Source organism: Notolepis coatsorum, assembly GCF_963971535.1.
Source record: "Notolepis coatsorum genome assembly, chromosome: 4".
Lineage (NCBI taxonomy): Eukaryota > Metazoa > Chordata > Actinopteri > Aulopiformes > Paralepididae > Notolepis > Notolepis coatsorum.
In genome coordinates this window covers 143,917,618-143,989,706 of record NC_140168.1, presented here as the reverse complement: position 1 = coordinate 143,989,706, position 72,089 = coordinate 143,917,618, and positions in this window count along the sequence as shown.

Here is a 72,089-nt window from a genome sequence, read left to right as displayed (position 1 = left end):
ACCGGATTTATATGAATTCGGACCGATGGGCACATGTTTGGGGGGGGGGGGGGGGGTTTCAACACTTACTATCACCTATTTCCTGGCTTTTGGAAAGATGCCTTTCATGCACATAAGGAACTGTTTCACAAGTATGGAAACTGAAATTACATCATGGTTCTCAAAACATGCATGCAGTTTCTTTTCTAACTTTCAAACTATTGGAAGCTGAGATTGGGCTCTTCGGTGTATGAGTCAATGACAGACAGAAACTTTGGGACTTGACCAAGAATCAGCCAAATCGAACATCAACCACGAAGGGAATCGAACCCTCAATCTTCTGATTCAAAGTCAGACGCCTTATCCATTAGGCCACGTGGTCCTGTGAGTAGCAAATGCTGTTTGTTTTTTTGCCAGAGTCTATCCTTTTTCAATATTACCGGATTTATATGAATTCGGACCGATGGGCACATGTTTGGGGGGGGGGGGGGTTCAACACTTACTATCACCTATTTCCTGGCTTTTGGAAAGATGCCTTTCATGCACATAAGGAACTGTTTCACCTGTATGGAAACTGAAATTACATCATGGTTCTCAAAACATGCATGCAGTTTCTTTTCTAACTTTCAAACTATTGGAAGCTGAGATTGGGCTCTTCGGTGTATGAGTCAATGACAGACAGAAACTTTGGGACTTGACCAAGAATCAGCCAAATCTAACATCAACCACGAAGGGACTCGAACCCTCAATCTTCTGATTCGAAGTCAGACCCCTTATCCATTAGGCCACGTGGTCCTGTGAGTAGCAAATGCTGTTTGTTTTTTGCCAGAGTCTATCCTTTTTCAATATTACTGGATTTATATGAATTCAGACCGATGGGCACATGTTTTGGGGCGGGGGGGTGGTTCAACACTTACTATCAACTATTTCCCGACTTTTGGAAAGATGCCTTTCATGCACATTTCTGTGGAAGAGGAACTGTTGCTCCTGTATGGAAACTGAAATTACATCATGGTTCTCAAAACATGAATGCAGTTTCTTTTCTAACTTTCAAACTATTGGAGGCTGAGATTGGGCTCTTTGGTGTATGAGTCAATGACAGACAGAAACTTTGGGACTTGACCAAGAATCAGCCAAATCGAACATCAACCACGAAGGGACTCGAACCCTCAATCTTCTGATTCGAAGTCAGACGCCTTATCCATTAGGCCACGTGGTCCTGTGAGTAGCAAATGCTGTTTGTTTTTTGCCAGAGTCTATCCTTTTTCAATATTACTGGATTTATATGAATTCAGACCGGTGGGCACATGTTTGGGGGGGGGTTCAACACTTACTATCAACTATTACCCCGGCTTTTGGAAAGATGCCTTTCATGCACATTTCTGTGGAAGAGGAACTGTTGCTCCTGTATGGAAACTGAAATTACATCATGGTTCTCAAAACATGCATGCAGTTTCTTTTCTAACTTTCAAACTATTGGAAGCTGAGATTCGGCTCTTCGGTGTATGAGTCAATGACAGACAGAAGCTTTGGGACTTGACCAAGAATCAGCCAAATCGAACATCAACCATGAAGGGACTCGAACCCTCACACTTCTGATTCGTAGTCAGACGCCTTATACATTAGGCCACGTGGTCCTGTGAGTAGCAAATGCTGTTTGTTTTTTGCCAGAGTCTATCCTTTTTCAATATTACTGGATTTATATGAAATCAGACCGGTGGGCACATGTTTTGGGGGGGGGGGGGTTCAAGACTTACTATCAACTATTTCCCGGCTTTTGGAAAGATGCCTTTCATGCACATTTCTGTGGAAGAGGAACTGTTGCTCCTGTATGGAAACTGAAATTACATCATGGTTCTCAAAACATGCATGCAGTTTCTTTTCTAACTTTCAAACTATTGGAAGGTGAGATTCGGCTCTTCGGTGTATGAGTCAATGACAGACAGAAGCTTTGGGACTTGATCAAGAATCAGCTAAATCGAACATCAACCATGAAGGGACTCAAACCCTCAAACTTCTGATTCGTAGTCAGACGCCTTATCCATTAGGCCACGTGGTCCTGTGAGTAGCAAATGCTGTTTGTTTTCTGCCAGAGTCTATCCTTTTTCAATATTACTGGATTTATATGAATTCAGACCGGTGGGCACATGTTTTGGGGGGGGGGGGTTCAACACTTACTATCAACTATTTCCCGGCTTTTGGAAAGATGCCTTTCATGCACATTTCTGTGGAAGAGGAACTGTTGCTCCTGTATGGAAACTGAAATTACATCATGGTTCTCAAAACATGCATGCAGTTTCTTTTCTAACTTTCAAACTATTGGAGGCTGAGATTGGGCTCTTTGGTGTATGAGTCAATGACAGACAGAAACTTTGGGACTTGACCAAGAATCAGCCAAATTGAACATCAACCACAAGGAGACTCAAACCCTCAATCTTCTGATTCAAAGTCAGACGCCTTATACATTAGGCCACGTGGTCCTGTGAGTAGCAAATGCTGTTTGTTTTTTGCCAGAGTCTATCCTTTTTCAATATTACTGGATTTATATGAATTCAGACCGGTGGGCACATGTTTTGGGGGGGGGGGGGGGGGGGGGGGGTTCAACACTTACTATCAACTATTTCCCGGCTTTTGGAAAGATGCCTTTCATGCACATTTCTGTGGAATAGGAACTGTTGCTCCTGTATGGAAACTGAAATTACATCATGGTTCTCAAAACATGCATGCAGTTTCTTTTCTAACTTTCAAACTATTGGAGGCTGAGATTGGGCTCTTTGGTGTATGAGTCAATGACAGACAGAAACTTTGGGACTTGACCAAGAATCAGCCAAATCGAACATCAACCACGAAGGGACTCGAACCCTCAATCTTCTGATTCGAAGTCAGACGCCTTATCCATTAGGCCACGTGGTCCTGTGAGTAGAAAATGCTGTTTGTTTTTTTGCCAGAGTCTATCCTTTTTCAATATTACCGGATTTATATGAATTCGGACCGATGGGCACATGTTTGGGGGGGGGGGGGTTCAACACTTACTATCACCTATTTCCTGGCTTTTGGAAAGATGCCTTTCATGCACATAAGGAACTGTTTCACCTGTATGGAAACTGAAATTACATCATGGTTCTCAAAACATGCATGCAGTTTCTTTTCTAACTTTCAAACTGTTGGAAGCTGAGATTGGGCTCTTCGGTGTATGAGTCAATGACAGACAGAAACTTTGGGGCTTGACCAAGAATCAGCCAAATCGAACATCAACCACGAAGGGACTCGAACCCTCAATCTTCTGATTCGAAGTCAGACGCCATATCCATTAGGCCACGTGGTCCTGTGAGTAGCAAATGCTGTTTGTTTTTTTGCCAGAGTCTATCCTTTTTCAATATTACCGGATTTATATGAATTCGGACCGATGGGCACATGTTTGGGGGGGGGGGGGGGTTCAACACTTACTATCACCTATTTCCTGGCTTTTGGAAAGATGCCTTTCATGCACATAAGGAACTGTTTCACAAGTATGGAAACTGAAATTACATCATGGTTCTCAAAACATGCATGCAGTTTCTTTTCTAACTTTCAAACTATTGGAAGCTGAGATTGGGCTCTTCGGTGTATGAGTCAATGACAGACAGAAACTTTGGGACTTGACCAAGAATCAGCCAAATCGAACATCAACCACTAAGGGACTCGAACCCTCAATCTTCTGATTCAAAGTCAGACGCCTTATCCATTAGGCCACGTGGTCCTGTGAGTAGCAAATGCTGTTTGTTTTTTTGCCAGAGTCTATCCTTTTTCAATATTACCGGATTTATGTGAATTCGGACCGATGGGCACATGTTTGGGGGGGGGGGGGGGGGTTCAACACTTACTATCACCTATTTCCTGGCTTTTGGAAAGATGCCTTTCATGCACATAAGGAACTGTTTCACCTGTATGGAAACTGAAATTACATCATGGTTCTCAAAACATGCATGCAGTTTCTTTTCTAACTTTCAAACTGTTGGAAGCTGAGATTGGGCTCTTCGGTGTATGAGTCAATGACAGACAGAAACTTTGGGGCTTGACCAAGAATCAGCCAAATCGAACATCAACCACGAAGGGACTCGAACCCTCAATCTTCTGATTCGAAGTCAGACGCCTTATCCATTAGGCTACGTGGTCCTGTGAGTAGCAAATGCTGTTTGTTTTTTTGCCAGAGTCTATCCTTTTTCAATATTACCGGATTTATATGAATTCGGACCGATGGGCACATGTTTGGGGGGGGGGGGGGGGGGGGTTCAACACTTACTATCACCTATTTCCTGGCTTTTGGAAAGATGCCTTTCATGCACATAAGGAACTGTTTCACAAGTATGGAAACTGAAATTACATCATGGTTCTCAAAACATGCATGCAGTTTCTTTTCTAACTTTCAAACTATTGGAAGCTGAGATTGGGCTCTTCGGTGTATGAGTCAATGACAGACAGAAACTTTGGGACTTGACCAAGAATCAGCCAAATCGAACATCAACCACGAAGGGACTCGAACCCTCAATCTTCTGATTCAAAGTCAGACGCCTTATCCATTAGGCCACGTGGTCCTGTGAGTAGCAAATGCTGTTTGTTTTTTTGCCAGAGTCTATCCTTTTTCAATATTACCGGATTTATATGAATTCGGACCGATGGGCACATGTTTGGGGGGGGGGGGGGGTTCAACACTTACTATCACCTATTTCCTGGCTTTTGGAAAGATGCCTTTCATGCACATAAGGAACTGTTTCACCTGTATGGAAACTGAAATTACATCATGGTTCTCAAAACATGCATGCAGTTTCTTTTCTAACTTTCAAACTATTGGAAGCTGAGATTGGGCTCTTCGGTGTATGAGTCAATGACAGACAGAAACTTTGGGACTTGACCAAGAATCAGCCAAATCAAACATCAATCACGAAGGGACTCGAACCCTCAATCTTCTGATTCGAAGTTAGACCCCTTATCCATTAGGCCACGTGGTCCTGTGAGTAGCAAATGCTGTTTGTTTTTTGCCAGAGTCTATCCTTTTTCAATATTACTGGATTTATATGAATTCAGACCGATGGGCACATGTTTTGGGGCGGGGGGGTGGTTCAACACTTACTATCAACTATTTCCCGACTTTTGGAAAGATGCCTTTCATGCACATTTCTGTGGAAGAGGAACTGTTGCTCCTGTATGGAAACTGAAATTACATCATGGTTCTCAAAACATGAATGCAGTTTCTTTTCTAACTTTCAAACTATTGGAGGCTGAGATTGGGCTCTTTGGTGTATGAGTCAATGACAGACAGAAACTTTGGGACTTGACCAAGAATCAGCCAAATCGAACATCAACCACGAAGGGACTCGAACCCTCAATCTTCTGATTCGAAGTCAGACGCCTTATCCATTAGGCCACGTGGTCCTGTGAGTAGCAAATGCTGTTTGTTTTTTGCCAGAGTCTATCCTTTTTCAATATTACTGGATTTATATGAATTCAGACCGGTGGGCACATGTTTGGGGGGGGGTTCAACACTTACTATCAACTATTACCCCGGCTTTTGGAAAGATGCCTTTCATGCACATTTCTGTGGAAGAGGAACTGTTGCTCCTGTATGGAAACTGAAATTACATCATGGTTCTCAAAACATGCATGCAGTTTCTTTTCTAACTTTCAAACTATTGGAAGCTGAGATTCGGCTCTTCGGTGTATGAGTCAATGACAGACAGAAGCTTTGGGACTTGACCAAGAATCAGCCAAATCGAACATCAACCATGAAGGGACTCGAACCCTCACACTTCTGATTCGTAGTCAGACGCCTTATACATTAGGCCACATGGTCCTGTGAGTAGCGAATGCTGTTTGTTTTTTGCCAGAGTCTATCCTTTTTCAATATTACTGGATTTATATGAAATCAGACCGGTGGGCACATGTTTTGGGGGGGGGGGGGTTCAACACTTACTATCAACTATTTCCCGGCTTTTGGAAAGATGCCTTTCATGCACATTTCTGTGGAAGAGGAACTGTTGCTCCTGTATGGAAACTGAAATTACATCATGGTTCTCAAAACATGCATGCAGTTTCTTTTCTAACTTTCAAACTATTGGAAGGTGAGATTCGGCTCTTCGGTGTATGAGTCAATGACAGACAGAAGCTTTGGGACTTGACCAAGAATCAGCCAAATCGAACATCAACCATGAAGGGACTCAAACCCTCAAACTTCTGATTCGTAGTCAGACGCCTTATCCATTAGGCCACGTGGTCCTGTGAGTAGCAAATGCTGTTTGTTTTCTGCCAGAGTCTATCCTTTTTCAATATTACTGGATTTATATGAATTCAGACCGGTGGGCACATGTTTTGGGGGGGGGGGGGTTCAACACTTACTATCAACTATTTCCCGGCTTTTGGAAAGATGCCTTTCATGCACATTTCTGTGGAAGAGGAACTGTTGCTCCTGTATGGAAACTGAAATTACATCATGGTTCTCAAAACATGCATGCAGTTTCTTTTCTAACTTTCAAACTATTGGAGGCTGAGATTGGGCTCTTTGGTGTATGAGTCAATGACAGACAGAAACTTTGGGACTTGACCAAGAATCAGCCAAATTGAACATCAACCACAAGGAGACTCAAACCCTCAATCTTCTGATTCAAAGTCAGACGCCTTATACATTAGGCCACGTGGTCCTGTGAGTAGCAAATGCTGTTTGTTTTTTGCCAGAGTCTATCCTTTTTCAATATTACTGGATTTATATGAATTCAGACCGGTGGGCACATGTTTTTGGGGGGGGGGGGTTCAACACTTACTATCAACTATTTCCCGGCTTTTGGAAAGATGCCTTTCATGCACATTTCTGTGGAAGAGGAACTGTTGCTCCTGTATGGAAACTGAAATTACATCATGGTTCTCAAAACATGCATGCAGTTTCTTTTCTAACTTTCAAACTATTGGAGGCTGAGATTGGGCTCTTTGGTGTATAAGTCAATGACAGACAGAAACTTTGGGACTTGACCAAGAATCAGCCAAATCGAACATCAACCACAAAGGGACTCGAACCCTCAATCTTCTGATTCGAAGTCAGACGCCTTATCCATCAGGCCACGTGGTCATGTGAGTAGCAAATGCTGTTTGTTTTTTTGCCAGAGTCTATCCTTTTTCAATATTACCGGATTTATATGAATTCGGACCGATGGGCACATGTTTTGGGGGGGGGGGGGGGTTCAACACTTACTATCACCTATTTCCTGGCTTTTGGAAAGATGCCTTTCATGCACATAAGGAACTGTTTCACCTGTATGGAAACTGAAATTACATCATGGTTCTCAAAACATGCATGCAGTTTCTTTTCTAACTTTCAAACTATTGGAAGCTGAGATTGGGCTCTTCGGTGTATGAGTCAATGACAGACAGAAAATTTGGGACTTGACCAAGAATCAGCCAAATCGAACATCAACCACAAAGGGACTCAAACCCTCAATCTTCTGATTCGAAGTCAGACGCCTTATCCATTAGGCCACGTGGTCCTGTGAGTAGCAAATGCTGTTTGTTTTTTGCCAGAGTCTATCCTTTTTCAATATTACTGGATTTATATGAATTCAGACCGGTGGGCACATGTTTTGGGGGGGGGGGTTCAACACTTACTATCAACTATTTCCCGACTTTTGGAAAGATGCCTTTCATGCACATTTCTGTGGAAGAGGAACTGTTGCTCCTGTATGGAAACTGAAATTACATCATGGTTCTCAAAACATGCATGCAGTTTCTTTTCTAACTTTCAAACTATTGGAGGCTGAGAATGGGCTCTTTGGTGTATGAGTCAATGACAGACAGAAACTTTGGGACTTGACCAAGAATCAGCCAAATTGAACATCAACTACAAGGAGACTCGAACCCTCAATCTTCTGATTCAAAGTCAGACGACTTATCCACTAGGCCACGTGGTCCTGTGAGTAGCAAATGCTGTTTGTTTTTTACCAGAGTCTATCCTTTTTCAATATTACTGGATTTATATGAATTCAGACCGGTGGGCACATGTTTTGGGGGGGGGGTTCAACACTTACTACCAACTATTTCCCGGCTTTTGGAAAGATGCCTTTCATGCACATTTCTGTGGAAGAGGAACTGTTGCTCCTGTATGGAAACTGAAATTACATCATGGTTCTCAAAACATGCATGCAGTTTCTTTTCTAACTTTCAAACTATTGGAGGCTGAGATTGGGCTCTTTGGTGTATGAGTCAATGACAGACAGAAACTTTGGGACTTGACCAAGAATCAGCCAAATCGAACATCAACCACGAAGGGACTCGAACCCTCAATCTTCTGATTCGAAGTCAGACACCTTATCCATTAGGCCACGTTGTCCTGTGAGTAGAAAATTCTGTTTTTTTTTTTGCCAGAGTCTATCCTTTTTCAATATTACCGGATTTATATGAATTCGGACCGATGGGCACATGTTTGGGGGGGGTTCAACACTTACTATCACCTATTTCCTGGCTTTTGGAAAGATGCCTTTCATGCACATAAGGAACTGTTTCACCTGTATGGAAACTAAAATTACATCATGGTTCTCAAAACATGCATGCAGTTTCTTTTCTAACTTTCAAACTGTTGGAAGCTGAGATTGGGCTCTTCGGTGTATGAGTCAATGACAGACAGAAACTTTGGGACTTGACCAAGAATCAGCCAAATCGAACATCAACCACAAAGGGACTCAAACCCTCAATCTTCTGATTCGAAGTCAGATGCCTCATCCATTAGGCCACGTGGTCCTGTGCGTAGCAAAAGTTTTTTTTTTTTGCCAGAGTCTATCCTTTTTCAATATTACCGGATTTATATGAATTCGGACCGATGGGCACATGTTTGGGGGGGGGGGGGGTTCAACACTTACTATCACCTATTTCCTGGCTTTTGGAAAGATGCCTTTCATGCACATAAGGAACTGTTTCACCTGTATGGAAACTGAAATTACATCATGGTTCTCAAAACATGCATGCAGTTTCTTTTCTAACTTTCAAACTGTTGGAAGCTGAGATTGGGCTCTTCGGTGTATGAGTCAATGACAGACAGAAACTTTGGGGCTTGACCAAGAATCAGCCAAATCGAACATCAACCACGAAGGGACTCGAACCCTCAATCTTCTGATTCGAAGTCAGACGCCTTATCCATTAGGCCACATGGTCCTGTGAGTAGCAAATGCTGTTTGTTTTTTTGCCAGAGTCTATCCTTTTTCAATATTACCGGATTTATATGAATTCGGACCGATGGGCACATGTTTTGGGGGGGGGGGGGGGGGGGGTTCAACACTTACTATCACCTATTTCCTGGCTTTTGGAAAGATGCCTTTCATGCACATAAGGAACTGTTTCACCTGTATGGAAACTGAAATTACATCATGGTTCTCAAAACATGCATGCAGTTTCTTTTCTAACTTTCAAACTGTTGGAAGCTGAGATTGGGCTCTTCGGTGTATGAGTCAATGACAGACAGAAACTTTGGGGCTTGACCAAGAATCAGCCAAATCGAACATCAACCACGAAGGGACTCGAACCCTCAATCTTCTGATTCGAAGTCAGACGCCTTATCCATTAGGCCACTTGGTCCTGTGAGTAGCAAATGCTGTTTGTTTTTTTGCCAGAGTCTATCCTTTTTCAATATTACCGGATTTATATGAATTCGGACCGATGGGCACATGTTTGGGGGGGGGGGGGGGGGGGTTCAACACTTACTATCACCTATTTCCTGGCTTTTGGAAAGATGCCTTTCATGCACATAAGGAACTGTTTCACAAGTATGGAAACTGAAATTACATCAAGGTTCTCAAAACATGCATGCAGTTTCTTTTCTAACTTTCAAACTATTGGAAGCTGAGATTGGGCTCTTCGGTGTATGAGTCAATGACAGACAGAAACTTTGGGACTTGACCAAGAATCAGCCAAATCGAACATCAACCACGAAGGGACTCGAACCCTCAATCTTCTGATTCAAAGTCAGACGCCTTATCCATTAGGCCACGTGGTCCTGTGAGTAGCAAATGCTGTTTGTTTTTTTGCCAGAGTCTATCCTTTTTCAATATTACCGGATTTATATGAATTCGGACCGATGGGCACATGTTTGGGGGGGGGGGGGGGTTCAACACTTACTATCACCTATTTCCTGGCTTTTGGAAAGATGCCTTTCATGCACATAAGGAACTGTTTCACCTGTATGGAAACTGAAATTACATCATGGTTCTCAAAACATGCATGCAGTTTCTTTTCTAACTTTCAAACTATTGGAAGCTGAGATTGGGCTCTTCGGTGTATGAGTCAATGACAGACAGAAACTTTGGGACTTGACCAAGAATCAGCCAAATCGAACATCAACCACGAAGGGACTCGAACCCTCAATCTTCTGATTCGAAGTCAGACCCCTTATCCATTAGGCCACGTGGTCCTGTGAGTAGCAAATGCTGTTTGTTTTTTGCCAGAGTATCCTTTTTCAATATTACTGGATTTATATGAATTCAGACCGATAGGCACATGTTTTGGGGGGGGGGGTTCAACACTTACTATCAACTATTTCCCGACTTTTGGAAAGATGCCTTTCATGCACATTTCTGTGGAAGAGGAACTGTTGCTCCTGTATGGAAACTGAAATTACATCATGGTTCTCAAAACATGCATGCAGTTTCTTTTCTAACTTTCAAACTATTGGAGGCTGAGAATGGGCTCTTTGGTGTATGAGTCAATGACAGACAGAAACTTTGGGACTTGACCAAGAATCAGCCAAATTGAACATCAACTACAAGGAGACTCGAACCCTCAATCTTCTGATTCAAAGTCAGACGACTTATCCACTAGGCCACGTGGTCCTGTGAGTAGCAAATGCTGTTTGTTTTTTACCAGAGTCTATCCTTTTTCAATATTACTGGATTTATATGAATTCAGACCGGTGGGCACATGTTTTGGGGGGGGGGGGGGGGGGGGGGTTCAACACTTACTACCAACTATTTCCCGGCTTTTGGAAAGATGCCTTTCATGCACATTTCTGTGGAAGAGGAACTGTTGCTCCTGTATGGAAACTGAAATTACATCATGGTTCTCAAAACATGCATGCAGTTTCTTTTCTAACTTTCAAACTATTGGAGGCTGAGATTGGGCTCTTTGGTGTATGAGTCAATGACAGACAGAAACTTTGGGACTTGACCAAGAATCAGCCAAATCGAACATCAACCACGAAGGGACTCGAACCCTCAATCTTCTGATTCGAAGTCAGACGCCTTATCCATTAGGCCACGTGGTCCTGTGAGTAGAAAATTCTGTTTTTTTTTTTGCCAGAGTCTATCCTTTTTCAATATTACCGGATTTATATGAATTCGGACCGATGGGCACATGTTTGGGGGGGGTTCAACACTTACTATCACCTATTTCCTGGCTTTTGGAAAGATGCCTTTCATGCACATAAGGAACTGTTTCACCTGTATGGAAACTAAAATTACATCATGGTTCTCAAAACATGCATGCAGTTTCTTTTCTAACTTTCAAACTGTTGGAAGCTGAGATTGGGCTCTTCGGTGTATGAGTCAATGACAGACAGAAACTTTGGGACTTGACCAAGAATCAGCCAAATCGAACATCAACCACAAAGGGACTCAAACCCTCAATCTTCTGATTCGAAGTCAGATGCCTCATCCATTAGGCCACGTGGTCCTGTGCGTAGCAAAAGTTTTTTTTTTTTGCCAGAGTCTATCCTTTTTCAATATTACCGGATTTATATGAATTCGGACCGATGGGCACATGTTTGGGGGGGGGGGGGGGTTCAACACTTACTATCACCTATTTCCTGGCTTTTGGAAAGATGCCTTTCATGCACATAAGGAACTGTTTCACCTGTATGGAAACTGAAATTACATCATGGTTCTCAAAACATGCATGCAGTTTCTTTTCTAACTTTCAAACTGTTGGAAGCTGAGATTGGGCTCTTCGGTGTATGAGTCAATGACAGACAGAAACTTTGGGGCTTGACCAAGAATCAGCCAAATCGAACATCAACCACGAAGGGACTCGAACCCTCAATCTTCTGATTCGAAGTCAGACGCCTTATCCATTAGGCCACGTGGTCCTGTGAGTAGCAAATGCTGTTTGTTTTTTTGCCAGAGTCTATCCTTTTTCAATATTACCGGATTTATATGAATTCGGACCGATGGGCACATGTTTTGGGGGGGGGGGGGGGGGGGGTTCAACACTTACTATCACCTATTTCCTGGCTTTTGGAAAGATGCCTTTCATGCACATAAGGAACTGTTTCACCTGTATGGAAACTGAAATTACATCATGGTTCTCAAAACATGCATGCAGTTTCTTTTCTAACTTTCAAACTGTTGGAAGCTGAGATTGGGCTCTTCGGTGTATGAGTCAATGACAGACAGAAACTTTGGGGCTTGACCAAGAATCAGCCAAATCGAACATCAACCACGAAGGGACTCGAACCCTCAATCTTCTGATTCGAAGTCAGACGCCTTATCCATTAGGCCACTTGGTCCTGTGAGTAGCAAATGCTGTTTGTTTTTTTGCCAGAGTCTATCCTTTTTCAATATTACCGGATTTATATGAATTCGGACCGATGGGCACATGTTTGGGGGGGGGGGGGGGGGGGGGTTCAACACTTACTATCACCTATTTCCTGGCTTTTGGAAAGATGCCTTTCATGCACATAAGGAACTGTTTCACAAGTATGGAAACTGAAATTACATCAAGGTTCTCAAAACATGCATGCAGTTTCTTTTCTAACTTTCAAACTATTGGAAGCTGAGATTGGGCTCTTCGGTGTATGAGTCAATGACAGACAGAAACTTTGGGACTTGACCAAGAATCAGCCAAATCGAACATCAACCACGAAGGGACTCGAACCCTCAATCTTCTGATTCAAAGTCAGACGCCTTATCCATTAGGCCACGTGGTCCTGTGAGTAGCAAATGCTGTTTGTTTTTTTGCCAGAGTCTATCCTTTTTCAATATTACCGGATTTATATGAATTCGGACCGATGGGCACATGTTTTGGGGGGGGGGGGGGGGGGTTCAACACTTACTATCACCTATTTCCTGGCTTTTGGAAAGATGCCTTTCATGCACATAAGGAACTGTTTCACCTGTATGGAAACTGAAATTACATCATGGTTCTCAAAACATGCATGCAGTTTCTTTTCTAACTTTCAAACTGTTGGAAGCTGAGATTGGGCTCTTCGGTGTATGAGTCAATGACAGACAGAAACTTTGGGGCTTGACCAAGAATCAGCCAAATCGAACATCAACCACGAAGGGACTCGAACCCTCAATCTTCTGATTCGAAGTCAGACGCCTTATCCATTAGGCCACTTGGTCCTGTGAGTAGCAAATGCTGTTTGTTTTTTTGCCAGAGTCTATCCTTTTTCAATATTACCGGATTTATATGAATTCGGACCGATGGGCACATGTTTGGGGGGGGGGGGGGGGGGGGGGCTTCAACACTTACTATCACCTATTTCCTGGCTTTTGGAAAGATGCCTTTCATGCACATAAGGAACTGTTTCACAAGTATGGAAACTGAAATTACATCAAGGTTCTCAAAACATGCATGCAGTTTCTTTTCTAACTTTCAAACTATTGGAAGCTGAGATTGGGCTCTTCGGTGTATGAGTCAATGACAGACAGAAACTTTGGGACTTGACCAAGAATCAGCCAAATCGAACATCAACCACGAAGGGACTCGAACCCTCAATCTTCTGATTCAAAGTCAGACGCCTTATCCATTAGGCCACGTGGTCCTGTGAGTAGCAAATGCTGTTTGTTTTTTTGCCAGAGTCTATCCTTTTTCAATATTACCGGATTTATATGAATTCGGACCGATGGGCACATGTTTGGGGGGGGGGGGGGTTCAACACTTACTATCACCTATTTCCTGGCTTTTGGAAAGATGCCTTTCATGCACATAAGGAACTGTTTCACCTGTATGGAAACTGAAATTACATCATGGTTCTCAAAACATGCATGCAGTTTCTTTTATAACTTTCAAACTATTGGAAGCTGAGATTGGGCTCTTCGGTGTATGAGTCAATGACAGACAGAAACTTTGGGACTTGACCAAGAATCAGCCAAATCGAACATCAACCACGAAGGGACTCGAACCCTCAATCTTCTGATTCGAAGTCAGACCCCTTATCCATTAGGCCACGTGGTCCTGTGAGTAGCAAATGCTGTTTGTTTTTTGCCAGAGTATCCTTTTTCAATATTACTGGATTTATATGAATTCAGACCGATAGGCACATGTTTTGGGGGGGGGGGTTCAACACTTACTATCAACTATTTCCCGACTTTTGGAAAGATGCCTTTCATGCACATTTCTGTGGAAGAGGAACTGTTGCTCCTGTATGGAAACTGAAATTACATCATGGTTCTCAAAACATGCATGCAGTTTCTTTTCTAACTTTCAAACTATTGGAGGCTGAGAATGGGCTCTTTGGTGTATGAGTCAATGACAGACAGAAACTTTGGGACTTGACCAAGAATCAGCCAAATTGAACATCAACTACAAGGAGACTCGAACCCTCAATCTTCTGATTCAAAGTCAGACGACTTATCCACTAGGCCACGTGGTCCTGTGAGTAGCAAATGCTGTTTGTTTTTTACCAGAGTCTATCCTTTTTCAATATTACTGGATTTATATGAATTCAGACCGGTGGGCACATGTTTTGGGGGGGGGGGGGGGGTTCAACACTTACTACCAACTATTTCCCGGCTTTTGGAAAGATGCCTTTCATGCACATTTCTGTGGAAGAGGAACTGTTGCTCCTGTATGGAAACTGAAATTACATCATGGTTCTCAAAACATGCATGCAGTTTCTTTTCTAACTTTCAAACTATTGGAGGCTGAGATTGGGCTCTTTGGTGTATTAGTCAATGACAGACAGAAACTTTGGGACTTGACCAAGAATCAGCCAAATCGAACATCAACCACGAAGGGACTCGAACCCTCAATCTTCTGATTCGAAGTCAGACGCCTTATCCATTAGGCCACGTGGTCCTGTGAGTAGAAAATTCTGTTTTTTTTTTGCCAGAGTCTATCCTTTTTCAATATTACCGGATTTATATGAATTCGGACCGATGGGCACATGTTTGGGGGGGGTTCAACACTTACTATCACCTATTTCCTGGCTTTTGGAAAGATGCCTTTCATGCACATAAGGAACTGTTTCACCTGTATGGAAACTAAAATTACATCATGGTTCTCAAAACATGCATGCAGTTTCTTTTCTAACTTTCAAACTGTTGGAAGCTGAGATTGGGCTCTTCGGTGTATGAGTCAATGACAGACAGAAACTTTGGGACTTGACCAAGAATCAGCCAAATCGAACATCAACCACAAAGGGACTCAAACCCTCAATCTTCTGATTCGAAGTCAGATGCCTCATCCATTAGGCCACGTGGTCCTGTGCGTAGCAAAAGTTTTTTTTTTTTGCCAGAGTCTATCCTTTTTCAATATTACCGGATTTATATGAATTCGGACCGATGGGCACATGTTTGGGGGGGGGGGGGTTCAACACTTACTATCACCTATTTCCTGGCTTTTGGAAAGATGCCTTTCATGCACATAAGGAACTGTTTCACCTGTATGGAAACTGAAATTACATCATGGTTCTCAAAACATGCATGCAGTTTCTTTTCTAACTTTCAAACTGTTGGAAGCTGAGATTGGGCTCTTCGGTGTATGAGTCAATGACAGACAGAAACTTTGGGGCTTGACCAAGAATCAGCCAAATCGAACATCAACCACGAAGGGACTCGAACCCTCAATCTTCTGATTCGAAGTCAGACGCCTTATCCATTAGGCCACGTGGTCCTGTGAGTAGCAAATGCTGTTTGTTTTTTTGCCAGAGTCTATCCTTTTTCAATATTACCGGATTTATATGAATTCGGACCGATGGGCATATGTTTTGGGGGGGGGGGGGGGGGGTTCAACACTTACTATCACCTATTTCCTGGCTTTTGGAAAGATGCCTTTCATGCACATAAGGAACTGTTTCACCTGTATGGAAACTGAAATTACATCATGGTTCTCAAAACATGCATGCAGTTTATTTTCTAACTTTCAAACTGTTGGAAGCTGAGATTGGGCTCTTCGGTGTATGAGTCAATGACAGACAGGAACTTTGGGGCTTGACCAAGAATCAGCCAAATCGAACATCAACCACGAAGGGACTCGAACCCTCAATCTTCTGATTCGAAGTCAGACGCCTTATCCATTAGGCCACTTGGTCCTGTGAGTAGCAAATGCTGTTTGTTTTTTTGCCAGAGTCTATCCTTTTTCAATATTACCGGATTTATATGAATTCGGACCGATGGGCACATGTTTGGGGGGGGGGGGGGGGGGGGGGGGTTCAACACTTACTATCACCTATTTCCTGGCTTTTGGAAAGATGCCTTTCATGCACATAAGGAACTGTTTCACAAGTATGGAAACTGAAATTACATCAAGGTTCTCAAAACATGCATGCAGTTTCTTTTCTAACTTTCAAACTATTGGAAGCTGAGATTGGGCTCTTCGGTGTATGAGTCAATGACAGACAGAAACTTTGGGACTTGACCAAGAATCAGCCAAATCGAACATCAACCACGAAGGGACTCCAACCCTCAATCTTCTGATTCAAAGTCAGACGCCTTATCCATTAGGCCACGTGGTCCTGTGAGTAGCAAATGCTGTTTGTTTTTTTGCCAGAGTCTATCCTTTTTCAATATTACCGGATTTATATGAATTCGGACCGATGGGCACATGTTTGGGGGGGGGGGGGTTCAACACTTACTATCACCTATTTCCTGGCTTTTGGAAAGATGCCTTTCATGCACATAAGGAACTGTTTCACCTGTATGGAAACTGAAATTACATCATGGTTCTCAAAACATGCATGCAGTTTCTTTTCTAACTTTCAAACTATTGGAAGCTGAGATTGGGCTCTTCGGTGTATGAGTCAATGACAGACAGAAACTTTGGGACTTGACCAAGAATCAGCCAAATCGAACATCAACCACGAAGGGACTCGAACCCTCAATCTTCTGATTCGAAGTCAGACCCCTTATCCATTAGGCCACGTGGTCCTGTGAGTAGCAAATGCTGTTTGTTTTTTGCCAGAGTATCCTTTTTCAATATTACTGGATTTATATGAATTCAGACCGATAGGCACATGTTTTGGGGCGGGGGGGTGGTTCAACACTTACTATCAACTATTTCCCGACTTTTGGAAAGATGCCTTTCATGCACATTTCTGTGGAAGAGGAACTGTTGCTCCTGTATGGAAACTGAAATTACATCATGGTTCTCAAAACATGAATGCAGTTTATTTTCTAACTTTCAAACTATTGGAGGCTGAGATTGGGCTCTTTGGTGTATGAGTCAATGACAGACAGAAACTTTGGGACTTGACCAAGAATCAGCCAAATCGAACATCAACCACGAAGGGACTCGAACCCTCAATCTTCTGATTCGAAGTCAGACGCCTTATCCATTAGGCCACGTGGTCCTGTGAGTAGCAAATGCTGTTTGTTTTTTGCCAGAGTCTATCCTTTTTCAATATTACTGGATTTATATGAATTCAGACCGGTGGGCACATGTTTGGGGGGGGGTTCAACACTTACTATCAACTATTACCCCGGCTTTTGGAAAGATGCCTTTCATGCACATTTCTGTGGAAGAGGAACTGTTGCTCCTGTATGGAAACTGAAATTACATCATGGTTCTCAAAACATGCATGCAGTTTCTTTTCTAACTTTCAAACTATTGGAAGCTGAGATTCGGCTCTTCGGTGTATGAGTCAATGACAGACAGAAGCTTTGGGACTTGACCAAGAATCAGCCAAATCGAACATCAACCATGAAGGGACTCGAACCCTCACACTTCTGATTCGTAGTCAGACGCCTTATACATTAGGCCACGTGGTCCTGTGAGTAGCAAATGCTGTTTGTTTTTTGCCAGAGTCTATCCTTTTTCAATATTACTGGATTTATATGAAATCAGACCGGTGGGCACATGTTTTGGGGGGGGGGGGGTTCAACACTTACTATCAACTATTTCCCGGCTTTTGGAAAGATGCCTTTCATGCACATTTCTGTGGAAGAGGAACTGTTGCTCCTGTATGGAAACTGAAATTACATCATGGTTCTCAAAACATGCATGCAGTTTCTTTTCTAACTTTCAAACTATTGGAAGGTGAGATTCGGCTCTTCGGTGTATGAGTCAATGACAGACAGAAGCTTTGGGACTTGACCAAGAATCAGCCAAATCGAACATCAATCATGAAGGGACTCAAACCCTCAAACTTCTGATTCGTAGTCAGACGCCTTATCCATTAGGCCACGTGGTCCTGTGAGTAGCAAATGCTGTTTGTTTTCTGCCAGAGTCTATCCTTTTTCAATATTACTGGATTTATATGAATTCAGACCGGTGGGCACATGTTTTGGGGGGGGGGGGGGGGGTTCAACATTTACTATCAACTATTTCCCGGCTTTTGGAAAGATGCCTTTCATGCACATTTCTGTGGAAGAGGAACTGTTGCTCCTGTATGGAAACTGAAATTACATCATGGTTCTCAAAACATGCATGCAGTTTCTTTTCTAACTTTCAAACTATTGGAGGCTGAGATTGGGCTCTTTGGTGTATGAGTCAATGACAGACAGAAACTTTCGGACTTGACCAAGAATCAGCCAAATCAAACATCATCCACAAAGGGACTCGAACCCTCAATCTTCTGATTCGAAGTCAGACGCCTTATCCATTAGGCCACGTGGTCCTGTGAGTAGCAAATGCTGTTTGTTTTTTTGCCAGAGTCTATCCTTTTTTATTATTACCGGATTTATATGAATTCGGACCGATGGGCACATGTTTGGGGGGGGGGGGGTTCAACACTTACTATCACCTATTTCCTGGCTTTTGGAAAGATGCCTTTCATGCACATAAGGAACTGTTTCACCTGTATGGAAACTGAAATGACATCATGGTTCTCAAAACATGGATGCAGTTTCTTTTCTAACTTTCAAACTATTGGAAGCTGAGATTGGGCTCTTCGGTGTATGAGTCAATGACAGACAGAAACTTTGGGACTTGACCAAGAATCAGCCAAATTGAACATCAACCACGAAGGGACTCGAACCCTCAATCTTCTGATTCAAAGTCAGACGCCTTATCCATTAGGCCACGTGGTCCTGTGAGTAGCAAATGCTGTTTGTTTTTTGCCAGAGTCTATCCTTTTTCAATATTACTGGATTTATATGAATTCAGACCGGTGGGCACATGTTTTGGGGGGGGGGGGTTCAACACTTACTATCAACTATTTCCCGACTTTTGGAAAGATGCCTTTCATGCACATTTCTGTGGAGGAGGAACTGTTGCTCCTGTATGGAAACTGAAATTACATCATGGTTCTCAAAACATGCATGCAGTTTCTTTTCTAACTTTCAAACTATTGGAGGCTGAGATTGGGCTCTTTGGTGTATGAGTCAATGACAGACAGAAACTTTGGGACTTGACCAAGAATCAGCCAAATTGAACATCAACCACAAGGAGACTCGAACCCTCAATCTTCTGATTCAAAGTTAGACGCCTGATCCATTAGGCCACGTGGTCCTGTGAGTAGCAAATGCTGTTTGTTTTTTGCCAGAGTCTATCCTTTTTCAATATTACTGGATTTATATGAATTCAGACCGATGGGCACATGTTTTGGGGCGGGGGGGTGGTTCAACACTTACTATCAACTATTTCGCGACTTTTGGAAAGATGCCTTTCATGCACATTTCTGTGGAAGAGGAACTGTTGCTCCTGTATGGAAACTGAAATTACATCATGGTTCTCAAAACATGAATGCAGTTTCTTTTCTAACTTTCAAACTATTGGAGGCTGAGATTGGGCTCTTTGGTGTATGAGTCAATGACAGACAGAAACTTTGGGACTTGACCAAGAATCAGCCAAATCGAACATCAACCACGAAAGGACTCGAACCCTCAATCTTCTGATTCGAAGTCAGACGCCTTATCCATTAGGCCACGTGGTCCTGTGAGTAGCAAATGCTGTTTGTTTTTTGCCAGAGTCTATCCTTTTTCAATATTACTGGATTTATATGAATTCAGACCGGTGGGCACATGTTTGGGGGGGGGTTCAACACTTACTATCAACTATTACCCCGGCTTTTGGAAAGATGCCTTTCATGCACATTTCTGTGGAAGAGGAACTGTTGCTCCTGTATGGAAACTGAAATTACATCATGGTTCTCAAAACATGCATGCAGTTTCTTTTCTAACTTTCAAACTATTGGAAGCTGAGATTGGGCTCTTCGGTGTATGAGTCAATGACAGACAGAAACTTTGGGACTTGACCAAGAATCAGCCAAATCGAACATCAACCACGAAGGGACTCGAACCCTCAATCTTCTGATTCAAAGTCAGACGCCTTATCCATTAGGCCACGTGGTCCTGTGAGTAGCAAATGCTGTTTGTTTTTTTGCCAGAGTCTATCCTTTTTCAATATTACCGGATTTATATGAATTCGGACCGATGGGCACATGTTTGGGGGGGGGGGGGTTCAACACTTACTATCACCTATTTCCTGGCTTTTGGAAAGATGCCTTTCATGCACATAAGGAACTGTTTCACCTGTATGGAAACTGAAATTACATCATGGTTCTCAAAACATGCATGCAGTTTCTTTTCTAACTTTCAAACTATTGGAAGCTGAGATTGGGCTCTTCGGTGTATGAGTCAATGACAGACAGAAACTTTGGGACTTGACCAAGAATCAGCCAAATCGAACATCAACCACGAAGGGACTCGAACCCTCAATCTTCTGATTCGAAGTCAGACCCCTTATCCATTAGGCCACGTGGTCCTGTGAGTAGCAAATGCTGTTTGTTTTTTGCCAGAGTATCCTTTTTCAATATTACTGGATTTATATGAATTCAGACCGATAGGCACATGTTTTGGGGCGGGGGGGTGGTTCAACACTTACTATCAACTATTTCCCGACTTTTGGAAAGATGCCTTTCATGCACATTTCTGTGGAAGAGGAACTGTTGCTCCTGTATGGAAACTGAAATTACATCATGGTTCTCAAAACATGAATGCAGTTTATTTTCTAACTTTCAAACTATTGGAGGCTGAGATTGGGCTCTTTGGTGTATGAGTCAATGACAGACAGAAACTTTGGGACTTGACCAAGAATCAGCCAAATCGAACATCAACCACGAAGGGACTCGAACCCTCAATCTTCTGATTCGAAGTCTTATCCATTAGGCCACGTGGTCCTGTGAGTAGCAAATGCTGTTTGTTTTTTGCCAGAGTCTATCCTTTTTCAATATTACTGGATTTATATGAATTCAGACCGGTGGGCACATGTTTGGGGGGGGGTTCAACACTTACTATCAACTATTACCCCGGCTTTTGGAAAGATGCCTTTCATGCACATTTCTGTGGAAGAGGAACTGTTGCTCCTGTATGGAAACTGAAATTACATCATGGTTCTCAAAACATGCATGCAGTTTCTTTTCTAACTTTCAAACTATTGGAAGCTGAGATTCGGCTCTTCGGTGTATGAGTCAATGACAGACAGAAGCTTTGGGACTTGACCAAGAATCAGCCAAATCGAACATCAACCATGAAGGGACTCGAACCCTCACACTTCTGATTCGTAGTCAGACGCCTTATACATTAGGCCACGTGGTCCTGTGAGTAGCAAATGCTGTTTGTTTTTTGCCAGAGTCTATCCTTTTTCAATATTACTGGATTTATATGAAATCAGACCGGTGGGCACATGTTTTGGGGGGGGGGGGGTTCAACACTTACTATCAACTATTTCCCGGCTTTTGGAAAGATGCCTTTCATGCACATTTCTGTGGAAGAGGAACTGTTGCTCCTGTATGGAAACTGAAATTACATCATGGTTCTCAAAACATGCATGCAGTTTCTTTTCTAACTTTCAAACTATTGGAAGGTGAGATTCGGCTCTTCGGTGTATGAGTCAATGACAGACAGAAGCTTTGGGACTTGACCAAGAATCAGCCAAATCGAACATCAATCATGAAGGGACTCAAACCCTCAAACTTCTGATTCGTAGTCAGACGCCTTATCCATTAGGCCACGTGGTCCTGTGAGTAGCAAATGCTGTTTGTTTTCTGCCAGAGTCTATCCGTTTTCAATATTACTGGATTTATATGAATTCAGACCGGTGGGCACATGTTTTGGGGGGGGGGGGGGTTCAACATTTACTATCAACTATTTCCCGGCTTTTGGAAAGATGCCTTTCATGCACATTTCTGTGGAAGAGGAACTGTTGCTCCTGTATGGAAACTGAAATTACATCATGGTTCTCAAAACATGCATGCAGTTTCTTTTCTAACTTTCAAACTATTGGAGGCTGAGATTGGGCTCTTTGGTGTATGAGTCAATGACAGACAGAAACTTTCGGACTTGACCAAGAATCAGCCAAATCAAACATCATCCACAAAGGGACTCGAACCCTCAATCTTCTGATTCGAAGTCAGACGCCTTATCCATTAGGCCACGTGGTCCTGTGAGTAGCAAATGCTGTTTGTTTTTTTGCCAGAGTCTATCCTTTTTTATTATTACCGGATTTATATGAATTCGGACCGATGGGCACATGTTTGGGGGGGGGGGGGGTTCAACACTTACTATCACCTATTTCCTGGCTTTTGGAAAGATGCCTTTCATGCACATAAGGAACTGTTTCACCTGTATGGAAACTGAAATGACATCATGGTTCTCAAAACATGGATGCAGTTTCTTTTCTAACTTTCAAACTATTGGAAGCTGAGATTGGGCTCTTCGGTGTATGAGTCAATGACAGACAGAAACTTTGGGACTTGACCAAGAATCAGCCAAATTGAACATCAACCACGAAGGGACTCGAACCCTCAATCTTCTGATTCAAAGTCAGACGCCTTATCCATTAGGCCACGTGGTCCTGTGAGTAGCAAATGCTGTTTGTTTTTTGCCAGAGTCTATCCTTTTTCAATATTACTGGATTTATATGAATTCAGACCGGTGGGCACATGTTTTGGGGGGGGGGGGTTCAACACTTACTATCAACTATTTCCCGACTTTTGGAAAGATGCCTTTCATGCACATTTCTGTGGAAGAGGAACTGTTGCTCCTGTATGGAAACTGAAATTACATCATGGTTCTCAAAACATGCATGCAGTTTCTTTTCTAACTTTCAAACTATTGGAGGCTGAGATTGGGCTCTTTGGTGTATGAGTCAATGACAGACAGAAACTTTGGGACTTGACCAAGAATCAGCCAAATTGAACATCAACCACAAGGAGACTCGAACCCTCAATCTTCTGATTCAAAGTTAGACGCCTGATCCATTAGGCCACGTGGTCCTGTGAGTAGCAAATGCTGTTTGTTTTTTGCCAGAGTCTATCCTTTTTCAATATTACTGGATTTATATGAATTCAGACCGATGGGCACATGTTTTGGGGCGGGGGGGTGGTTCAACACTTACTATCAACTATTTCGCGACTTTTGGAAAGATGCCTTTCATGCACATTTCTGTGGAAGAGGAACTGTTGCTCCTGTATGGAAACTGAAATTACATCATGGTTCTCAAAACATGAATGCAGTTTCTTTTCTAACTTTCAAACTATTGGAGGCTGAGATTGGGCTCTTTGGTGTATGAGTCAATGACAGACAGAAACTTTGGGACTTGACCAAGAATCAGCCAAATCGAACATCAACCACGAAAGGACTCGAACCCTCAATCTTCTGATTCGAAGTCAGACGCCTTATCCATTAGGCCACGTGGTCCTGTGAGTAGCAAATGCTGTTTGTTTTTTGCCAGAGTCTATCCTTTTTCAATATTACTGGATTTATATGAATTCAGACCGGTGGGCACATGTTTGGGGGGGGGTTCAACACTTACTATCAACTATTACCCCGGCTTTTGGAAAGATGCCTTTCATGCACATTTCTGTGGAAGAGGAACTGTTGCTCCTGTATGGAAACTGAAATTACATCATGGTTCTCAAAACATGCATGCAGTTTCTTTTCTAACTTTCAAACTATTGGAAGCTGAGATTCGGCTCTTCGGTGTATGAGTCAATGACAGACAGAAGCTTTGGGACTTGACCAAGAATCAGCCAAATCGAACATCAACCATGAAGGGACTCGAACCCTCACACTTCTGATTCGTAGTCAGACGCCTTATACATTAGGCCACGTGGTCCTGTGAGTAGCAAATGCTGTTTGTTTTTTGCCAGAGTCTATCCTTTTTCAATATTACTGGATTTATATGAAATCAGACCGGTGGGCACATGTTTTGGGGGGGGGGGGGGTTCAACACTTACTATCAACTATTTCCCGGCTTTTGGAAAGATGCCTTTCATGCACATTTCTGTGGAAGAGGAACTGTTGCTCCTGTATGGAAACTGAAATTACATCATGGTTCTCAAAACATGCATGCAGTTTCTTTTCTAACTTTCAAACTATTGGAAGGTGAGATTCGGCTCTTCGGTGTATGAGTCAATGACAGACAGAAGCTTTGGGACTTGACCAAGAATCAGCCAAATCGAACATCAACCATGAAGGGACTCAAACCCTCAAACTTCTGATTCGTAGTCAGACGCCTTATCCATTAGGCCACGGGGTCCTGTGAGTAGCAAATGCTGTTTGTTTTCTGCCAGAGTCTATCCTTTTTCAATATTACTGGATTTATATGAATTGAGACCGGTGGGCACATGTTTTGGGGGGGGGGGGTTCAACATTTACTATCAACTATTTCCCGGCTTTTGGAAAGATGCCTTTCATGCACATTTCTGTGGAAGAGGAACTGTTGCTCCTGTATGGAAACTGAAATTACATCATGGTTCTCAAAACATGCATGCAGTTTCTTTTCTAACTTTCAAACTATTGGAGGCTGAGATTGGGCTCTTTGGTGTATGAGTCAATGACAGACAGAAACTTTCGGACTTGACCAAGAATCAGCCAAATCAAACATCAACCACAAAGGGACTTAAAACCCTCAATCTTCTGATTCGAAGTCAGACCCCTTATCCATTAGGCCACGTGGTCCTGTGAGTAGCAAATGCTGTTTGTTTTTTTGCCAGAGTCTATCCTTTTTCATTATTACCGGATTTATATGAATTCGGACCGATGGGCACATGTTTGGGGGGGGGGGGGGGGTTCAACACTTACTATCACCTATTTCCTGGCTTTTGGAAAGATGCCTTTCATGCACATAAGGAACTGTTTCACCTGTATGGAAACTGAAATTACATCATGGTTCTCAAAACATGGATGCAGTTTCTTTTCTAACTTTCAAACTATTGGAAGCTGAGATTGGGCTCTTCGGTGTATGAGTCAATGACAGACAGAAACTTTGGGACTTGACCAAGAATCAGCCAAATCAAACATCAACCACAAAGGGACTCGAACCCTCAATCTTCTGATTCAAAGTCAGACGCCTTATCCATTAGGCCACGTGGTCCTGTGAGTAGCAAATGCTGTTTGTTTTTTGCCAGAGTCTATCCTTTTTCAATATTACTGGATTTATATGAATTCAGACCGGTGGGCACATGTTTTGGGGGGGGGGGGTTCAACACTTACTATCAACTATTTCCCGACTTTTGGAAAGATGCCTTTCATGCACATTTCTGTGGAAGAGGAACTGTTGCTCCTGTATGGAAACTGAAATTACATCATGGTTCTCAAAACATGCATGCAGTTTCTTTTCTAACTTTCAAACTATTGGAGGCTGAGATTGGGCTCTTTGGTGTATGAGTCAATGACAGACAGAAACTTTGGGACTTGACCAAGAATCAGCCAAATTGAACATCAACCACAAGGAGACTCGAACCCTCAATCTTCTGATTCAAAGTTAGACGCCTGATCCATTAGGCCACGTGGTCCTGTGAGTAGCAAATGCTGTTTGTTTTTTGCCAGAGTCTATCCTTTTTCAATATTACTGGATTTATATGAATTCAGACCGATGGGCACATGTTTTGGGGCGGGGGGGTGGTTCAACACTTACTATCAACTATTTCGCGACTTTTGGAAAGATGCCTTTCATGCACATTTCTGTGGAAGAGGAACTGTTGCTCCTGTATGGAAACTGAAATTACATCATGGTTCTCAAAACATGAATGCAGTTTCTTTTCTAACTTTCAAACTATTGGAGGCTGAGATTGGGCTCTTTGGTGTATGAGTCAATGACAGACAGAAACTTTGGGACTTGACCAAGAATCAGCCAAATCGAACATCAACCACGAAAGGACTCGAACCCTCAATCTTCTGATTCGAAGTCAGACGCCTTATCCATTAGGCCACGTGGTCCTGTGAGTAGCAAATGCTGTTTGTTTTTTGCCAGAGTCTATCCTTTTTCAATATTACTGGATTTATATGAATTCAGACCGGTGGGCACATGTTTGGGGGGGGGGTTCAACACTTACTATCAACTATTACCCCGGCTTTTGGAAAGATGCCTTTCATGCACATTTCTGTGGAAGAGGAACTGTTGCTCCTGTATGGAAACTGAAATTACATCATGGTTCTCAAAACATGCATGCAGTTTCTTTTCTAACTTTCAAACTATTGGAAGCTGAGATTCGGCTCTTCGGTGTATGAGTCAATGACAGACAGAAGCTTTGGGACTTGACCAAGAATCAGCCAAATCGAACATCAACCATGAAGGGACTCGAACCCTCACACTTCTGATTCGTAGTCAGACGCCTTATACATTAGGCCACGTGGTCCTGTGAGTAGCAAATGCTGTTTGTTTTTTGCCAGAGTCTATCCTTTTTCAATATTACTGGATTTATATGAAATCAGACCGGTGGGCACATGTTTTGGGGGGGGGGGGGGTTCAACACTTACTATCAACTATTTCCCGGCTTTTGGAAAGATGCCTTTCATGCACATTTCTGTGGAAGAGGAACTGTTGCTCCTGTATGGAAACTGAAATTACATCATGGTTCTCAAAACATGCATGCAGTTTCTTTTCTAACTTTCAAACTATTGGAAGGTGAGATTCGGCTCTTCGGTGTATGAGTCAATGACAGACAGAAGCTTTGGGACTTGACCAAGAATCAGCCAAATCGAACATCAACCATGAAGGGACTCAAACCCTCAAACTTCTGATTCGTAGTCAGACGCCTTATCCATTAGGCCACGGGGTCCTGTGAGTAGCAAATGCTGTTTGTTTTCTGCCAGAGTTATCCTTTTTCAATATTACTGGATTTATATGAATTCAGACCGGTGGGCACATGTTTTGGGGGGGGGGGGGGGTTCAACATTCACTATCAACTATTTCCCGGCTTTTGGAAAGATGCCTTTCATGCACATTTCTGTGGAAGAGGAACTGTTGCTCCTGTATGGAAACTGAAATTACATCATGGTTCTCAAAACATGCATGCAGTTTCTTTTCTAACTTTCAAACTATTGGAGGCTGAGATTGGGCTCTTTGGTGTATGAGTCAATGACAGACAGAAACTTTCGGACTTGACCAAGAATCAGCCAAATCAAACATCAACCACAAAGGGACTTAAAACCCTCAATCTTCTGATTCGAAGTCAGACCCCTTATCCATTAGGCCACGTGGTCCTGTGAGTAGCAAATGCTGTTTGTTTTTTTGCCAGAGTCTATCCTTTTTCATTATTACCGGATTTATATGAATTCGGACCGATGGGCACATGTTTGGGGGGGGGGGGGGGGGGTTCAACACTTACTATCACCTATTTCCTGGCTTTTGGAAAGATGCCTTTCATGCACATAAGGAACTGTTTCACCTGTATGGAAACTGAAATTACATCATGGTTCTCAAAACATGGATGCAGTTTCTTTTCTAACTTTCAAACTATTGGAAGCTGAGATTGGGCTCTTCGGTGTATGAGTCAATGACAGACAGAAACTTTGGGACTTGACCAAGAATCAGCCAAATCGAACATCAAACACAAAGGGACTCAAACCCTCAATCTTCTGATTCGAAGTCAGACGCCTTATCCATTAGGCCACGTGGTCCTGTGAGTAGCAAATGCTGTTTGTTTTTTGCCAGAGTCTATCCTTTTTCAATATTACTGGATTTATATGAATTCAGACCGGTGGGCACATGTTTTGGGGGGGGGGGGTTCAACACTTACTATCAACTATTTCCCGACTTTTGGAAAGATGCCTTTCATGCACATTTCTGTGGAAGAGGAACTGTTGCTCCTGTATGGAAACTGAAATTACATCATGGTTCTCAAAACATGCATGCAGTTTCTTTTCTAACTTTCAAACTATTGGAGGCTGAGATTGGGCTCTTTGGTGTATGAGTCAATGACAGACAGAAACTTTGGGACTTGACCAAGAATCAGCCAAATTGAACATCAACCACAAGGAGACTCGAACCCTCAATCTTCTGATTCAAAGTCAGACGCCTTATCCATTAGGCCACGTGGTCCTGTGAGTAGCAAATGCTGTTTGTTTTTTGCCAGAGTCTATCCTTTTTCAATATTACTGGATTTATATGAATTCAGACCGGTGGGCACATGTTTTGGGGGGGGGGGGGTTCAACATTTACTATCAACTATTTCCCGGCTTTTGGAAAGATGCCTTTCATGCACATTTCTGTGGAAGAGGAACTGTTGCTCCTGTATGGAAACTGAAATTACATCATGGTTCTCAAAACATGCATGCAGTTTCTTTTCTAACTTTCAAACTATTGGAAGGTGAGATTCGGCTCTTCGGTGTATGAGTCAATGACAGACAGAAGCTTTGGGACTTGACCAAGAATCAGCCAAATCGAACATCAACCATGAAGGGACTCAAACCCTCAAACTTCTGATTCGTAGTCAGACGCCTTATCCATTAGGCCACGTGGTCCTGTGAGTAGCAAATGCTGTTTGTTTTCTGCCAGAGTCTATCCTTTTTCAATATTACTGGATTTATATGAATTCAGACCGGTGGGCACATGTTTTGGGGGGGGGGGGGTTCAACATTTACTATCAACTATTTCCCGGCTTTTGGAAAGATGCCTTTCATGCACATTTCTGTGGAAGAGGAACTGTTGCTCCTGTATGGAAACTGAAATTACATCATGGTTCTCAAAACATGCATGCAGTTTCTTTTCTAACTTTCAAACTATTGGAGGCTGAGATTGGGCTCTTTGGTGTATGAGTCAATGACAGACAGAAACTTTCGGACTTGACCAAGAATCAGCCAAATCAAACATCAACCACAAAGGGACTTAAAACCCTCAATCTTCTGATTCGAAGTCAGACCCCTTATCCATTAGGCCACGTGGTCCAGTGAGTAGCAAATGCTGTTTGTTTTTTGCCAGAGTCTATCCTTTTTCAATATTACTGGATTTATATGAATTCAGACCGGTGGGCACATGTTTTGGGGGGGGGGGGGGTTCAACATTTACTATCAACTATTTCCCGGCTTTTGGAAAGATGCCTTTCATGCACATTTCTGTGGAAGAGGAACTGTTGCTCCTGTATGGAAACTGAAATTACATCATGGTTCTCAAAACATGCATGCAGTTTCTTTTCTAACTTTCAAACTATTGGAAGGTGAGATTCGGCTCTTCGGTGTATGAGTCAATGACAGACAGAAGCTTTGGGACTTGACCAAGAATCAGCCAAATCGAACATCAACCATGAAGGGACTCAAACCCTCAAACTTCTGATTCGTAGTCAGACGCCTTATCCATTAGGCCACATGGTCCTGTGAGTAGCAAATGCTGTTTGTTTTCTGCCAGAGTCTATCCTTTTTCAATATTACTGGATTTATATGAATTCAGACCGGTGGGCACATGTTTTGGGGGGGGGGGGGGGTTCAACATTTACTATCAACTTTTTCCCGGCTTTTGGAAAGATGCCTTTCATGCACATTTCTGTGGAAGAGGAACTGTTGCTCCTGTATGGAAACTGAAATTACATCATGGTTCTCAAAACATGCATGCAGTTTCTTTTCTAACTTTCAAACTATTGGAGGCTGAGATTGGGCTCTTTGGTGTATGAGTCAATGACAGACAGAAACTTTCGGACTTGACCAAGAATCAGCCAAATCAAACATCAACCACAAAGGGACTTAAAACCCTCAATCTTCTGATTCGAAGTCAGACCCCTTATCCATTAGGCCACGTGGTCCTGTGAGTAGCAAATGCTGTTTGTTTTTTTGCCAGAGTCTATCCTTTTTCATTATTACCGGATTTATATGAATTCGGACCGATGGGCACATGTTTGGGGGGGGGGGGGGGGGTTCAACACTTACTATCACCTATTTCCTGGCTTTTGGAAAGATGCCTTTCATGCACATAAGGAACTGTTTCACCTGTATGGAAACTGAAATTACATCATGGTTCTCAAAACATGGATGCAGTTTCTTTTCTAACTTTCAAACTATTGGAAGCTGAGATTGGGCTCTTCGGTGTATGAGTCAATGACAGACAGAAACTTTGGGACTTGACCAAGAATCAGCCAAATCGAACATCAACCACAAAGGGACTCAAACCCTCAATCTTCTGATTCGAAGTCAGACGCCTTATCCATTAGGCCACGTGGTCCTGTGATTAGCAAATGCTGTTTGTTTTTTGCCAGAGTCTATCCTTTTTCAATATTACTGGATTTATATGAATTCAGACCGGTGGGCACATGTTTTGGGGGGGGGGGGTTCAACACTTACTATCAACTATTTCCCGACTTTTGGAAAGATGCCTTTCATGCACATTTCTGTGGAAGAGGAACTGTTGCTCCTGTATGGAAACTGAAATTACATCATGGTTCTCAAAACATGCATGCAGTTTCTTTTCTAACTTTCAAACTATTGGAGGCTGAGATTGGGCTCTTTGGTGTATGAGTCAATGACAGACAGAAACGTTGGGACTTGACCAAGAATCAGCCAAATTGAACATCAACCACAAGGAGACTCGAACCCTCAATCTTCTGATTCAAAGTCAGACGCCTGATCCATTAGGCCATGTGGTCCTGTGAGTAGCAAATGCTGTTTGTTTTTTGCCAGAGTCTATCCTTTTTCAATATTACCGGATTTATATGAATTCGGACCGATGGGCACATGTTTTGGGGGGGGGGGGGGGGTTCAACACTTACTATCACCTATTTCCTGGCTTTTGGAAAGATGCCTTTCATGCACATAAGGAACTGTTTCACCTGTATGGAAACTGAAATTACATCATGGTTCTCAAAACATGCATGCAGTTTCTTTTCTAACTTTCAAACTATTGGAAGCTGAGATTGGGCTCTTCGGTGTATGAGTCAATGACAGACAGAAACTTTGGGACTTGACCAAGAATCAGCCAAATCGAACATCAACCACGAAGGGACTCGAACCCTCAATCTTCTGATTCGAAGTCAAACGCCTTATCCATTAGGCCACGTGGTCCTGTGAGTAGCAAATGCTGTTTGTTTTTTGCCAGAGTCTATCCTTTTTCAATATTACTGGATTTATATGAATTCAGACCGGTGGGCACATGTTTTGGGGGGGGGGGGTTCAACACTTACTATCAACTATTTCCCGACTTTTGGAAAGATGCCTTTCATGCACATTTCTGTGGAAGAGGAACTGTTGCTCCTGTATGGAAACTGAAATTACATCATGGTTCTCAAAACATGCATGCAGTTTCTTTTCTAACTTTCAAACTATTGGAGGCTGAGAATGGGCTCTTTGGTGTATGAGTCAATGACAGACAGAAACTTTGGGACTTGACCAAGAATCAGCCAAATTGAACATCAACCACAAGGAGACTCGAACCCTCAATCTTCTGATTCAAAGTCAGACGCCTTATCCATTAGGCCACATGGTCCTGTGAGTAGCAAATGCTGTTTGTTTTTTACCAGAGTCTATCCTTTTTCAATATTACTGGATTTATATGAATTCAGACCGGTGGGCACATGTTTTGGGGGGGGGTTCAACACTTACTATCAACTATTTCCCGGCTTTTGGAAAGATGCCTTTCATGCACATTTCTGTGGAAGAGGAACTGTTGCTCCTGTATGGAAACTGAAATTACATCATGGTTCTCAAAACATGCATGCAGTTTCTTTTCTAACTTTCAAACTATTGGAGGCTGAGATTGGGCTCTTTGGTGTATGAGTCAATGACAGACAGAAACTTTGGGACTTGACCAAGAATCAGCCAAATCGAACATCAACCACGAAGGGACTCGAACCCTCAATCTTCTGATTCAAAGTCAGATGCCTTATCCATTAGGCCACATGGTGCTGTGAGTAGAAAATGCTGTTTGTTTTTTTGCCAGAGTCTATCCTTTTTCAATATTACCGGATTTATATGAATTCGGACCGATGGGCACATGTTTGGGGGGGGTTCAACACTTACTATCACCTATTTCCTGGCTTTTGGAAAAATGCCTTTCATGCACATAAGGAACTGTTTCACCTGTATGGAAACTGAAATTACATCATGGTTCTCAAAACATGCATGCAGTTTCTTTTCTAACTTTCAAACTGTTGGAAGCTGAGATTGGGCTCTTCGGTGTATGAGTCAATGACAGACAGAAACTTTGGGACTTGACCAAGAATCAGCCAAATCGAACATCAACCACAAAGGGACTCGAACCCTCAATCTTCTGATTCGAAGTCAGACACCTTAGACATTAGGCCACGTGGTCCTGTGCGTAGCAAATGCTTTTTTTTTTTTTGCCAGAGTCTATCCTTTTTCAATATTACCGGATTTATATGAATTCGGACCGATGGGCACATGTTTGGGGGGGGGGGGGGGGTTCAACACTTACTATCACCTATTTCCTGGCTTTTGGAAAGATGCCTTTCATGCACATAAGGAACTGTTTCACCTGTATGGAAACTGAAATTACATCATGGTTCTCAAAACATGCATGCAGTTTCTTTTCTAACTTTCAAACTGTTGGAAGCTGAGATTGGGCTCTTCGGTGTATGAGTCAATGACAGACAGAAACTTTGGGACTTGACCAAGAATCAGCCAAATCGAACATCAACCACAAAGGGACTCGAACCCTCAATCTTCTGATTCGAAGTCAGACACCTTAGACATTAGGCCACGTGGTCCTGTGCATAGCAAATGCTTTTTTTTTTTTTGCCAGAGTCTATCCTTTTTCAATATTACCGGATTTATATGAATTCGGACCGATGGGCACATGTTTGGGGGGGGGGGGGGTTCAACACTTACTATCACCTATTTCCTGGCTTTTGGAAAGATGCCTTTCATGCACATAAGGAACTGTTTCACCTGTATGGAAAATGAAATTACATCATGGTTCTCAAAACATGCATGCAGTTTCTTTTCTAACTTTCAAACTATTGGAGGCTGAGATTGGGCTCTTTGGTGTATGAGTCAATGACAGACAGAAACTTTGGGAGTTGACCAAGAATCAGCCAAATCGAACATCAACCACGAAGGGACTCGAACCCTCAATCTTCTGATTCGAAGTCAGACGCCTTATCCATTAGGCCACGTGGTCCTTTGACTAGAAAATGCTGTTTGTTTTTTTGCCAGAGTCTATCCTTTTTCAATATTAATGGATTTATATGAATTCGGACCGATGGGCACATGTTTGGGGGGGGTTCAACACTTACTATCACCTATTTCCTGGCTTTTGGAAAGATGCCTTTCATGCACGTAAGGAACTGTTTCACCTGTATGGAAACTGAAATTACATCATGGTTCTCAAAACATGCATGCAGTTTCTTTTCTAACTTTCAAACTATTGGAAGCTGAGATTGGGCTCTTCGGTGTATGAGTCAATGACAGACAGAAACTTTGGGACTTGACCAAGAATCAGCCAAATTGAACATCAACCACGAAGGGACTCGAACCCTCAATCTTCCGATTCGAAGTCAGACCGCTTATCCATTAGGCTACGTGGTCCTGTGAGTAGCAAATGCTGTTTGTTTTTTGCCAGAGTCTATCCTTTTTCAATATTACTGGATTTATATGAATTCAGACCGATGGGCACATGTTTTGGGGCGGGGGGGGTGGTTCAACACTTACTATCAACTATTTCCCGAATTTTGGAAAGATGCCTTTCATGCACATTTCTGTGGAAGAGGAACTGTTGCTCCTGTATGGAAACTGAAATTACATCATGGTTCTCAAAACATGCATGCAGTTTCTTTTCTAACTTTCAAACTATTGGAGGCTGAGATTGGGCTCTTTGGTGTATGAGTCAATGACAGACAGAAACTTTCGGACTTGACCAAGAATCAGCCAAATCAAACATCAACCACAAAGGGACTCGAACCCTCAATCTTCTGATTCAAAGTCAGACGCCTTATCCATTAGGCCACGTGGTCCTGTGAGTAGCAAATGCTGTTTGTTTTTTTGCCAGAGTCTATCCTTTTTCATTATTACCGGATTTATATGAATTCGGACCGATGGGCACATGTTTGGGGGGGGGGGGGGGGGGGTTCAACACTTACTATCACCTATTTCCTGGCTTTTGGAAAGATGCCTTTCATGCACATAAGGAACTGTTTCACCTGTATGGAAACTGAAATTACATCATGGTTCTCAAAACATGGATGCAGTTTCTTTTCTAACTTTCAAACTATTGGAAGCTGAGATTGGGCTCTTCGGTGTATGAGTCAATGACAGACAGAAACTTTGGGACTTGACCAAGAATCAGCCAAATTGAACATCAACCACGAAGGGACTCGAACCCTCAATCTTCTGATTCAAAGTCAGACGCCTTATCCATTAGGCCACGTGGTCCTGTGAGTAGCAAATGCTGTTTGTTTTTTGCCAGAGTCTATCCTTTTTCAATATTACTGGATTTATATGAATTCAGACCGGTGGGCACATGTTTTGGGGGGGGGGGTTCAACACTTACTATCAACTATTTCCCGACTTTTGGAAAGATGCCTTTCATGCACATTTCTGTGGAAGAGGAACTGTTGCTCCTGTATGGAAACTGAAATTACATCATGGTTCTCAAAACATGCATGCAGTTTATTTTCTAACTTTCAAACTATTGGAGGCTGAGATTGGGCTCTTTGGTGTATGAGTCAATGACAGACAGAAACTTTGGGACTTGACCAAGAATCAGCCAAATTGAACATCAACCACAAGGAGACTCAAACCCTCAATCTTCTGATTCAAAGTCAGACGCCTGATCCATTAGGCCACGTGGTCCTGTGAGTAGCAAATGCTGTTTGTTTTTTGCCAGAGTCTATCCTTTTTCAATATTACTGGATTTATATGAATTCAGACCGGTGGGCACATGTTTTGGGGGGGGGGGGGGGTTCAACACTTACTATCAACTATTTCCCGGCTTTTGGAAAGATGCCTTTCATGCACATTTCTGTGGAAGAGGAACTGTTGCTCCTGTATGGAAACTGAAATTACATCATGGTTCTCAAAACATGCATGCAGTTTCTTTTCTAACTTTCAAACTATTGGAGGCTGAGATTGGGCTCTTTGGTGTATAAGTCAATGACAGACAGAAACTTTGGGACTTGACCAAGAATCAGCCAAATCGAACATCAACCACGAAGGGACTCGAACCCTCAATCTTCTGATTCGAAGTCAGACGCCTTATCCATCAGGCCACGTGGTCCTGTGAGTAGCAAATGCTGTTTGTTTTTTTGCCAGAGTCTATCCTTTTTCAATATTACCGGATTTATATGAATTCGGACCGATGGGCACATGTTTGGGGGGGGTTCAACACTTACTATCACCTATTTCCTGGCTTTTGGAAAGATGCCTTTCATGCACATAAGGAACTGTTTCACCTGTATGGAAACTGAAATTACATCATGGTTCTCAAAACATGCATGCAGTTTCTTTTCTAACTTTCAAACAGTTGGAAGCTGAGATTGGGCTCTTCTGTGTATGAGTCAATGACAGACAGAAACTTTGGGACTTGACCAAGAATCAGCCAAATCGAACATCAACCACAAAGGGACTCAAACCCTCAATCTTCTGATTCGAAGTCAGACGCCTTATCCATTAGGCCACGTGGTCCTGTGCGTAGCAAATTTTAATTTTTTTTTGCCAGAGTCTATCCTTTTTCAATATTACCGGATTTATATGAATTCGGACCGATGGGCACATGTTTGGGGGGGGTTCAACACTTACTATCACCTATTTCCTGGCTTTTGGAAAGATGCCTTTCATGCACATAAGGAACTGTTTCACCTGTATGGAAACTGAAATTACATCATGGTTCTCAAAACATGCATGCAGTTTCTTTTCTAACTTTCAAACTGTTGGAAGCTGAGATTGGGCTCTTCGGTGTATGAGTCAATGACAGACAGAAACTTTGGGGCTTGACCAAGAATCAGCCAAATCGAACATCAACCACGAAGGGACTCGAACCCTCAATCTTCTGATTCGAAGTCAGACGCCTTATCCATTAGGCCACGTGGTCCTGTGAGTAGCAAATGCTGTTTTTTTTTTTGCCAGAGTCTATCCTTTTTCAATATTACCGGATTTATATGAATTCGGACCGATGGGCACATGTTTGGGGGGGGGGGGGGGGGTTCAACACTTACTATCACCTATTTCCTGGCTTTTGGAAAGATGCCTTTCATGCACATAAGGAACTGTTTCACAAGTATGGAAACTGAAATTACATCATGGTTCTCAAAACATGCATGCAGTTTCTTTTCTAACTTTCAAACTATTGGAAGCTGAGATTGGGCTCTTCGGTGTATGAGTCAATGACAGACAGAAACTTTGGGACTTGACCAAGAATCAGCCAAATCGAACATCAACCACGAAGGGACTCGAACCCTCAATCTTCTGATTCAAAGTCAGACGCCTTATCCATTAGGCCACGTGGTCCTGTGAGTAGCAAATGCTGTTTGTTTTTTTGCCAGAGTCTATCCTTTTTCAATATTACCGGATTTATATGAATTCGGACCGATGGGCACATGTTTGGGGGGGGGGGGGGTTCAACACTTACTATCACCTATTTCCTGGCTTTTGGAAAGATGCCTTTCATGCACATAAGGAACTGTTTCACCTGTATGGAAACTGAAATTACATCATGGTTCTCAAAACATGCATGCAGTTTCTTTTCTAACTTTCAAACTGTTGGAAGCTGAGATTGGGCTCTTCGGTGTATGAGTCAATGACAGACAGAAACTTTGGGGCTTGACCAAGAATCAGCCAAATCGAACATCAACCACGAAGGGACTCGAACCCTCAATCTTCTGATTCGAAGTCAGACGCCTTATCCATTAGGCCACGTGGTCCTGTGAGTAGCAAATGCTGTTTGTTTTTTTGCCAGAGTCTATCCTTTTTCAATATTACCGGATTTATATGAATTCGGACCGATGGGCACATGTTTGGGGGGGGGGGGGGGTTCAACACTTACTATCACCTATTTCCTGGCTTTTGGAAAGATGCCTTTCATGCACATAAGGAACTGTTTCACAAGTATGGAAACTGAAATTACATCATGGTTCTCAAAACATGCATGCAGTTTCTTTTCTAACTTTCAAACTATTGGAAGCTGAGATTGGGCTCTTCGGTGTATGAGTCAATGACAGACAGAAACTTTGGGACTTGACCAAGAATCAGCCAAATCGAACATCAACCACAAAGGGACTCGAACCCTCAATCTTCTGATTCAAAGTCAGACGCCTTATCCATTAGGCCACGTGGTCCTGTGAGTAGTAAATGCTGTTTGTTTTTTTGCCAGAGTCTATCCTTTTTCAATATTACCGGATTTATATGAATTCGGACCGATGGGCACATGTTTGGGGGGGGGGGGGTTTAACACTTACTATCACCTATTTCCTGGCTTTTGGAAAGATGCCTTTCATGCACATAAGGAACTGTTTCACCTGTATGGAAACTGAAATTACATCATGGTTCTCAAAACATGCATGCAGTTTCTTTTCTAACTTTCAAACTATTGGAAGCTGAGATTGGGCTCTTCGGTGTATGAGTCAATGACAGACAGAAACTTTGGGACTTGACCAAGAATCAGCCAAATCGAACATCAACCACGAAGGGACTCGAACCCTCAATCTTCTGATTCGAAGTCAGACCCCTTATCCATTAGGCCACGTGGTCCTGTGAGTAGCAAATGCTGTTTGTTTTTTGCCAGAGTCTATCCTTTTTCAATATTACTGGATTTATATGAATTCAGACCGATGGGCACATGTTTTGGGGCGGGGGGGTGGTTCAACACTTACTATCAACTATTTCCCGACTTTTGGAAAGATGCCTTTCATGCACATTTCTGTGGAAGAGGAACTGTTGCTCCTGTATGGAAACTGAAATTACATCATGGTTCTCAAAACATGAATGCAGTTTCTTTTCTAACTTTCAAACTATTGGAGGCTGAGATTGGGCTCTTTGGTGTATGAGTCAATGACAGACAAAAACTTTGGGACTTGACCAAGAATCAGCCAAATCGAACATCAACCACGAAGGGACTCGAACCCTCAATCTTCTGATTCGAAGTCAGACGCCTTATCCATTAGGCCACGTGGTCCTGTGAGTAGCAAATGCTGTTTGTTTTTTGCCAGAGTCTATCCTTTTTCAATATTACTGGATTTATATGAATTCAGACCGGTGGGCACATGTTTGGGGGGGGGTTCAACACTTACTATCAACTATTTCCCGGCTTTTGGAAAGATGCCTTTCATGCACATTTCTGTGGAAGAAGAACTGTTGCTCCTGTATGGAAACTGAAATTACATCATGGTTCTCAAAACATGCATGCAGTTTCTTTTCTAACTTTCAAACTATTGGAAGGTGAGATTCGGCTCTTCGGTGTATGAATCAATGACAGACAGAAGCTTTGGGACTTGACCAAGAATCAGCCAAATCGAACATCAACCATGAAGGGACTCAAACCCTCAAACTTCTGATTCGTAGTCAGACGCCTTATCCATTAGGCCACGTGGTCCTGTGAGTAGCAAATGCTGTTTGTTTTCTGCCAGAGTCTATCCTTTTTCAATATTACTGGATTTATATGAATTCAGACCGGTGGGCACATGTTTTGGGGGGGGGGGGGGTTCAACATTTACTATCAACTATTTCCCGGCTTTTGGAAAGATGCCTTTCATGCACATTTCTGTGGAAGAGGAACTGTTGCTCCTGTATGGAAACTGAAATTACATCATGGTTCTCAAAACATGCATGCAGTTTCTTTTCTAACTTTCAAACTATTGGAGGCTGAGATTGGGCTCTTTGGTGTATGAGTCAATGACAGACAGAAACTTTCGGACTTGACCAAGAATCAGCCAAATCAAACATCAACCACAAAGGGACTTAAAACCCTCAATCTTCTGATTCGAAGTCAGACCCCTTATCCATTAGGCCACGTGGTCCTGTGAGTAGCAAATGCTGTTTGTTTTTTTGCCAGAGTCTATCCTTTTTCATTATTACCGGATTTATATGAATTCGGACCGATGGGCACATGTTTGGGGGGGGGGGGGGGGGGTTCAACACTTACTATCACCTATTTCCTGGCTTTTGGAAAGATGCCTTTCATGCACATAAGGAACTGTTTCACCTGTATGGAAACTGAAATTACATCATGGTTCTCAAAACATGGATGCAGTTTCTTTTCTAACTTTCAAACTATTGGAAGCTAAGATTGGGCTCTTCGGTGGATGAGTCAATGACAGACAGAAACTTTGGGACTTGACCAAGAATCAGCCAAATCGAACATCAACCACGAAGGGACTCGAACCCTCAATCTTATGATTCGAAGTCAGACGCCTTATCCATTAGGCCACGTGGTCCTGTGAGTAGCAAATGCTGTTTGTTTTTTGCCAGAGTCTATCCTTTTTCAATATTACTGGATTTATATGAATTCAGACCGGTGGGCACATGTTTTGGGGGGGGGGGGGGTTCAACACTTACTATCAACTATTTCCCGACTTTTGGAAAGATGCCTTTCATGCACATTTCTGTGGAAGAGGAACTGTTGCTCCTGTATGGAAACTGAAATTACATCATGGTTCTCAAAACATGCATGCAGTTTCTTTTCTAACTTTCAAACTATTGGAGGCTGAGATTGGGCTCTTTGGTGTATGAGTCAATGACAGACAGAAACTTTGGGACTTGACCAAGAATCAGCCAAATTGAACATCAACCACAAGGAGACTCGAACCCTCAATCTTCTGATTCAAAGTCAGATGCCTTATCCATTAGGCCACGTGGTCCTGTGAGTAGCAAATGCTGTTTGTTTTTTGCCAGAGTCTATCCTTTTTCAATATTACTGGATTTATATGAATTCAGACCGGTGGGCACATGTTTTGGGGGGGGGGGGGGTTCAACATTTACTATCAACTATTTCCCGGCTTTTGGAAAGATGCCTTTCATGCACATTTCTGTGGAAGAGGAACTGTTGCTCCTGTATGGAAACTGAAATTACATCATGGTTCTCAAAACATGCATGCAGTTTCTTTTCTAACTTTCAAACTATTGGAGGCTGAGATTGGGCTCTTTGGTGTATGAGTCAATGACAGACAGAAACTTTCGGACTTGACCAAGAATCAGCCAAATCAAACATCAACCACAAAGGGACTCGAACCCTCAATCTTCTGATTCAAAGTCAGACGCCTTATCCATTAGGCCACGTGGTCCTGTGAGTAGCAAATGCTGTTTGTTTTTTTGCCAGAGTCTATCCTTTTTCATTATTACCGGATTTATATGAATTCGGACCGATGGGCACATGTTTGGGGGGGGGGGGGGGGGGGGGTTCAACACTTACTATCACCTATTTCCTGGCTTTTGGAAAGATGCCTTTCATGCACATAAGGAACTGTTTCACCTGTATGGAAACTGAAATTACATCATGGTTCTCAAAACATGGATGCAGTTTCTTTTCTAACTTTCAAACTATTGGAAGCTGAGATTGGGCTCTTCGGTGTATGAGTCAATGACAGACAGAAACTTTGGGACTTGACCAAGAATCAGCCAAATTGAACATCAACCACGAAGGGTCTCGAACCCTCAATCTTCTGATTCAAAGTCAGACGCCTTATCCATTAGGCCACATGGTCCTGTGAGTAGCAAATGCTGTTTGTTTTTTGCCAGAGTCTATCCTTTTTCAATATTACTGGATTTATATGAATTCAGACCGGTGGGCACATGTTTTGGGGGGGGGGGTTCAACACTTACTATCAACTATTTCCCGACTTTTGGAAAGATGCCTTTCATGCACATTTCTGTGGAAGAGGAACTGTTGCTCCTGTATGGAAACTGAAATTACATCATGGTTCTCAAAACATGCATGCAGTTTCTTTTCTAACTTTCAAACTATTGGAGGCTGAGATTGGGCTCTTTGGTGTATGAGTCAATGACAGACAGAAACTTTGGGACTTGACCAAGAATCAGCCAAATTGAACATCAACCACAAGGAGACTCGAACCCTCAATCTTCTGATTCAAAGTCAGACACCTGATCCATTAGGCCACGTGGTCCTGTGAGTAGCAAATGCTGTTTGTTTTTTGCCAGAGTCTATCCTTTTTCAATATTACTGGATTTATATGAATTCAGACCGGTGGGCACATGTTTTTGGGGGGGGGGGGGGTTCAACATTTACTATCAACTATTTCCCGGCTTTTGGAAAGATGCCTTTCATGCACATTTCTGTGGAAGAGGAACTGTTGCTCCTGTATGGAAACTGAAATTACATCATGGTTCTCAAAACATGCATGCAGTTTCTTTTCTAACTTTCAAACTATTGGAGGCTGAGATTGGGCTCTTTGGTGTATGAGTCAATGACAGACAGAAACTTTCGGACTTGACCAAGAATCAGCCAAATCAAACATCAACCACAAACCACAAAGGGACTCGAACCCTCAATCTTCTGATTCGAAGTCAGACGCCTTATCCATTAGGCCACGTGGTCCTGTGAGTAGCAAATGCTGTTTGTTTTTTTGCCAGAGTCTATCCTTTTTCATTATTACCGGATTTATATGAATTCGGACTGATGGGCACATGTTTGGGGGGGGGGGGGGGGGGGTTCAACACTTACTATCACCTATTTCCTGGCTTTTGGAAAGATGCCTTTCATGCACATAAGGAACTGTTTCACCTGTATGGAAACTGAAATTACATCATGGTTCTCAAAACATGGATGCAGTTTCTTTTCTAACTTTCAAACTATTGGAAGCTGAGATTGGGCTCTTCGGTGTATGAGTCAATGACAGACAGAAACTTTGGGACTTGACCAAGAATCAGCCAAATTGAACATCAACCACGAAGGGACTCGAACCCTCAATCTTCTGATTCAAAGTCAGACGCCTTATCCATTAGGCCACGTGGTCCTGTGAGTAGCAAATGCTGTTTGTTTTTTGCCAGAGTCTATCCTTTTTCAATATTACTGGATTTATATGAATTCAGACCGGTGGGCACATGTTTTGGGGGGGGGGGGTTCAACACTTACTATCAACTATTTCCCGACTTTTGGAAAGATGCCTTTCATGCACATTTCTGTGGAAGAGGAACTGTTGCTCCTGTATGGAAACTGAAATTACATCATGGTTCTCAAAACATGCATGCAGTTTCTTTTCTAACTTGCAAACTATTGGAGGCTGAGATTGGGCTCTTTGGTGTATGAGTCAATGACAGACAGAAACTTTGGGACTTGACCAAGAATCAGCCAAATTGAACATCAACCACAAGGAGACTCGAACCCTCAATCTTCTGATTCAAAGTCAGACGCCTGATCCATTAGGCCACGTGGTCCTGTGAGTAGCAAATGCTGTTTGTTTTTTGCCAGAGTCTATCCTTTTTCAATATTACTGGATTTATATGAATTCAGACCGGTGGGCACATGTTTTGGGGGGGGGGGGGGGGTTCAACACTTACTATCAACTATTTCCCAGCTTTTGGAAAGATGCCTTTCATGCACATTTCTGTGGAAGAGGAACTGTTGCTCCTGTATGGAAACTGAAATTACATCATGGTTCTCAAAACATGCATGCAGTTTCTTTTCTAACTTTCAAACTATTGGAGGCTGAGATTGGGCTCTTTGGTGTATAAGTCAATGACAGACAGAAACTTTGGGACTTGACCAAGAATCAGCCAAATCGAACATCAACCACTAAGGGACTCGAACCCTCAATCTTCTGATTCGAAGTCAGACGCCTTATCCATCAGGCCACGTGGTCCTGTGAGTAGCAAATGCTGTTTGTTTTTTTGCCAGAGTCTATCCTTTTTCAATATTACCGGATGTATATGAATTCGGACCGATGGGCACATGTTTTGGGGGGGGGGGTTCAACACTTACTATCACCTATTTCCTGGCTTTTTGAAAGATTCCTTTCATGCACATAAGGAACTGTTTCACCTGTATGGAAACTGAAATTACATCATGGTTCTCAAAACATGCATGCAGTTTCTTTTCTAACTTTCAAACTATTGGAAGCTGAGATTGGGCTCTTCGGTGTATGAGTCAATGACAGACAGAAACTTTGGGACTTGACCAAGAATCAGCCAAATCGAACATCAACCACGAAGGGACTCGAACCCTCAATCTTCTGATTCGAAGTCAGACGCCTTATCCATTAGGCCACGTGGTCCTGTGAGTAGCAAATGCTGTTTGTTTTTTGCCAGAGTCTATCCTTTTTCAATATTACTGGATTTATATGAATTCAGACCGGTGGGCACATGTTTTGGGGGGGGGGGGGGTTCAACACTTACTATCAACTATTTCCCGACTTTTGGAAAGATGCCTTTCATGCACATTTCTGTGGAAGAGGAACTGTTGCTCCTGTATGGAAACTGAAATTACATCATGGTTCTCAAAACATGCATGCAGTTTCTTTTCTAACTTTCAAACTATTGGAGGCTGAGAATGGGCTCTTTGGTGTATGAGTCAATGACAGACAGAAACTTTGGGACTTGACCAAGAATCAGCCAAATTGAACATCAACCACAAGGAGACTCGAACCCTCAATCTTCTGATTCAAAGTCAGACACCTGATCCATTAGGCCACGTGGTCCTGTGAGTAGCAAATGCTGTTTGTTTTTTGCCAGAGTCTATCCTTTTTCAATATTACTGGATTTATATGAATTCAGACCGGTGGGCACATGTTTTTGGGGGGGGGGGGGTTCAACATTTACTATCAACTATTTCCCGGCTTTTGGAAAGATGCCTTTCATGCACATTTCTGTGGAAGAGGAACTGTTGCTCCTGTATGGAAACTGAAATTACATCATGGTTCTCAAAACATGCATGCAGTTTCTTTTCTAACTTTCAAACTATTGGAGGCTGAGATTGGGCTCTTTGGTGTATGAGTCAATGACAGACAGAAACTTTCGGACTTGACCAAGAATCAGCCAAATCAAACATCAACCACAAACCACAAAGGGACTCGAACCCTCAATCTTCTGATTCGAAGTCAGACGCCTTATCCATTAGGCCACGTGGTCCTGTGAGTAGCAAATGCTGTTTGTTTTTTTGCCAGAGTCTATCCTTTTTCATTATTACCGGATTTATATGAATTCGGACTGATGGGCACATGTTTGGGGGGGGGGGGGGGGGGTTCAACACTTACTATCACCTATTTCCTGGCTTTTGGAAAGATGCCTTTCATGCACATAAGGAACTGTTTCACCTGTATGGAAACTGAAATTACATCATGGTTCTCAAAACATGGATGCAGTTTCTTTTCTAACTTTCAAACTATTGGAAGCTGAGATTGGGCTCTTCGGTGTATGAGTCAATGACAGACAGAAACTTTGGGACTTGACCAAGAATCAGCCAAATTGAACATCAACCACGAAGGGACTCGAACCCTCAATCTTCTGATTCAAAGTCAGACGCCTTATCCATTAGGCCACGTGGTCCTGTGAGTAGCAAATGCTGTTTGTTTTTTGCCAGAGTCTATCCTTTTTCAATATTACTGGATTTATATGAATTCAGACCGGTGGGCACATGTTTTGGGGGGGGGGGGTTCAACACTTACTATCAACTATTTCCCGACTTTTGGAAAGATGCCTTTCATGCACATTTCTGTGGAAGAGGAACTGTTGCTCCTGTATGGAAACTGAAATTACATCATGGTTCTCAAAACATGCATGCAGTTTCTTTTCTAACTTGCAAACTATTGGAGGCTGAGATTGGGCTCTTTGGTGTATGAGTCAATGACAGACAGAAACTTTGGGACTTGACCAAGAATCAGCCAAATTGAACATCAACCACAAGGAGACTCGAACCCTCAATCTTCTGATTCAAAGTCAGACGCCTGATCCATTAGGCCACGTGGTCCTGTGAGTAGCAAATGCTGTTTGTTTTTTGCCAGAGTCTATCCTTTTTCAATATTACTGGATTTATATGAATTCAGACCGGTGGGCACATGTTTTGGGGGGGGGGGGGGGGTTCAACACTTACTATCAACTATTTCCCAGCTTTTGGAAAGATGCCTTTCATGCACATTTCTGTGGAAGAGGAACTGTTGCTCCTGTATGGAAACTGAAATTACATCATGGTTCTCAAAACATGCATGCAGTTTCTTTTCTAACTTTCAAACTATTGGAGGCTGAGATTGGGCTCTTTGGTGTATAAGTCAATGACAGACAGAAACTTTGGGACTTGACCAAGAATCAGCCAAATCGAACATCAACCACTAAGGGACTCGAACCCTCAATCTTCTGATTCGAAGTCAGACGCCTTATCCATCAGGCCACGTGGTCCTGTGAGTAGCAAATGCTGTTTGTTTTTTTGCCAGAGTCTATCCTTTTTCAATATTACCGGATGTATATGAATTCGGACCGATGGGCACATGTTTTGGGGGGGGGGGTTCAACACTTACTATCACCTATTTCCTGGCTTTTTGAAAGATTCCTTTCATGCACATAAGGAACTGTTTCACCTGTATGGAAACTGAAATTACATCATGGTTCTCAAAACATGCATGCAGTTTCTTTTCTAACTTTCAAACTATTGGAAGCTGAGATTGGGCTCTTCGGTGTATGAGTCAATGACAGACAGAAACTTTGGGACTTGACCAAGAATCAGCCAAATCGAACATCAACCACGAAGGGACTCGAACCCTCAATCTTCTGATTCGAAGTCAGACGCCTTATCCATTAGGCCACGTGGTCCTGTGAGTAGCAAATGCTGTTTGTTTTTTGCCAGAGTCTATCCTTTTTCAATATTACTGGATTTATATGAATTCAGACCGGTGGGCACATGTTTTGGGGGGGGGGGGGGTTCAACACTTACTATCAACTATTTCCCGACTTTTGGAAAGATGCCTTTCATGCACATTTCTGTGGAAGAGGAACTGTTGCTCCTGTATGGAAACTGAAATTACATCATGGTTCTCAAAACATGCATGCAGTTTCTTTTCTAACTTTCAAACTATTGGAGGCTGAGAATGGGCTCTTTGGTGTATGAGTCAATGACAGACAGAAACTTTGGGACTTGACCAAGAATCAGCCAAATTGAACATCAACCACAAGGAGACTCGAACACTCAATCTTCTGATTCAAAGTCAGACGCCTTATCCATTAGGCCACATGGTCCTGTGAGTAGCAAATGCTGTTTGTTTTTTACCAGAGTCTATCCTTTTTCAATATTACTGGATTTATATGAATTCAGACCGGTGGGCACATGTTTTGGGGGGGGGTTCAACACTTACTATCTACTATTTCCCGGCTTTTGGAAAGATGCCTTTCATGCACATTTCTGTGGAAGAGGAACTGTTGCTCCTGTATGGAAACTGAAATTACATCATGGTTCTCAAAACATGCATGCAGTTTCTTTTCTAACTTTCAAACTATTGGAAGCTGAGATTGGGCTCTTCGGTGTATGAGTCAATGACAGACAGAAACTTTGGGACTTGACCAAGAATCAGCCAAATCGAACATCAACCACGAAGGGACTCGAACCCTCAATCTTCCGATTCGAAGTCAGACCGCTTATCCATTAGGCTACGTGGTCCTGTGAGTAGCAAATGCTGTTTGTTTTTTGCCAGAGTCTATCCTTTTTCAATATTACTGGATTTATATGAATTCAGACCGATGGGCACATGTTTTGGGGCGGGGGGGGTGGTTCAACACTTACTATCAACTATTTCCCGAATTTTGGAAAGATGCCTTTCATGCACATTTCTGTGGAAGAGGAACTGTTGCTCCTGTATGGAAACTGAAATTACATCATGGTTCTCAAAACATGCATGCAGTTTCTTTTCTAACTTTCAAACTATTGGAGGCTGAGATTGGGCTCTTTGGTGTATGAGTCAATGACAGACAGAAACTTTGGGACTTGACCAAGAATCAGCCAAATCGAACATCAACCACGAAGGGACACGAACCCTCAATCTTCTGATTCGAAGTCAGACGCCTTATCCATTAGGCCACGTGGTCCTGTGAGTAGCAAATGCTGTTTGTTTTTTTGCCAGAGTCTATCCTTTTTCAATATTACCGGATTTATATGAATTCGGACCGATGGGCACATGTTTGAGGGGGGGGGGGGGGGGGTTGAACACTTACTATCACCTATTTCCTGGCTTTTGGAAAGATGCCTTTCATGCACATAAGGAACTGTTTCACCTGTATGGAAACTGAAATTACATCATGGTTCTCAAAACATGCATGCAGTTTCTTTTCTAACTTTCAAACTATTGGAAGCTGAGATTGGGCTCTTCGGTGTATGAGTCAATGACAGACAGAAACTTTGGGACTTGACCAAGAATCAGCCAAATCGAACATCAACCACAAAGGGACTCGAACCCTCAATCTTCCGATTCAAAGTCAGACCGCTTATCCATTAGGCCACATGGTCCTGTGCGTAGCAAATGCTGTTTGTTTTTTTGCCAGAGTCTATCCTTTTTCAATATTACCGGATTTATATGAATTCGGACCGATGGGCACATGTTTGGGGGGGGGGGGGGGAATCAACACTTACTATCACCTATTTCCTGGCTTTTGGAAAGATGCCTTTCATGCACATAAGGAACTGTTTCACCCGTATGGAAACTGAAATTACATCATGGTTCTCAAAACATGCATGCAGTTTCTTTTCTAACTTTCAAACTATTGGAAGCTGAGATTGGGCTATTCGGTGTATGAGTCAATGACAGACAGAATCTTTGGGACTTGACCAAGAATCAGCCAAATCGAACATCAACCACAAAGGGACTCGAACCCTCAATCCTCTGATTCAAAGTCAGACACTAATCCATTAGACCACGTGGTCCTGTGAGTAGCAAATGCTGTTTGTTTTTTGCGAGAGTCTATCCTTTTTCAATATTACTGAATTTATATGAATTCAGACCGGTGGGCACATGTTTTGGGGGGGGGTTCAACACTTACTATCAACTATTAGCCCGGCTTTTGGAAAGATGCCCTTCATGCACATTTCTGTGGAAGAGGAACTGTTGCTCCTGTATGGAAACTGAAATTACATCATGGTTCTCAAAACATGCATGCAGTTTCTTTTCTAACTTTCAAACTATTGGAAGCTGAGATTCGGCTCTTCGGTGTATGAGTCAATGACAGACAGAAGCTTTGGGACTTAACCAAGAATCAGCCAAATCGAACATCAACCACGAAGGGACTCGAACCCTCAATCTTCTGATTCGAAGTCAGACGCCTTATCCATTAGGCCACGTGGTCCTGTGAGTAGCAAATGATGTTTGTTTTTGCCAGAGTCTATCCTTTTTCAATATTACTGGATTTATATGAATTCAGACCGGTGGGCACACGTTTGGGGGGGGGGGGGGGGGGTTCAACACTTACTATCAACTATTAACCCGGCTTTTGGAAAGATGCCTTTCATGCACATTTCTGTGGAAGAGGAACTGTTGCTCCTGTATGGAAACTGATATTACATCATGGTTCTCAAAACATGCATGCAGTTTCTTTTCTAACTTTCAAACTATTGGAAGCTGAGATTCGGCTCTTCGGTGTATGAGTCAATGACAGACAGAAGCTTTGGGACTTGACCAAGAATCAGCCAAATCGAACATCATCCACGAAGGGACTCAAACCCTCAATCTTCTGATTCGAAGTCAGACGCCTTATCCATTAGGCCACGTGGTCCTGTGAGTAGCAAATGCTGTTTGTTTTTTGCCAGAGTATCCTTTTTCAATATTACTGGATTTATATGAATCCAGACCGGTGGGCACATGTTTTGGGGGGGGTTCAACACTTACTATCAACTATTACCCCGGCTTTTGGAAAGATGGCTTTCATGCACATTTCTGTGGAAGAGGAACTGTTGCTCCTGTATGGAAACTGAAATTACATCATGGTTCTCAAAACATGCATGCAGTTTCTTTTCTAACTTTCAAACTATTGGAGGCTGAGATGGGGCTCTTTGGTGTATGAGTCAATGACAGACAGAAACTTTGGGACTTGACCAAGAATCAGTCAAATCGAACATCAACCACAAAGGGACTCGAACCCTCAATCTTCTGATTCAAAGTCAGACACCTTATCCATTAGGCCACATGGTCCTGTGAGTAGCAAATGCTGTTTGTTTTTTGCCAGAGTCTATCCTTTTTCAATATTACTGGATTTATATGAATTCAGACCGGTGGGCACATGTTTTGGGGGGGGGGGTTCAACACTTACTATCAACTATTTCCCGGCTTTTGGAAAGATGCCTTTATGCACATTTCTGTGGAAGAGGAACTGTTGCTCCTGTATGGAAACTGAAATTACATCATGGTTCTCAAAACATGCATGCAGTTTCTTTTCTAACTTTCAAACTATTGGAGGCTGAGATTGGGCTCTTTGGTGTATGAGTCAATGACAGACAGAAACTTTGGGACTTGACCAAGAATCAGCCAAATCGAACATCAACCACGAAGGGACTCGAACCCTCAATCTTCTGATTCGAAGTCAGACGCCTTATCCATTAGGCCACGTGGTCCTGTGACTAGAAAATGCTGTTTGTTTTTTTGCCAGAGTCTATCCTTTTTCAATATTACCGGATTTATATGAATTCGGACCGATGGGCACATGTTTGGGGGGGGTTCAACACTTACTATCACCTATTTCCTGGCTTTTGGAAAGATGCCTTTCATGCACATAAGGAACTGTTTCACCTGTATGGAAACTGAAATTACATCATGGTTCTCAAAACATGCATGCAGTTTCTTTTCTAACTTTCAAACTGTTGGAAGCTGAGATTGGGCTCTTCGGTGTATGAGTCAATGACAGACAGAAACTTTGGGACTTGACCAAGAATCAGCCAAATCGAACATCAACCACAAAGGGACTCGAACCCTCAATCTTCTGATTCAAAGTCAGACGCCTTATCCATTAGGCCACGTGGTCCTGTGCGTAGCAAATGCTGTTTTTTTTTGTTGCCAGAGTCTATCCTTTTTCAATATTACTGGATTTATATGAATTCGGACCGATGGGCACATGTTTGGGGGGGGGGGGGGGGTTCAACACTTACTATCACCTATTTCGTGGCTTTTGGAAAGATGCCTTTCATGCACATAAGGAACTGTTACACAAGTATGGAAACTGAAATTACATCATGGTTCTCAAAACATGCATGCAGTTTCTTTTCTAACTTTGAAACTATTGGAAGCTGAGATTGGGCTCTTCGGTGTATGAGTCAATGACAGACAGAAACTTTGGGACTTGACCAAGAATCAGCCAAATCGAACATCAACCACGAAGGGACTCGAACCGTCAATCTTCCGATTCGAAGTCAGACCGCTTATCCATTAGGCCACGTGGTCCTGTGAGTAGCAAATGCTGTTTGTTTTTTGCCAGAGTCTATCCTTTTTCAATATTACTGGATTTATATGAATTCAGACCGATGGGCACATGTTTTGGGGCAGGGGGGGTGGTTCAACACTTACTATCAACTATTTCCCGACTTTTGGAAAGATGCCTTTCATGCACATTTCTGTGGAAGAGGAACTGTTGCTCCTGTATGGAAACTGAAATTACATCATGGTTCTCAAAACATGCATGCAGTTTCTTTTCTAACTTTCAAACTATTGGAGGCTGAGATTGGGCTCTTTGGTGTATGAGTCAATGACAGACAGAAACTTTCGGACTTGACCAAGAATCAGCCAAATCAAACATCAACCACAAAGGGACTCGAACCCTCAATCTTCTGATTCAAAGTCAGACGCCTTATCCATTAGGCCACGTGGTCCTGTGAGTAGCAAATGCTGTTTGTTTTTTTTGCCAGAGTCTATCCTTTTTCATTATTACCGGATTTATATGAATTCGGACCGATGGGCACATGTTTGGGGGGGGGGGGGGGGTTCAACACTTACTATCACCTATTTCCTGGCTTTTGGAAAGATGCCTTTCATGCACATAAGGAACTGTTTCACCTGTATGGAAACTGAAATTACATCATGGTTCTCAAAACATGGATGCAGTTTCTTTTCTAACTTTCAAACTATTGGAAGCTGAGATTGGGCTCTTCGGTGTATGAGTCAATGACAGACAGAAACTTTGGGACTTGACCAAGAATCAGCCAAATTGAACATCAACCACGAAGGGACTCGAACCCTCAATCTTCTGATTCAAAGTCAGACGCCTTATCCATTAGGCCACGTGGTCCTGTGAGTAGCAAATGCTGTTTGTTTTTTGCCAGAGTCTATCCTTTTTCAATATTACTGGATTTATATGAATTCAGACCGGTGGGCACATGTTTTGGGGGGGGGGGTTCAACACTTACTATCAACTATTTCCCGACTTTTGGAAAGATGCCTTTCATGCACATTTCTGTGGAAGAGGAACTGTTGCTCCTGTATGGAAACTGAAATTACATCATGGTTCTCAAAACATGCATGCAGTTTCTTTTCTAACTTTCAAACTATTGGAGGCTGAGATTGGGCTCTTTGGTGTATGAGTCAATGACAGACAGAAACTTTGGGACTTGACCAAGAATCAGCCAAATTGAACATCAACCACAAGGAGACTCGAACCCTCAATCTTCTGATTCAAAGTCAGACGCCTGATCCATTAGGCCACGTGGTCCTGTGAGTAGCAAATGCTGTTTGTTTTTTGCCAGAGTCTATCCTTTTTCAATATTACTGGATTTATATGAATTCAGACCGGTGGGCACATGTTTTGGGGGGGGGGGGGGGTTCAACACTTACTATCAACTATTTCCCGGCTTTTGGAAAGATGCCTTTCATGCACATTTCTGTGGAAGAGGAACTGTTGCTCCTGTATGGAAACTGAAATTACATCATGGTTCTCAAAACATGCATGCAGTTTCTTTTCTAACTTTCAAACTATTGGAGGCTGAGATTGGGCTCTTTGGTGTATAAGTCAATGACAGACAGAAACTTTGGGACTTGACCAAGAATCAGCCAAATCGAACATCAACCACGAAGGGACTCGAACCCTCAATCTTCTGATTCGAAGTCAAACGCCTTATCCATCAGGCCACGTGGTCCTGTGAGTAGCAAATGCTGTTTGTTTTTTTGCCAGAGTCTATCCTTTTTCAATATTACCGGATTTATATGAATTCGGACCGATGGGCACATGTTTTGGGGGGGGGGGGTTCAACACTTACTATCACCTATTTCCTGGCTTTTGGAAAGATGCCTTTCATGCACATAAGGAACTGTTTCACCTGTATGGAAACTGAAATTACATCATGGTTCTCAAAACATGCATGCAGTTTCTTTTCTAACTTTCAAACTATTGGAAGCTGAGATTGGGCTCTTCGGTGTATGAGTCAATGACAGACAGAAACTTTGGGACTTGACCAAGAATCAGCCAAATCGAACATCAACCACGAAGGGACTCGAACCCTCAATCTTCTGATTCGAAGTCAGACGCCTTATCCATTAGGCCACGTGGTCCTGTGAGTAGCAAATGCTGTTTGTTTTTTGCCAGAGTCTATCCTTTTTCAATATTACTGGATTTATATGAATTCAGACCGGTGGGCACATGTTTTGGGGGGGGGGGGGTTCAACACTTACTATCAACTATTTCCCGACTTTTGGAAAGATGCCTTTCATGCACATTTCTGTGGAAGAGGAACTGTTGCTCCTGTATGGAAACTGAAATTACATCATGGTTCTCAAAACATGCATGCAGTTTCTTTTCTAACTTTCAAACTATTGGAGGCTGAGAATGGGCTCTTTGGTGTATGAGTCAATGACAGACAGAAACTTTGGGACTTGACCAAGAATCAGCCAAATTGAACATCAACCACAAGGAGACTCGAACCCTCAATCTTCTGATTCAAAGTCAGACGCCTTATCCATTAGGCCACATGGTCCTGTGAGTAGCAAATGCTGTTTGTTTTTTACCAGAGTCTATCCTTTTTCAATATTACTGGATTTATATGAATTCAGACCGGTGGGCACATGTTTTGGGGGGGGGGTTCAACACTTACTATCAACTATTTCCCGGCTTTTGGAAAGATGCCTTTCATGCACATTTCTGTGGAAGAGGAACTGTTGCTCCTGTATGGAAACTGAAATTACATCATGGTTCTCAAAACATGCATGCAGTTTCTTTTCTAACTTTCAAACTATTGGAGGCTGAGATTGGGCTCTTTGGTGTATGAGTCAATGACAGACAGAAACTTTGGGACTTGACCAAGAATCAGCCAAATCGAACATCAACCACAAAGGGACTCGAACCCTCAATCTTCTGATTCGAAGTCAGACGCCTTATCCATTAGGCCACGTGGTCCTGTGCATAGCAAATGCTTTTTTTTTTTTTGCCAGAGTCTATCCTTTTTCAATATTACCGGATTTATATGAATTCGGACCGATGGGCACATGTTTGGGGGGGGTTCAACACTTACTATCACCTATTTCCTGGCTTTTGGAAAGATGCCTTTCATGCACATAAGGAACTGTTTCACCTGTATGGAAACTGAAATTACATCATGGTTCTCAAAACATGCATGCAGTTTCTTTTCTAACTTTCAAACTGTTGGAAGCTGAGATTGGGCTCTTCGGTGTATGAGTCAATGACAGACAGAAACTTTGGGACTTGACCAAGAATCAGCCAAATCGAACATCAACCACAAAGGGACTCGAACCCTCAATCTTCTGATTGAAAGTCAGACGCCTTATCCATTAGGCCACGTGGTCCTGTGCGTAGCAAATGCTGTTTGTTTTTTTGCCAGAGTCTATCCTTTTTCAATATTACTGGATTTATATGAATTCAGACCGGTGGGCACATATTTTGGGGCGGGGGGGGTGGTTCAACACTTACTATCAACTATTACCCCGGCTTTTGGAAAGATGCCTTTCATGCATATTTCTGTGGAAGAGGAACTGTTGCTCATGTATGGAAACTGAAATGACATCATGGTTCTCAAAACATGCATGCAGTTTCTTTTCTAACTTTCAAACTATTGGAAGCTGAGATTCAGCTATTCGGTGTATGAGTCAATGACAGACAGAAGCTTTGGGACTTGACCAAGAATCAGCCAAATCGAACATCAACCACGAAGGGAATCGAACCCTCAATCTTCTGTTTTGAAGTCAGACGCCTTATCCATTAGGCCACGTGGTCCTGTGAGTAGCAAATGCTGTTTGTTTTTTGCCAGAGTCTATCCTTTTTCAATATTACTGGATTTATATGAATTCGGACCGATGGGCACATGTTTGGGGGGGGGGGGGGGTTCAACACTTACTATCACCTATTTCCTGGCTTTTGGAAAGATGCCTTTCATGCACATAAGGAACTGTTTCACCCGTATGGAAACTGAAATTACATCATGGTTCTCAAAACATGCATGCAGTTTCTTTTCTAACTTTCAAACTATTGGAAGCTGAGATTGGGCTATTCGGTGTATGAGTCAATGACAGACAGAATCTTTGGGACTTGACCAAGAATCAGCCAAATCGAACATCAACCACAAAGGGACTCGAACCCTCAATCCTCTGATTCAAAGTCAGACACTAATCCATTAGGCCACGTGGTCCTGTCAGTTGTTTTTGCCAGAGTCTATCCTTTTTCAATATTACTGGATTTATATGAATTCAGACCGGTGGGCACATGTTTTGTGGGGGGTGGGGGGGGGTTCAACACTTACTATCAACTATTTCCCGGCTTTTGGAAAGATGCCTTTCATGCACATAAGGAACTGTTTCACCCGTATGGAAACTGAAATTACATCATGGTTCTCAAAACATGCATGCAGTTTCTTTTCTAACTTTCAAACTATTGGAAGCTGAGATTGGGCTATTCGGTGTATGAGTCAATGACAGACAGAAACTTTGGGACTTGACCAAGAATCAGCCAAATCGAACATCAACCACGAAGGGACACGAACCCTCAATCTTCTGATTCGAAGTCAGACGCCTTATCCATTAGGCCACGTGGTCCTGTGAGTAGCAAATGCTGTTTGTTTTTTTGCCAGAGTCTATCCTTTTTCAATATTACCGGATTTATATGAATTCGGACCGATGGGCACATGTTTGAGGGGGGGGGGGGGGGGGGTTGAACACTTACTATCACCTATTTCCTGGCTTTTGGAAAGATGCCTTTCATGCACATAAGGAACTGTTTCACCTGTATGGAAACTGAAATTACATCATGGTTCTCAAAACATGCATGCAGTTTCTTTTCTAACTTTCAAACTATTGGAAGCTGAGATTGGGCTCTTCGGTGTATGAGTCAATGACAGACAGAAACTTTGGGACTTGACCAAGAATCAGCCAAATCGAACATCAACCACAAAGGGACTCGAACCCTCAATCTTCCGATTCAAAGTCAGACCGCTTATCCATTAGGCCACATGGTCCTGTGCGTAGCAAATGCTGTTTGTTTTTTTGCCAGAGTCTATCCTTTTTCAATATTACCGGATTTATATGAATTCGGACCGATGGGCACATGTTTGGGGGGGGGGGGGGGGGGATCAACACTTACTATCACCTATTTCCTGGCTTTTGGAAAGATGCCTTTCATGCACATAAGGAACTGTTTCACCCGTATGGAAACTGAAATTACATCATGGTTCTCAAAACATGCATGCAGTTTCTTTTCTAACTTTCAAACTATTGGAAGCTGAGATTGGGCTATTCGGTGTATGAGTCAATGACAGACAGAATCTTTGGGACTTGACCAAGAATCAGCCAAATCGAACATCAACCACAAAGGGACTCGAACCCTCAATCCTCTGATTCAAAGTCAGACACTAATCCATTAGGCCACGTGGTCCTGTGAGTAGCAAATGCTGTTTGTTTTTTGCGAGAGTCTATCCTTTTTCAATATTACTGAATTTATATGAATTCAGACCGGTGGGCACATGTTTTGGGGGGGGGTTCAACACTTACTATCAACTATTAGCCCGGCTTTTGGAAAGATGCCCTTCATGCACATTTCTGTGGAAGAGGAACTGTTGCTCCTGTATGGAAACTGAAATTACATCATGGTTCTCAAAACATGCATGCAGTTTCTTTTCTAACTTTCAAACTATTGGAAGCTGAGATTCGGCTCTTCGGTGTATGAGTCAATGACAGACAGAAGCTTTGGGACTTAACCAAGAATCAGCCAAATCGAACATCAACCACGAAGGGACTCGAACCCTCAATCTTCTGATTCGAAGTCAGACGCCTTATCCATTAGGCCACGTGGTCCTGTGAGTAGCAAATGATGTTTGTTTTTGCCAGAGTCTATCCTTTTTCAATATTACTGGATTTATATGAATTCAGACCGGTGGGCACACGTTTGGGGGGGGGGGGGGGGGGTTCAACACTTACTATCAACTATTAACCCGGCTTTTGGAAAGATGCCTTTCATGCACATTTCTGTGGAAGAGGAACTGTTGCTCCTGTATGGAAACTGATATTACATCATGGTTCTCAAAACATGCATGCAGTTTCTTTTCTAACTTTCAAACTATTGGAAGCTGAGATTCGGCTCTTCGGTGTATGAGTCAATGACAGACAGAAGCTTTGGGACTTGACCAAGAATCAGCCAAATCGAACATCATCCACGAAGGGACTCAAACCCTCAATCTTCTGATTCGAAGTCAGACGCCTTATCCATTAGGCCACGTGGTCCTGTGAGTAGCAAATGCTGTTTGTTTTTTGCCAGAGTATCCTTTTTCAATATTACTGGATTTATATGAATCCAGACCGGTGGGCACATGTTTTGGGGGGGGTTCAACACTTACTATCAACTATTACCCCGGCTTTTGGAAAGATGGCTTTCATGCACATTTCTGTGGAAGAGGAACTGTTGCTCCTGTATGGAAACTGAAATTACATCATGGTTCTCAAAACATGCATGCAGTTTCTTTTCTAACTTTCAAACTATTGGAGGCTGAGATGGGGCTCTTTGGTGTATGAGTCAATGACAGACAGAAACTTTGGGACTTGACCAAGAATCAGTCAAATCGAACATCAACCACAAAGGGACTCGAACCCTCAATCTTCTGATTCAAAGTCAGACACCTTATCCATTAGGCCACGTGGTCCTGTGAGTAGCAAATGCTGTTTGTTTTTTGCCAGAGTCTATCCTTTTTCAATATTACTGGATTTATATGAATTCAGACCGGTGGGCACATGTTTTGGGGGGGGGGGTTCAACACTTACTATCAACTATTTCCCGGCTTTTGGAAAGATGCCTTTATGCACATTTCTGTGGAAGAGGAACTGTTGCTCCTGTATGGAAACTGAAATTACATCATGGTTCTCAAAACATGCATGCAGTTTCTTTTCTAACTTTCAAACTATTGGAGGCTGAGATTGGGCTCTTTGGTGTATGAGTCAATGACAGACAGAAACTTTGGGACTTGACCAAGAATCAGCCAAATCGAACATCAACCACGAAGGGACTAGAACCCTCAATCTTCTGATTCGAAGTCAGACGCCTTATCCATTAGGCCACGTGGTCCTGTGACTAGAAAATGCTGTTTGTTTTTTTGCCAGAGTCTATCCTTTTTCAATATTACCGGATTTATATGAATTCGGACCGATGGGCACATGTTTGGGGGGGGTTCAACACTTACTATCACCTATTTCCTGGCTTTTGGAAAGATGCCTTTCATGCACATAAGGAACTGTTTCACCTGTATGGAAACTGAAATTACATCATGGTTCTCAAAACATGCATGCAGTTTCTTTTCTAACTTTCAAACTGTTGGAAGCTGAGATTGGGCTCTTCGGTGTATGAGTCAATGACAGACAGAAACTTTGGGACTTGACCAAGAATCAGCCAAATCGAACATCAACCACAAAGGGACTCGAACCCTCAATCTTCTGATTCTAAGTCAGACGCCTTATCCATTAGGCCACGTGGTCCTGTGCGTAGCAAATGCTGTTTTTTTTTGTTGCCAGAGTCTATCCTTTTTCAATATTACTGGATTTATATGAATTCGGACCGATGGGCACATGTTTGGGGGGGGGGGGGGGGTTCAACACTTACTATCACCTATTTCGTGGCTTTTGGAAAGATGCCTTTCATGCACATAAGGAACTGTTACACAAGTATGGAAACTGAAATTACATCATGGTTCTCAAAACATGCATGCAGTTTCTTTTCTAACTTTGAAACTATTGGAAGCTGAGATTGGGCTCTTCGGTGTATGAGTCAATGACAGACAGAAACTTTGGGACTTGACCAAGAATCAGCCAAATCGAACATCAACCACGAAGGGACTCGAACCGTCAATCTTCCGATTCGAAGTCAGACCGCTTATCCATTAGGCCACGTGGTCCTGTGAGTAGCAAATGCTGTTTGTTTTTTGCCAGAGTCTATCCTTTTTCAATATTACTGGATTTATATGAATTCAGACCGATGGGCACATGTTTTGGGGCGGGGGGGGTGGTTCAACACTTACTATCAACTATTTCCCGACTTTTGGAAAGATGCCTTTCATGCACATTTCTGTGGAAGAGGAACTGTTGCTCCTGTATGGAAACTGAAATTACATCATGGTTCTCAAAACATGCATGCAGTTTCTTTTCTAACTTTCAAACTATTGGAGGCTGAGATTGGGCTCTTTGGTGTATGAGTCAATGACAGACAGAAACTTTCGGACTTGACCAAGAATCAGCCAAATCAAACATCAACCACAAAGGGACTCGAACCCTCAATCTTCTGATTCAAAGTCAGACGCCTTATCCATTAGGCCACGTGGTCCTGTGAGTAGCAAATGCTGTTTGTTTTTTTGCCAGAGTCTATCCTTTTTCATTATTACCGGATTTATATGAATTCGGACCGATGGGCACATGTTTGGGGGGGGGGGGGGGGTTCAACACTTACTATCACCTATTTCCTGGCTTTTGGAAAGATGCCTTTCATGCACATAAGGAACTGTTTCACCTGTATGGAAACTGAAATTACATCATGGTTCTCAAAACATGGATGCAGTTTCTTTTCTAACTTTCAAACTATTGGAAGCTGAGATTGGGCTCTTCGGTGTATGAGTCAATGACAGACAGAAACTTTGGGACTTGACCAAGAATCAGCCAAATTGAACATCAACCACGAAGGGACTCGAACCCTCAATCTTCTGATTCAAAGTCAGACGCCTTATCCATTAGGCCACGTGGTCCTGTGAGTAGCAAATGCTGTTTGTTTTTTGCCAGAGTCTATCCTTTTTCAATATTACTGGATTTATATGAATTCAGACCGGTGGGCACATGTTTTGGGGGGGGGGGTTCAACACTTACTATCAACTATTTCCCGACTTTTGGAAAGATGCCTTTCATGCACATTTCTGTGGAAGAGGAACTGTTGCTCCTGTATGGAAACTGAAATTACATCATGGTTCTCAAAACATGCATGCAGTTTCTTTTCTAACTTTCAAACTATTGGAGGCTGAGATTGGGCTCTTTGGTGTATGAGTCAATGACAGACAGAAACTTTGGGACTTGACCAAGAATCAGCCAAATTGAACATCAACCACAAGGAGACTCGAACCCTCAATCTTCTGATTCAAAGTCAGACGCCTGATCCATTAGGCCACGTGGTCCTGTGAGTAGCAAATGCTGTTTGTTTTTTGCCAGAGTCTATCCTTTTTCAATATTACTGGATTTATATGAATTCAGACCGGTGGGCACATGTTTTGGGGGGGGGGGGGGGGTTCAACACTTACTATCAACTATTTCCCGGCTTTTGGAAAGATGCCTTTCATGCACATTTCTGTGGAAGAGGAACTGTTGCTCCTGTATGGAAACTGAAATTACATCATGGTTCTCAAAACATGCATGCAGTTTCTTTTCTAACTTTCAAACTATTGGAGGCTGAGATTGGGCTCTTTGGTGTATAAGTCAATGACAGACAGAAACTTTGGGACTTGACCAAGAATCAGCCAAATCGAACATCAACCACGAAGGGACTCGAACCCTCAATCTTCTGATTCGAAGTCAAACGCCTTATCCATCAGGCCACGTGGTCCTGTGAGTAGCAAATGCTGTTTGTTTTTTTGCCAGAGTCTATCCTTTTTCAATATTACCGGATTTATATGAATTCGGACCGATGGGCACATGTTTTGGGGGGGGGGGGTTCAACACTTACTATCACCTATTTCCTGGCTTTTGGAAAGATGCCTTTCATGCACATAAGGAACTGTTTCACCTGTATGGAAACTGAAATTACATCATGGTTCTCAAAACATGCATGCAGTTTCTTTTCTAACTTTCAAACTATTGGAAGCTGAGATTGGGCTCTTCGGTGTATGAGTCAATGACAGACAGAAACTTTGGGACTTGACCAAGAATCAGCCAAATCGAACATCAACCACGAAGGGACTCGAACCCTCAATCTTCTGATTCGAAGTCAGACGCCTTATCCATTAGGCCACGTGGTCCTGTGAGTAGCAAATGCTGTTTGTTTTTTGCCAGAGTCTATCCTTTTTCAATATTACTGGATTTATATGAATTCAGACCGGTGGGCACATGTTTTGGGGGGGGGGGGGTTCAACACTTACTATCAACTATTTCCCGACTTTTGGAAAGATGCCTTTCATGCACATTTCTGTGGAAGAGGAACTGTTGCTCCTGTATGGAAACTGAAATTACATCATGGTTCTCAAAACATGCATGCAGTTTCTTTTCTAACTTTCAAACTATTGGAGGCTGAGAATGGGCTCTTTGGTGTATGAGTCAATGACAGACAGAAACTTTGGGACTTGACCAAGAATCAGCCAAATTGAACATCAACCACAAGGAGACTCGAACCCTCAATCTTCTGATTCAAAGTCAGACGCCTTATCCATTAGGCCACATGGTCCTGTGAGTAGCAAATGCTGTTTGTTTTTTACCAGAGTCTATCCTTTTTCAATATTACTGGATTTATATGAATTCAGACCGGTGGGCACATGTTTTGGGGGGGGGGTTCAACACTTACTATCAACTATTTCCCGGCTTTTGGAAAGATGCCTTTCATGCACATTTCTGTGGAAGAGGAACTGTTGCTCCTGTATGGAAACTGAAATTACATCATGGTTCTCAAAACATGCATGCAGTTTCTTTTCTAACTTTCAAACTATTGGAGGCTGAGATTGGGCTCTTTGGTGTATGAGTCAATGACAGACAGAAACTTTGGGACTTGACCAAGAATCAGCCAAATCGAACATCAACCACAAAGGGACTCGAACCCTCAATCTTCTGATTCAAAGTCAGACGCCTTATCCATTAGGCCACGTGGTCCTGTGCATAGCAAATGCTTTTTTTTTTTTTGCCAGAGTCTATCCTTTTTCAATATTACCGGATTTATATGAATTCGGACCGATGGGCACATGTTTGGGGGGGGTTCAACACTTACTATCACCTATTTCCTGGCTTTTGGAAAGATGCCTTTCATGCACATAAGGAACTGTTTCACCTGTATGGAAACTGAAATTACATCATGGTTCTCAAAACATGCATGCAGTTTCTTTTCTAACTTTCAAACTGTTGGAAGCTGAGATTGGGCTCTTCGGTGTATGAGTCAATGACAGACAGAAACTTTGGGACTTGACCAAGAATCAGCCAAATCGAACATCAACCACAAAGGGACTCGAACCCTCAATCTTCTGATTGAAAGTCAGACGCCTTATCCATTAGGCCACGTGGTCCTGTGCGTAGCAAATGCTGTTTGTTTTTTTGCCAGAGTCTATCCTTTTTCAATATTACTGGATTTATATGAATTCAGACCGGTGGGCACATGTTTTGGGGCGGGGGGGGTGGTTCAACACTTACTATCAACTATTACCCCGGCTTTTGGAAAGATGCCTTTCATGCATATTTCTGTGGAAGAGGAACTGTTGCTCATGTATGGAAACTGAAATGACATCATGGTTCTCAAAACATGCATGCAGTTTCTTTTCTAACTTTCAAACTATTGGAAGCTGAGATTCAGCTATTCGGTGTATGAGTCAATGACAGACAGAAGCTTTGGGACTTGACCAAGAATCAGCCAAATCGAACATCAACCACGAAGGGAATCGAACCCTCAATCTTCTGTTTTGAAGTCAGACGCCTTATCCATTAGGCCACGTGGTCCTGTGAGTAGCAAATGCTGTTTGTTTTTTGCCAGAGTCTATCCTTTTTCAATATTACTGGATTTATATGAATTCGGACCGATGGGCACATGTTTGGGGGGGGGGGGGGGGTTCAACACTTACTATCACCTATTTCCTGGCTTTTGGAAAGATGCCTTTCATGCACATAAGGAACTGTTTCACCCGTATGGAAACTGAAATTACATCATGGTTCTCAAAACATGCATGCAGTTTCTTTTCTAACTTTCAAACTATTGGAAGCTGAGATTGGGCTATTCGGTGTATGAGTCAATGACAGACAGAATCTTTGGGACTTGACCAAGAATCAGCCAAATCGAACATCAACCACAAAGGGACTCGAACCCTCAATCCTCTGATTCAAAGTCAGACACTAATCCATTAGGCCACGTGGTCCTGTCAGTTGTTTTTGCCAGAGTCTATCCTTTTTCAATATTACTGGATTTATATGAATTCAGACCGGTGGGCACATGTTTTGTGGGGGGTGGGGGGGGGGTTCAACACTTACTATCAACTATTTCCCGGCTTTTGGAAAGATGCCTTTCATGCACATAAGGAACTGTTTCACCCGTATGGAAACTGAAATTACATCATGGTTCTCAAAACATGCATGCAGTTTCTTTTCTAAATTTCAAACTATTGGAAGCTGAGATTGGGCTCTTCGGTGTATGAGTCAATGACAGACAGAAACTTTGGGACTTGACCAAGAATCAGCCAAATCGAACATCAACCACGAAGGGACTCGAACCCTCAATCTTCCGATTCGAAGTCAGACCGCTTATCCATTAGGCTACGTGGTCCTGTGAGTAGCTGTTTGTTTTTTGCCAGAGTCTATCCTTTTTCAATATTACTGGATTTATATGAATTCAGACCGATGGGCACATGTTTTGGGGCGGGGGGGGTGGTTCAACACTTACTATCAACTATTTCCCGAATTTTGGAAAGATGCCTTTCATGCACATTTCTGTGGAAGAGGAACTGTTGCTCCTGTATGGAAACTGAAATTACATCATGGTTCTCAAAACATGCATGCAGTTTCTTTTCTAACTTTCAAACTATTGGAGGCTGAGATTGGGCTCTTTGGTGTATGAGTCAATGACAGACAGAAACTTTGGGACTTGACCAAGAATCAGCCAAATCGAACATCAACCACGAAGGGACACGAACCCTCAATCTTCTGATTCGAAGTCAGACGCCTTATCCATTAGGCCACGTGGTCCTGTGAGTAGCAAATGCTGTTTGTTTTTTTGCCAGAGTCTATCCTTTTTCAATATTACCGGATTTATATGAATTCGGACCGATGGGCACATGTTTGAGGGGGGGGGGGGGGTTGAACACTTACTATCACCTATTTCCTGGCTTTTGGAAAGATGCCTTTCATGCACATAAGGAACTGTTTCACCTGTATGGAAACTGAAATTACATCATGGTTCTCAAACCATGCATGCAGTTTCTTTTCTAACTTTCAAACTATTGGAAGCTGAGATTGGGCTCTTCGGTGTATGAGTCAATGACAGACAGAAACTTTGGGACTTGACCAAGAATCAGCCAAATCAAACATCAACCACAAAGGGACTCGAACCCTCAATCTTCTGATTCAAAGTCAGACGCCTTATCCATTAGGCCACGTGGTCCTGTGCGTAGCAAATGCTGTTTGTTTTTTTGCCAGAGTCTATCCTTTTTCAATATTACCGGATTTATATGAATTCGGACCGATGGGCACATGTTTGGGGGGGGGGGGGGGATCAACACTTACTATCACCTATTTCCTGGCTTTTGGAAAGATGCCTTTCATGCACATAAGGAACTGTTTCACCCGTATGGAAACTGAAATTACATCATGGTTCTCAAAACATGCATGCAGTTTCTTTTCTAACTTTCAAACTATCGGAAGCTGAGATTGGGCTATTCGGTGTATGAGTCAATGACAGACAGAATCTTTGGGACTTGACCAAGAATCAGCCAAATCGAACATCAACCACAAAGGGACTCGAACCCTCAATCCTCTGATTCAAAGTCAGACACTAATCCATTAGGCCACGTGGTCCTGTGAGTAGCAAATGCTGTTTGTTTTTTGCGAGAGTCTATCCTTTTTCAATATTACTGAATTTATATGAATTCAGACCGGTGGGCACATGTTTTGGGGGGGGGTTCAACACTTACTATCAACTATTAGCCCGGCTTTTGGAAAGATGCCCTTCATGCACATTTCTGTGGAAGAGGAACTGTTGCTCCTGTATGGAAACTGATATTACATCATGGTTCTCAAAACATGCATGCAGTTTCTTTTCTAACTTTCAAACTATTGGAAGCTGAGATTCGGCTCTTCGGTGTATGAGTCAATGACAGACAGAAGCTTTGGGACTTGACCAAGAATCAGCCAAATCGAACATCAACCACGAAGGGACTCAAACCCTCAATCTTCTGATTCGAAGTCAGACGCCTTATCCATTAGGCCACGTGGTCCTGTGAGTAGCAAATGCTGTTTGTTTTTTGCCAGAGTCTATCCTTTTTCAATATTACTGGATTTATATGAATTCAGACCGATGGGCACACGTTTGGGGGGGGGGGGGGGGGGGGGGGGGTTCAACACTTACTATCAACTATTTCCCGGCTTTTGGAAAGATGCCTTTCATGCACATTTCTGTGGAAGAGGAACTGTTGCTCCTGTATGGAAACTGAAATTACATCATGGTTCTCAAAACATGCATGCAGTTTCTTTTCTAACTTTCAAACTATTGGATGCTGAGATTGGGCTCTTTGGTGTATGAGTCAATGACAGACAGAAACTTTGGGACTTGACCAAGAATCAGCCAAATCGAACATCAACCACGAAGGGACTCGAACCCTCAATCTTCTGATTCGAAGTCAGACGCCTTATCCATTAGGCCACGTGGTCCTGTGACTAGAAAACGCTGTTTTTTTTTGTTGCCAGAGTCTATCCTTTTTCAATATTACCGGATTTATATGAATTCGGACTGATGGGCACATGTTTGGGGGGGGTTCAACACTTACTATCACCTATTTCGTGGCTTTTGGAAAGATGCCTTTCATGCACATAAGGAACTGTTACACAAGTATGGAAACTGAAATTACATCATGGTTCTCAAAACATGCATGCAGTTTCTTTTCTAACTTTGAAACTATTGGAAGCTGAGATTGGGCTCTTCGGTGTATGAGTCAATGACAGACAGAAACTTTGGGACTTGACCAAGAATCAGCCAAATCGAACATCAACCACGAAGGGACTCGAACCGTCAATCTTCCGATTCGAAGTCAGACCGCTTATCCATTAGGCCACGTGGTACTGTGAGTAGCAAATGCTGTTTGTTTTTTGCCAGAGTCTATCCTTTTTCAATATTACTGGATTTATATGAATTCAGACCGATGGGCACATGTTTTGGGGCGGGGGGGGGTGGTTCAACACTTACTATCAACTATTTCCCGACTTTTGGAAAGATGCCTTTCATGCACATTTCTGTGGAAGAGGAACTGTTGCTCCTGTATGGAAACTGAAATTACATCATGGTTCTCAAAACATGCATGCAGTTTCTTTTATAACTTTCAAACTATTGGAGGCTGAGATTGGGCTCTTTGGTGTATGAGTCAATGACAGACAGAAACTTTGGGACTTGACCAAGAATCAGCCAAATCGAACATCAACCACAAAGGGACTCGAACCCTCAATCTTCTGATTCGAAGTCAGACGCCTTATCCATTAGGCCACGTGGTCCTGTGAGTAGCAAATGCTGTTTGTTTTTTGCCAGAGTCTATCCTTTTTCAATATTACTGGATTTATATGAATTCAGACCGGTGGGCACATGTTTTGGGGGGGGGGGGGGGGGTTCAACACTTACTATCAACTATTTCCCGGCTTTTGGAAAGATGCCTTTCATGCACATTTCTGTGGAAGAGGAACTGTTGCTCCTGTATGAAAACTGAAATTACATCATGGTTCTCAAAACATGCATGCAGTTTCTTTTCTAACTTTCAAACTATTGGAGGCTGAGATTGGGCTCTTTGGTGTATGAGTCAATGACAGACAGAAACTTTGGGACTTGACCAAGAATCAGCCAAATCGAACATCAACCACGAAGGGACACAAACCCTCAATCTTCTGATTCGAAGTCAGAAGCCTTATCCATTAGGCCACGTGGTCCTGTGAGTAGCAAATGCTGTTTGTTTTTTTGCCAGAGTCTATCCTTTTTCAATATTACCGGATTTATATGAATTCGGACCGATGGGCACATGTTTGAGGGGGGGGGGGGGTTGAACACTTACTATCACCTATTTCCTGGCTTTTGGAAAGATGCCTTTGATGCACATAAGGAACTGTTTCACCTGTATGGAAACTGAAATTACATCATGGTTCTCAAAACATGCATGCAGTTTCTTTTCTAACTTTCAAACTATTGGAAGCTGAGATTGGGCTCTTCGGTGTATGAGTCAATGACAGACAGAAACTTTGGGACTTGACCAAGAATCAGCCAAATCGAACATCAACCACAAAGGGACTCGAACCCTCAATCTTCCAATTCAAAGTCAGACCGCTTATCCATTAGGCCACGTGGTCCTGTGAGTAGCAAATGCTGTTTGTTTTTTGCCAGAGTCTATCCTTTTTCAATATTACTGGATTTATATGAATTCAGACCGATGGGCACATGTTTTGGGGCGGGGGGGTGGTTCAACACTTACTATCAACTATTTCCCGACTTTTGGAAAGATGCCTTTCATGCACATTTGTGTGGAAGAGGAACTGTTGCTCCTGTATGGAAACTGAAATTACATCATGGTTCTCAAAACATGCATGTAGTTTCTTTTCTAACTTTCAAACTATTGGAAGCTGAGATTGGGCTCTTCGGTGTATGAGTCAATGACAGACAGAAACTTTGGGACTTGACCAAGAATGAGCCAAATGGAACATCAACCACAAAGGGACTCAAACCCTCAATCTTCTGATTCGAAGTCAGACGCCTTATCCATTAGGCCACGTGGTCCTGTGAGTAGCAAATGCTGTTAGTTTTCTTGCCAGAGTCTATCCTTTTTCAATATTACCGGATTTATATGAATTCGGACCGATGGGCACATGTTTGGGGGGGGGGGGTTCAACACTTACTATCACCTATTTCCTGGCTTTTGGAAAGATGCCTTTCATGCACATAAGGAACTGTTTCACCTGTATGGAAACTGAAATTACATCATGGTTCTCAAAACATGCATGCAGTTTCTTTTCTAACTTTCAAACTATTGGAAGCTGAGATTGGACTCTTCGGTGTATGAGTCAATGACAGACAGAAACTTTGGGACATGACCAAGAATCAGCCAAATCGAACATCAACCACAAAGGGACTCGAACCGTCAATCTTCTGATTCAAAGTCAGACACCTTATCCATTAGGCCACGTGGTCCTGTCAGTTGTTTTTGCCAGAGTCTATCCTTTTTCAATATTACTGGATTTATATGAATTCATACCGGTGGGCACATGTTTGGGGGGGGGGGGGGGGGTTCAACACTTACTATCAACTATTACCCCGGCTTTTGGAAAGATGCCTTTCATGCACATTTCTGTGGAAGAGGAACTGTTGCTCCTGTATGGAAACTGAAATTACATCATGGTTCTCAAAACATGCATGCAGTTTCTTTTCTAACTTTCAAACTATTGGAAGCTGAGATTTGGCTCTTTGGTGTATGAGTCAATGACAGACAGAAGCTTTGGGACTTGACCAAGAATCAGCCAAATCGAACATCAACCACGAAGGGACTCGAACCCTCAATCTTCTGATTCGAAGTCAGACGCCTTATCCATTAGGCCACGTGGTCCTGTGAGTAGCAAATGCTGTTTGTTTTTTGCCAGAGTCTATCCTTTTTCAATATTACTGGATTTATATGAATTCAGACCGGTGGGCACATGTTTTGGGGGGGGGGGGGTTCAACACTTACTATCACCTATTTCCTGGCTTTTGGAAAGATGCCTTTCATGCACATAAGGAACTGTTTCACCTGTATGGAAACTGAAATTACATCATGGTTCTCAAAACATGCATGCAGTTTCTTTTCTAACTTTCAAACTATTGGAAGCTGAGATTGGGCTCTTCGGTGTATGAGTCAATGACAGACAGAAACTTTGGGACTTGACCAAGAATCAGCCAAATCGAACATCAACCACGAAGGGACTCGAACGCTCAATCTTCTGATTCGAAGTCAGACGCCTTATCCATTAGGCCACGTGGTCCTGTGAGTAGCAAATGCTGTTTGTTTTTTGCCAGAGTCTATCCTTTTTCAATACTGGATGTATATGAATTCAGACCGGTGGGCACATGTTTTGGGGGGGGGGGGGGGGGGTTCAACACTTACTATCAACTATTACCCCGGCTTTTGGAAAGATGGCTTTCATGCACATTTCTGTGGAAGAGGAACTGTTGCTCCTGTATGGAAACTGAAATTACATCATGGTTCTCAAGACGTGCATGCAGTTTCTTTTCTAACTTTCAAACTATTGGAGGATGAGATTGGGCTCTTTGGTGTATGAGTCATTGACAGACAGAAACTTTGGGACTTGACCAAGAATCAGCCAAATCTAACATCAACCACGAAAGGACTCGAACCCTCAATCTTCTGATTCGAAGTCAGACGCCTTATCCATTAGGCCATGTGGTCCTGTGAGTAGCAAATGCTTTTTTTTTTTTGCCAGAGTCTATCCTTTTTCAATATTACCGGATTTATATGAATTCGGACCGATGGGCACATGTTTGGGGGGGGGGGGGGGGGGGGGTTCAACACTTACTATCACCTATTTCCTGGCTTTTGGAAAGATGCCTTTCATGCACATAAGGAACTGTTTCACCTGTATGGAAACTGAAATTACATCATGGTTCTCAAAACATGCATGCAGTTTGGGGGGGGGGGGTTCAACACTTACTATCAACTATTAGCCCGGCTTTTGGAAAGATGCCCTTCATGCACATTTCTGTGGAAGAGGAACTGTTGCTCCTGTATGGAAACTGAAATTACATCATGGTTCTCAAAACATGCATGCAGTTTCTTTTCTAACTTTCAAACTATTGGAAGCTGAGATTCGGCTCTTCGGTGTATGAGTCAATGACAGACAGAAGCTTTGGGACTTGACCAAGAATCAGCCAAATCGAACATCAACCACGAAGGGACTCGAACCCTCAATCTTCTGATTCGAAGTCAGACACCTTATCCATTAGGCCACGTGGTCCTGTGAGTAGCAAATGATGTTTGTTTTTGCCAGAGTCTATCCTTTTTCAATATTACTGGATTTATATGAATTCAGACCGGTGGGCACACGTTTGGGGGGGGGGGGGGGGGGGGGGGGGGTTCAACACTTACTATCAACTATTACCCCGGCTTTTGGAAAGATGCCTTTCATGCACATTTCTGTGGAAAAGGAACTGTTGCTCCTGTATGGAAACTGATATTACATCATGGTTCTCAAAACATGCATGCAGTTTCTTTTCTAACTTTCAAACTATTGGAAGCTGAGATTCGGCTCTTCGGTGTATGAGTCAATGACAGATAGAAGCTTTGGGACTTGACCAAGAATCAGCCAAATCGAACATCAACCACGAAGGGACTCAAACCCTCAATCTTCTGATTCGAAGTCAGTCGCCTTATCCATTAGGCCCCGTGGTCCTGTGAGTAGCAAATGCTGTTTGTTTTTTGCCAGAGTATCCTTTTTCAATATTACTGGATTTATATGAATCCAGACCGGTGGGCACATGTTTTGGGGGGGGTTCAACACTTACTATCAACTATTACCCCGGCTTTTGGAAAGATGGCTTTCATGCACATTTCTGTGGAAGAGGAACTGTTGCTCCTGTATGGAAACTGAAATTACATCATGGTTCTCAAAACATGCATGCAGTTTCTTTTCTAACTTTCAAACTATTGGAGGCTGAGATGGGGCTCTTTGGTGTATGAGTCAATGACAGACAGAAACTTTGGGACTTGACCAAGAATCAGTCAAATCGAACATCAACCACGAAGGGACTCGAACCCTCAATCTTCTGATTCAAAGTCAGACGCCTTATCCATTAGGCCACGTGGTCCTGTGAGTAGCAAATGCTGTTTGTTTTTTGCCAGAGTCTATCCTTTTTCAATATTACCGGATTTATATGAATTCGGACCGATGGGCACATGTTTGGGGGGGGGGGGGGGGTCAACACTTACTATCACCTATTTCCTGGCTTTTGGAAAGATGCCTTTCATGCACATAAGGAACTGTTTCACCTGTATGGAAACTGAAATTACATCATGGTTCTCAAAACATGCATGCAGTTTCTTTTCTAACTTTCAAACTATTGGAGGCTGAGATGGGGCTCTTCGGTGTATGAGTCAATGACAGACAGAAGCTTTGGGACTTGACCAAGAATCAGCCAAATCGAACATCAACCACGAAGGGACTAGAACCCTCAATCTTCTGATTCGAAGTCAGACGCCTTATCGATTAGGCCAAGTGGTCCTGTGAGTGGCAAATGCTGTTTGTTTTTGCCAGAGTCTATCCTTTTTCAATATTACTGGATTTATATGAATTCAGACCGGTGGGCACATGTTTTGGGGGGGGGTTCAACACTTACTATCAACTATTACCCCGGCTTTTGGAAAGATGCCTTTCATGCACATTTCTGTGGAAGAGGAACTGTTGCCCCTGTATGGATACTGAAATTACATCATGGTTCTCAAAACATGCATGCAGTTTCTTTTCTAACTTTCAAACTATTGGAAGCTGAGATTCGGCTCTTCGGTGTATGAGTCAATGACAGACAGAAGCTTTGGGACTTGACCAAGAATCAGCCAAATCGAACATCAACCACGAAGGGACTCGAACCCTCAATCTTCTGATTCGAAGTCAGACGCCTTATCCATTAGGCCACGTGGGCCTGTGAGTAGCAAATGCTGTTTGTTTTTTGCCAGAGTCTATCCTTTTTCAATATTACTGGATTTATATGAATTCAGACCGGTGGGCACATGTTTTTGGGGGGGGGGGGGTTCAACACTTACTATCAACTATTACACCGGCTTTTGGAAAGATGCCCTTCATGCACATTTCTGTGGAAGAGGAACTGTTGCTCCTGTATGGAAACTGAAATTACATCATGGTTCTCAAAACATGCATGCAGTTTCTTTTCTAACTTTCAAACTATTGGAAGCTGAGATTCGGCTATTCGGTGTATGAGTCAATGACAGACAGAAGCTTTGGGACTTGACCAAGAATCAGCCAAATCAAACATCAACCACGAAGGGACTCGAACCCTCAATCTTCTGATTCGAAGTCAGACAACTTATCCATTAGGCCACTTGGTCCTGTGAGCAGCAAATTATGTTTGTTTTTGCCAGAGTCTATCCTTTTTCAATATTACTGGATTTATATGAATTCAGACCAGTGGGCACGTGTTTGGGGGGGGGGGGGGGGTTCAACACTTACTATCAACTATTACCCCGGCTTTTGGAAAGATGCCTTTCATGCACATTTCTGTGGAAGAGGAACTGTTGCTCCTGTATGGAAACTGAAATTACATCATGGTTCTCAAAACATGCATGCAGTTTCTTTTCTAACTTTCAAACTATTGGAGGCTGAGATGGGGCTCTTTGGTGTATGAGTCAATGACAGACAGAAACTTTGGGACTTGACCAAGAATCAGCCAAATCGAACATCAACCACGAAGGGACTCAAACCCTCAATCTTCTGAATCAAAGTCAGACGCCTTAGCCATTAGGCCACGTGGTCCTGTGAGTAGCAAATGCTGTTTGTTTTTTGC